Source organism: Phytophthora cinnamomi (assembly GCF_018691715.1).
Source record: "Phytophthora cinnamomi strain GKB4 chromosome Unknown Contig0, whole genome shotgun sequence".
Classification (NCBI taxonomy): Eukaryota; Oomycota; class Peronosporomycetes; order Peronosporales; family Peronosporaceae; genus Phytophthora; species Phytophthora cinnamomi.
In genome coordinates, this window is record NW_027150933.1 from 2,094,172 (window position 1) to 2,155,119 (window position 60,948).

At 52.0% G+C, this 60,948-nt stretch overlaps 2 protein-coding genes across 2 annotated transcripts; one reads left to right on the forward strand and one right to left on the reverse strand.

Moving 5' to 3' along the window:
• Positions 1 to 23,653: 23,653 nt before the first annotated feature.
• Positions 23,654 to 52,869, forward strand: IUM83_02007 (putative thioredoxin; the record flags this gene model as incomplete). The annotated part of the gene is made up of 3 exons (XM_067925902.1): positions 23,654 to 23,740; positions 23,812 to 23,917; positions 52,739 to 52,869. The coding sequence occupies 3 exons, from the start codon at positions 23,654 to 23,656 to the stop codon at positions 52,867 to 52,869; spliced, it is 324 nt and encodes a 107-aa protein (XP_067800886.1).
• A 1,758-nt stretch (positions 52,870 to 54,627) lies between these two features.
• Positions 54,628 to 60,631, reverse strand: IUM83_02008 (F-box protein; the record flags this gene model as incomplete). Its single annotated transcript, XM_067925903.1, has 6 exons — positions 54,628 to 54,719; positions 54,795 to 54,963; positions 59,822 to 60,070; positions 60,158 to 60,300; positions 60,485 to 60,494; positions 60,569 to 60,631. The coding sequence occupies 6 exons, from the start codon at positions 60,629 to 60,631 to the stop codon at positions 54,628 to 54,630; spliced, it is 726 nt and encodes a 241-aa protein (XP_067801096.1).
• Positions 60,632 to 60,948: the final 317 nt, after the last annotated feature.

Consider the following 60,948-nt stretch of genomic DNA (forward strand, 5'->3'; position numbering starts at 1 on the left):
GCACTCCAATGCCAACTGTAACGCACTTACGCTCGCTACCCTTCGATCTTATCCAAGTGCATCGACTCGAGCATGCACTGGTTCGATCGGGAGCGATATCAACACGTAGAGGCGCGGGTTCTGAGCGAAGTATGAGGGGGCTTACTGTGGTAATGCACAGACATGGTATTGAATTGGTGCGAATATGAACCTGCTAGCATGCGAGGACACATCTCGGCATCTGTCCAGTCACCAGCGTACCGGTCGAGATCATTAACTGGGGTTCGTCAGTGTGCAGGCAGCACTGGACACACTTACACTGGTATTTTGACTTTGTCTTGTATGTGGGCATGGAAAAGTCTACGTAAATCGGCAGAACACACAGCTACACGCTGAAAAAACCGTGATTTGCTGGGAGATCGATTTAATCACGATATGCTTGCTGTCTCGAGAAAGATGTGTCTCCTCAGAGAACCACCACTTATTCGCGCAGTTATTTCACTATCTACCGGGTATCCCGCTGGGTTTATACTCGGTCCCAGTAAAAGACCCAGTCTTTGACCAGAAAATGCCGAACATGGAAAGCGTTCTAATAATTAAGTTCTGTCTCTAAGCTACACAGCCTCTCTGTTTCTGCCTGTGCTTCTTGTGTTGGCGTGAAGTATTGTAGGGAAATCCAGTGTGAGGCGTTCCATTATATAGGGTTCTTTCATCGGCTTAACTCGGGTCACTGCGGCATAAAATGACGTCTTTTGTGGGTTAGGACGCGTTGGATGGCGCAAAGGACTGAGAATCATTCGATCAACCGTGAGCCCTTGGCATTTGTCGCTTGCTGGTTGAAGTTGAGTGCTCCGATTGAGAGTAGTGCTGTGCGCATGTGCCATGTAGGGAATTCGATTTATTGATAAATGACTCGTGTATGCGAGTTTGTCGTTCATTATCAGGTAGCATCAGTATGGATTGACAAAGGTATTGAGTAGTAGGTCAACTTCCAGTACACTGGGTATTCATGCTGAAAGGTCTGTGACTTTGCGGTGTTGTGCAAGTCTCTCATGGGCGTATATACATGGAAACACTCTTCGTAGCTTTCACATGAAATTTTGATACAGCGGTATTTCGTAATTTATAATTAAAGGTTTCCCCGCTGAATCTGCATCTGCCATCAGCTATCTACCGCGAACACAGAGTGTGCGGGAGTCTGCAAGTGCACAAGGTGCATCAACGGTCTCAGTCTCTTCACGCGCATTAAGGTCGAGGATAGCATTGATCGGTATATAGTAGGGTTGCCGCAGGAGAAGATCTCAATCTACACAGCCTTAAGTTGGGCGTCACAGGCTTGGAATGCTGTAACTCCGGCCACTATCAGGAACTGCTGGATGCATTCTGCCATCGTATCTAGCGCAAACTCAGCTATGTCGATCCGTAATATTCTTCATTAACAGGCGATCCAGTTAAGAAGAGGGAAAAGGACCCAAAATGGGGAAAATCGTCGAGCCAAGTAATTGCGGTCTTTATTTTCAGGTCGTGAAACTAGCATCATCAGATAGATCGATATTTCAAACCTATAAATATGCTGTCTTTATTCACTTGAACGCAGCTCACATCTTAGCATGAGCGCTCGAAAACAGCGCCTCCGCCTGATTGCCCTTGGTGTGAATGCGATGCATGTCTAAATTCGGAAAACGAGGAGGTAGCAGAGTGGTCTGCATTGCCCCATCTCTCCACAATGTGTCCCCATCTCTCCACAATGTGTAGACAAGGACGGCAAGACGACGGTGGGCTCGTGGGAGGGTGAGACATCGCGCAGTTCGGCAGGGAGAGCGCGCAGTAAGCCCCGACTTCGGTCCTTGCACTCGGTCTCTGTGGCTCAGGTAATGAGTGGATAGATTCCGCCACCAGAGTCTTCTCGTCCCCCCTCCATTTGGAATTCTGCGCCACTGAGAAATCCCCCCCTCCAACGCATCGAGACGTGCACGTGGCCGAGCCGTTTGTACCACTATCAAATGTCTCATACCTCCAAATCCCTACAAATGCTTCAAACAGCGCTAGTATCGGCATGCTGCTTGCATGCCTTGCCATGGCACAACCAGTGCAGCTACGAAAGCCGGGCTTGATTCATTCGTCATTAGAAATTCTAGTTCCTGGGAATACAGACGTCCTCCTCAATAAACGCGGTGGGTGAGCAATAGTAATACGAGAGGGAATTAGAGATAGGTAGTTCGAATGAGTAATTCTTATACCGGTAACGAGTCATTCCGAATGACTCGTTACCGGTATAATAAATCCCTGGCTTGGACACCATACAGTTGACGATCAACGTTTCTTGTTTTATAATAGTACTTCGCGTAAGCATATGAATGTACATATTATGTATATTCACATGCTTACGCGAAGTATTACAGATACCAGAAGTTCTGGATACGGATATTTATCACGAGGGTACCACAACGAAGATCACGTTTATCGCAAGGGGGCACAACGAATGTGATTGGTCAAAATACATTAGAGAGCTGACCAAGCCACCCGAATCTCAACATCGCTGAGCGATTGGCGTTGAATGTGCCGGTGGTCGACGCCGAGAACGAGCTCAAAGGCAACGTCGAGGATACAGCACACGACTGCAGATGTACAGTGCAATGTACTATATGTATTTCCCAAGAAAGCCCACGGCTTTTACCACGATCACCTTCCCGTGATACACCATAATACACCATAAGGAGGGAATGTTTACCGATGTGGAGTACTGTACAAATAGTACCCCACGCGTGGTTTAGGTTACGGAAAGTTGCGATAGTGATTACACAGGTATTAAATCAAGAGGCAACTGTATTGATTCAACACAATTCCAAACAAATATCACAGGGTACTGTGTTAAGGGGTAACATGTACATGTACGTACCCACCTGTCGTAGCTTTAGTAGGTATGGCAGTTCATGTACCGTAATCCAGTAGGGATTGGTGCTCACCTCAGATCAAGCAACGCCACAACGCATTTGTCCGTCGAGCCCGCAAGTCCGTCCGCTAGAAGTCCGCCGCCACGATGCATTAATAATTGAAAGCGGAAAAAGGGATCACAGTATTAGCGCAACTGCCCTGAGCATGCAGCTCGCGCAGTTCAAGTACTGGGACGAAGAACTAACGGTGAAGCCAGAAACCGTTTATAGCAACGTGTTCAATCTGGGGCGTGGTCAGCACACCGGAACCGATCAAGCCATTGTGAACGAGTACGCCGCATATTTGGAAATAGGCGAGAGCCTTCGGACGAACAGGGCGAATAGACAACCACATCCCGTTCGTCGTCTTCTCCACTGACCACTACCTACATCGAGGACGAGAAAGGCACGTGCATCGGCGTATGTCATAACCATTTTAATTCCGATCGTTTCCTGAGGAATAAAGAACAAAAAGTTGCTTATGAACCTAAGTACGAATCGCGATTTAACCGCATGAATAGAAAGAGCTGTGTCTCGTTCTTCATTTAAGCTATTGATCGTTAGCAAATGTTGACAACTCGTGGAGTTACATCGGACGAAACAAAATATCTCCATTTCCGGATCCCCGAAATCTCGGATTTTATTTCGGCCGTGTGACTTCAATATTTTCTCAATTTTATCTTATTGTATATTGTCAGAAAGATTGTGTAAAAAGCAATCGAAATAGAGTTGTTTTCACTTTCTACGAGTGTTTTAGCATTTAAATTTTTGATGTCCGGTTATGTACGAATTTTTATTAGTCAACTTTAAACGCGATTATCTCGAAAACTCTAAATGGTTGATAAGTAACCTTTTCTGTCCCGTGGTCTCATATGAGGCCGCACAGAACAAAATGTTATTTTTCACAAAACACGATTTCTGCGATTGATGGCTCAATCGTAAGATCTTTATTCGCTCTATCCAAGTATGTAGTTCTCGCTATTTAAACCTCGAGTACTCGATGAGGTAACAGCTATGGAAAAATTGGAAGTTGACATTTTTCTTGAATTCGGTTTTTGTTTATTGGCTGCCTAGGGGTAAAATTTCGCGAGGAAGCCAAAAATGGCATTTTTGTTAGCCAATGACGAGCGGAACATGCTCAAAATGGTTGATCTTGTAAAGTACGTGTATCATTGAAGGTCCAAATGGAGCAATCAATTCATAACGGATTTACGTAGCATTGTGTGCTTCTTTGTGGTCACACACTTAATAACCATGGCGCTCTCAAGTTTCTGGAGGCGCACACGCACTGGAACCACCTCTCCTACGTCTCTCCTACGTCTTAATGTCAGCCTTAGCTGTAGGCCGTCAGTTTCGAAGTGAGGGGGACTTCAGTGGCGGCACCACGCGTCCTCCTCCTCCTCTTACGTCCCTCGGCAGGTTGTGTGTAGTGCACACAAGTAGATGACCTGTACTTTTCCTATTGGCTAATTTAATAATATATTTAGACCCAATTAGAGTGCATCATATCTTCCCATCATAACGATATCATAACACTCCCACTAAAAGTTCAGGCACATCCGATCTCAGATCGCGTCTTGTGTTCACCACAGAGATGTCCATCCTTTCTTAAAACGGCTGTTAGCCGATCCTTTGTTTACCTAAGATTACTTTATTTACTTGATTTCTTAGGTCACATGTGTAACGGGGTTACACGTACAAGTGGCTACAAGCCACTTGTGATTTTAACAGATAGGTTATCTGTTAAAAGTGTCAGATACTTCCTCACCTTGGTGTAAGTCACACCAATGGATACATTGAAGTGGGCCACCACAATGAGTGGTCCACACCTACCCAAAGATCCTATTAGTAGAAAGCAGCATCTTTCTACCAATTAGAGACGTGCATATTGGCGGGGCTCTGACAGCCAGCCGCTGCCAACCCCTTACATAAATGATAAACAGCTTTAGCAGTTTTAGAAGGAAGATCAATTTACAAACAATACAGTTCTCATTTTACCTAATCTAAGTCACTTGGAGTCTTATCTGATTTAAATTATATTTGTGGACTCAAGTATAATTAATTCAAATTATTAATAAACTCCTGCGCTTCCTCATACACGTAGCGCGACGTGTAACCTAAAGTAGTGAGCCAAAGTAGGCCCACTACACCTGGTAGCACTTTGTAGTCCGTCCAACGACCGACTACGTGACGTTCGTACAGGGTGTACGAACGCGGAGCCGAGAACCCCATGAGCACCGAGGTGCCCATGGAGAGCTCCAACACGCCTGCAACGCATGTTGCACGCGCCGACTGCCCCCAACTGTCCGACCCAGAGTGGGAAGCCCTCCAACGACTGTCAACAGGCATTGGGGAGGCGGCGATAGCTACGATGATGTGTACGCTATCGCCGACGGAGCAACATGGTGTTGCTCTAGGATTCATCATGAAGGAGCAGCGTGATGCTTCTTCCTCAGTGACGGCGTCGTCAGGGACGACACTGCGTGCTCAACCTTTGAAATTGAGCGTAAGCAATTACGTGGGAAGAGAGGGCGAGCCTCTCCTCCGGTGGCTTGTCGAACTCGACACAGCCATTGCGGCTCGACGTATCGTCGACCCGTTGTCAAAGGTTGCGTTCGCTATGTCATGTCTTGGCGGACGAGCGAGGAGTTGGGCGTACGGACGCCGACTCTCAGATCCTACGTGCTTTAGCACGTACGAAGTATTCAAAGAGGAGCTTAGACAAGCGTTTGAGCCCCCGCAAAATGAGTTCCGGTCGAGGGCGGAATTCCTCGACCTGCAGCAGGGTAAGCATGACGTCCATGCTTACGCGCAGTGTGCACGGTACTTGGTCTCGAACATCGTGACCAACCCGATAGATGAGGCGACTAAAGTCGTCACGTTCATGAAGGGACTGCGGGATGGGCCCGTGAAGACTTATCTCTTCCGAGAATACCCGAGTACTCTCGAAGCTGCGATTACTCTCGCAATGCAAGAAGCGTTTAGCCTGCGGCAGGCTAAACTGCATGCGAAAGTGCCGAGGTCGCAACCGCGCCCGGTAGTGAGGATGGGAGGTCTGGAACCAATGGACCTCTCGAATGCAACGGCTGCTGGTTACCAGCAGCACGAAAGTAATGTGCGACGCTTCCGTTGCGGAAGGATCGGTCACTTTACCAGAGAGTGCACGGCTCCCGTGCACTACAATGGTGGCCGTCGTGGCGATGCCGTGCATCGCCGCGAACAAATAAAAAAACGTGAACATCCAGTAGGCGCGGGGCGCCCTACTGGGAGTGCAGTCGCCCGTGCCGACATCGGGTACGCGACACTGAGGATGGCAGCCCCCAGTGAGACTAGCTCTCGCTGCAAGAAACAAGATGACAGGCCGAACCTAGTCATCTTGAAGGTTTACTCGAAGAGAGCGAGTGACTCTCTTCGAGCTTTGGTAGATCCAGGCGCGTCGAACAACTTTGTTCGACTACGAAGCCTGCCGAGACTTGACTTCGAGGATGTAGATGTACCTCGAAGTCTTCTGGAGGTACGACTGGCAACAGGTGCCATCGTGAAGACTGAGAAGCGCGTCGTGAACGTGCGCTTCTCGTACAAACAAAGAGTGTTTGCCGAACACTTTATCGTCCTGGACCTGGACGATAAGTTCGACGTAGTAATGGGTATGCCGTGGCTTGCACGGCATGATCCGGTAATAGACTGGAAGAAGCGCACGCTCGTGCGCTTCGGACGCGACAGCGGAACAGAGAGTGATGGCCCTGTTACCGCAGCGCGCACACCAGCAGGTGCGCGCGGCTCACCAGCCGAGACAGCGCTTTATGCTGCTGTCCCGGAGTGCCCAAGAAGTGCGCGAGGGCGCGCACAAGTGAAACCCACATCGGCAATGCTGCCGACGTCGGAAGAAAAAGATGTGTTGGTTCCGGGAACCAACACCCACGTTCAAGCGTGTAAGGGACAGTCCCTGACCCGAAGAGGTCAGGTCGACAACGACGCGTCGGCTCCGGGAGCCGACGCACCCTCGGTCATGAGGGGCTCCACCAATGAATGGCGTCGAGGTGACGAAGGCGTGTCAACTCAGGGAGTTGACGCTGCAAACAGTATGGACGTTGCAAACGTACCGCACTGACGCAATTTGCATGCTGTCGTGCAGCCGGGCTGCACGACGAAGCGCCATGCGATCAAGCCGGGCTTGATATCGCGCGCCCGCAGACAGGGTCTGCCGGCGAACAACTGTCCACGGCCGGGCCTGGACCAGAAGAACCACCGTGCGAAGCCGGGCTCCGCACAACAAGAAGACGGCGCAAGCGGAGAACGCTGCGCAACTCTCGGTCCGGGACCGAGACGCAACAAGAACAGTCTGCTGGGCAGACTGCGGCGGTGACGCCGAATGTCGAGACGCTAAGCGTCTTGACGCGCACCGATACTGGATTCCAGTATCGTGACATGGAACTCGCTAGTCCTCCGACGACGGCGTCGGAGTTGACTTCGCTTCCAGCCATGAGCTGGAAGCGCTGCACGCGCAACTTGCAGGATGGACGCATCGAGCAAGTCTGCGTTCTTTCGGACAGCGAAAAAACGGACAGCGAGAACGAAGAGCTGAGGCAGCTCTTCATGGGAAGTACCACTGAGAGTGAAGACACTCTCAGTGCGAAGACGAAGCGAGAGCGCTTCGAGGAACAAGGTTGGGACTCGCTGAAGTCGAGTCCCTATTACGAATTGTTGAGGGAGTACAAAGACGTACTCCCGGAAGAGATTCCTGCGGAGCTTCCGCAGGATAAGGGCATTCAGCACGAGATTGATCTCGTGCCGGGCACGAAGTATTGTGTCACGCGGCAGTGGCCACTGCCACGAGAGCAAGTAAAAGCAATCGACGACTTCTTTGAAAGTCGTCGCAAAGCTGGACAAGTGCGGGAATCGAAGTACCCGCACAGTGCTCCGACGTTCTGTGTCAAAAAGCCACAGGGCGGATGGCTCATCGTTCATGCCTACAACAAGCTGAACGATGCGACAGTACCGGCGCAGACGCCGATACCGCGAAAAGATGTTATCATCGATTCGATGGCCGGGAGCACCGTTTACAGTGCTCTCGACTTGCGAGATGGATTTTATCAAATCCTAATGCGTGAGAGCGATATCCCTCTCACGGCAGTGAGCACGCCACGCGGCATGCTCTGGGAATGGCTAGTAATGCCACAGGGGCTTAAGAACGCCCCTGCGATTTTCAACAGGTGCGTGCCGCACTTGTTGCGCTCGGTGCGCGACTTCGCACCGAGCTACTTCGATGATGTATTCATCCACAGCCAGGCTGTGGACGGGATGACCAACGTAGAGATGCACAGGGTGCATCTCCGGAAGCTACTTGAGCTTATGCGAAAGCATAAGCTCTACGCGAACCTGAAGAAGTGTATCTTCGGGGCGAGCGAGATACCCGTCCTCGGGTGTCTCGTAGGGAAAAATGGCGTTCGCCCTGACCCAGAAAAGGTCAGAGTGATACATGAATGACCAACGACTTCAAGTGTCAAGGAACTGAGGCAGTTCCTTGGCTTGGCCACGTACTTGTGCAAGTACGTGGAGGATTACGCGGGCAAGATCCGCCCGCTGTCACAACTTCTGAAGAAAGAAGTTGTGTGGGATTGGACACCCGATTGCCAAAAGGCATTCGAAGCAGTCAAGCGGGGCTTGACTGAGGCGCCGATCTTGGCAGTGGCTGACCAAGATCGTCCATTTCACGTAGTGTGCGACGCATCCGATTTCGCGATCGGATGCGCGTTGATGCAACACGATCACGAGGGCCGTGATCGTGTCGTCTACTACCAATCGCGTCAGCTGAAGCCAGCTGAGCGCAACTATCCGGTGCATGACAAGGAACTCCTTCCCATGAAATACGCACTCGCAAAGTTCCGAGTGTATTTGCTGGGAAGTAGACCGTTTGTGGTCTACACCGACCATGCTTCACTGCGTACCGCAGTGAAGTCGCCACACATTTCACAAAGAATGGCGAGATGGCTCTCATTCTTTGCGGAGTATAACTTCCGGGTCGAATACAAACCCGGAAGATTGAACGTGGTGGCCGACGCGTTATCACGTCGGCCGGACTATGCAGAAGCTGTTGACGTCAATGCCATTGACGCCATGCGATCGAGCAAACCCACATCATATCTGTTGGATGATGTGAAGGCCGCGTACGCGCACGACGCGGACACGAAGCTCTTGCTGGCCTATGGCACAGCACCTTCTGACAAGGCTCGTCAGAAGCTGCCCACGCACCTTCGTGCGCGTGCTCGAGTGCACGACGGAATACTGCTTATAATGCAGTCGACGACAATGCGGATCGCGTTGTCGTGCCGAATGACCATGACTTGCGACTCAGGATCATGTACGAGTATCATGATACCCCGACTGTGGGACATCTCGGACGTGAGAAGACATACGTCCTTCTGACGCGCGACTTCTACTGGCACCACCAGTATAAGTGGGTGCGCAAGTACACCCGTGTTTGCGAGGTATGCCAACGCGTAAAGTCTGCGCCGTTTGCGCAGGCTCCATTGCAATCACTACCGACTCCGTCGGAGTGTTGGAAGTCCATGTCTTTGGACTTCATCTTTGGTCTTCCCCCGGATAGCGGAGGGAATACCGGTGTTGTGGTCTTCGTCGACCGCTTCAGCAAGATGGTACATCTTGCTGCGGTGTGGCAGAAGTGACCGCGAAGCAGACGGCCCGTCTGCTCGTCGACATGGTGTTCAAACACCATGGCATGCCGACCGACATCGTGTCGGACAGAGACCCGCGCTTCACAGCGCACCTGTGGCAAGAAGTGTTAACACTTCTTGGGATCCAGCTTTCAATGTCGACTGCGGATCATCCGCAGACGGACGGTCAAACCGAGCGTGAATCGCGTGCTCGTCGATATGTTGAAGAGCTACGCTCACTCGTTCCAATGCTGGAGCGAGTGTTTGTCGATGGCAGAGTTTGCCATCAATAAATCAGTGCATGCCTCAGCCGGGCATACACCGTTCTATGTGAATGCCATGCGGCATCCACGTCTACCGAGTTTACTCGGAGTGATGGCTCCCACTTTAAGTGGGGGAGGATCTACGACTGCAACACAGCAGCCGCAGAAAACCGCTGACACCTGCACAGTGTCAGCTGCAACAATGAACAAACCCCATGAGTCTGCGCAGGGCGCAGGCTCCTCCACCGACAAGGACAAAGACCACGGGTCTGCGCAGGGCGCAGACACCGCAAAGAACCACGCAGAGGCCGGGCCTCTAGTGGAGAGCGAGCTGAATGACTTCAGCTCGGATGCAATCAATTTCATAACCAAAAGACAAGCCGTAATTCTGTTTGTCCAAGACGCAATAGCAGCTTCTGTTGATCAACAGAAGCTGAACGCAGACAATGTGGGCAGAGGCAACACAAATGAATTTAAAGTTGGTTCATTGGTTTTGTTAGCTACTCAAAAACCTGCCTAGACATGCAGTTTCGGATTTCGGAGCAAGCAAGCTTGCTCCGCGCTTCATCGGGCCGTTCACTGTGTCGGCACGGCACGGCAACGCATACACGCTAGAGATACCGTCTAGCATGCGCCTCCACCCGACCTTTTACGTCGGACGGCTGAAGCCATACCTGCAGCACGAGCCATCTAGCTCGGCTAACCCGAAGCCTTGGCAGGAGCCTCGGCAGAAGCGGAAACCTTGGCCTCGGCGACGAGCAGCCTCTCCTCCAGCACGTCCGCGCGCTGGAGCAACCCCTTCATCTGGGTCCCCAACTCGACCTGGATATTCGAGGCGGTCTGCGAGACCGCCGCGACTTGGGCCTTCTGGTTCACCAACTCCTGTTTCAGGGCGGCGAACGCAGCGCCCTGCAAACGCTCCACGGCGGCCACCCGGTCGTGGAGAGGCGCATACTGATCAGCCCGGGGCTGATCATACCCGGGGCGTGTTCCCACCCCCGCCACCGCCGATCCGTGACGCCCGCGGCTCAACCCGCTGGATTGTTGAGCGGATTGTTGACCATAGTATCCCGAAAACGAACCCTCAAGGGGCTCGTTTTCGTATTCGTTGGAGAGGATTTCCTCCCCATCGAGATACATGGGAGCCGCGGAACGTCTTGCTGGAGGACGTTCCGGAAATGGTGAGGGCGTACGAGGAGCAGTACGCGCTGGTGCAGCGGAAGTAATACGAGCGCTGCGATCATCGCCAGCGCCCGAACCCTCACGTGCTACGAACTTCGCACGAGGCTCTTTGAGACTTCCGGGCACACGGAACGACGTGACCCAGTTCAGGTCGCGGTCGCTCAAGCGTAACGCGCCCGGAAAACTTCGCGCACTGAAAGCCCGCGGGCACAGCGCACGGCACGCTATCCTCATGCGCAGCGACGTGGAGCCGCTCCAATTTTCCACGCTTCGAGTACGTCTCGAAGCTACCACGCGCTTGCTTAATCCGTTCAAGGTAAGTATCATGCTTCTTGTTGAAGTTCTCAACAATAGCATTCCAACTCTGACAAAAATGTCTACCACTCGGGTACTTTGCTGCGAGAAAATGTATTCTTGCTTTGAAACCATCGGAGCGCATGGAAGAGTCCGATATAATAATCGCGCCTTTGATGCGTTTCCGCATCAAAGTGCAGCTTGGCGGCAACGGCGTCATCCTTGATGGCGCTGCACACGTACAGCGACACATCATTCGAAGGTACCGAATTGCCATACCGGTCCGTGACCTCGGAGGCGGACGGCATCCACGGATCGCGCGCTGCAGGCGCAGCGCCCGGAGAGCCTTGAGCTTCGGATTCACGCGCTGTAGGTGCAGCGCGCGGAGAACTGAGAGCCCCAGCGGAAGCGGGTGGGGTATCACCCTCAGTTCACGAACGCTTCGAGCGCGAAGCGTCCGATTCGTCCCCGTCGCGCGGGCGAACGTTCTTAGCGTGGGGGTCGAGTAAGTCGCTCAACGCTGAGTCTTTGCGCGGTGAGGACGGGTCCTTGTTGTCCTCCACGTGTTCGTCGTCGGCTTCGACGACGACGACGTCACCGTACATCGTCGTCTGGCGCTCGTAGTACTGGTCGACGGATAGATAACTCTCCACTGCCTTTGAGTTATTCTTCTAGGGCGCGCTCATCGTTGTATGAGTGCGGGGTTTTCTTTATCAAACGGGGAGAATTGACTAATGGTCATATCAGAGATTGACGTGTGGGGACCCCGCGAGTCTAACCTTAAGGGGGGATGGTGTAACGGGGTTACACGCACAAGTGGCTACAAGCCACTTGTGATTTTAACAGATATGATATCTGTTAAAAGTTTTGGATACTTCCTCACCTTGGTGTAAGTCACACCAATGGATATATTGAAGTGGACCACCACAATGAGTGGTCCACACCGACCCAAAGATCGTATTGGTAGAAAGCAGCATCTTTCTACCAATTAGAGACGTGCATATTGGAGGGGCTCTGACCGTTAGCCTCTGCCAACCCTTTCGATGATGGTAAAACCGTTTTAGCAGATTTAGGAGGAAGATCAATTTACAAACAATACAGTTCTCATTTTCCCGTAACCTGATCGATTTGGTGTCTTTATTTAGTTTAAATAATATTCGAGGCCTCAAGTATATGTTATCCTAATTAAAACTAAACTACCGCTTCCTCATACACTTAGCGCAACGTGTAAGCTTAAGTAGTGAGCTAAAGTAGGCCCACTACACCTAGCCTGCTGCACCATGAACGCATGTATTTGCTGCTGGCTGGTGATCATGGCCTGTTGCTGTAGCGGGAACATGTTCACTAGGTTAACCAGCAGCTGCGCCGAATCTGTTGCAGGCGGCGCTGCTGGCGGGGCTGGTGCCGGCGGGACATAGTTCCCCTGTCCTGACGATGTTGCTGGTGGGGCTGATCCGGGGCGTGCCGGCGTTGCTGGTGGGGCAGGCCCGGGGAAAGCTGGTGGTGGTGGTCCAGCTGAAGGCGCCTGCGTAGTCGGCTCGTGGGACTCACGTTTGCACCTGCCGGAGGAGGCGGCACATCGGGTGCTGCCGTTCTTCGGGCATAATCTCGTACTCCGCGTAGCCTTCGGCCCCAGGCCCTTGGAAAGCGTCCGCGGAGTCAATTCGCCGAGCCTGGTACGGTCGTAAGTTGGTCTATTCGTCTTCAGTCTGCCCAACTGTCTTCCTAGATTGCACGAGTGGTCGGACGGGTCTAGTCGTACTCAAGTGAGTATGTACGGTGTTGCCGCGAAGGTTGTTACAGTCTTCGGCTCTAATTTTGAAATTGTCTTGCCCTTAGTGGTTGCTTGGCCTTGGGTCTTGTCTAGCTGCGTGCTAGGAGGCGAAATGAAGACTGAATTGAATGAAATAGGCAAACTACGACTGCTCTGCTCTACTCTCTGTCGTGCAGCGCTCTATTGGTTGAGGTTGCACTTCGCTGTCTGATCGACTGGATCCCTATCGCGAGGCAGACGGCCTGCGCGTGCTGGCACGTGCCACCAGGGTCTGTGGTTGAAGATGGGAAGATCTCGCAACCTGGTTGGCTGGACTATCTCTGATACTGGAATATGATTTGGACGACAACTTCAATTTGGGTGCTTATGATTTGCCTGTGTTGAGTCAACCGTTTTGAGCCGCAGCCGTGACTAGGCGGATCAATCTTACGACTGGCAACTTCGTTTGGACCGCAGCCGAGATCGTTTGGACCACATCTACAAGCCTCACCTACTAGGGAACATTCCATACAGTAGGGACTGCTAGCTGGCAAACACACTAACCTAAATCGAGCTCACTTTCGGATTTCCTTCCAACTATTCACTCGACTACCAAGCCTCATTCGCACACTGTCAATTGGTTATGAGCCCAAGCTACGCGGACACCGTCAAGCTCGTGGAAGATAACTACTTTCACTGGGAGTTCAACATGCGGATGAAGCTCTCGCGCAAGGGACTGCTGCCCCTCATCATCAAGGCAGAGTTCGACCCAGTGAGCAACCGCACCACGGATGCATGGAAGACCGACGATCTGAAAGCCCTCGGAGTGATCGCTGGCGACATCACCCTCACATTCCAAGTCTACATCCGTGGTGCGATGAATGCGATGGACGCATGGACCATGCTCAAGGAGCAGTTCAACCGGAGCACGCTCAAGAACCGACCCTTCGTCACCAAGAAGTTGCATAACTTCAAGATGGAGCCCGGTACGTGGTTCACGACGCACGTGGACCGATTCAAGGAAATCGTGCTCCAAATGGAGATGATTGGTGAGGCTCTCGACGAGACCCGCCAACTCGTGCTGCTGCTCGGCAGTTTGACCGACGAGTACTGGATGATCAGTACCGTGCCCGAGAACACGCCGAACATGACGCTCTCGTACGCAATCCAAGCGCTCGCTGGTGTTGAAGCCTCGGATGAATCGTCATTGGCTCAAGAGAAGGCATTTGCTACGAAGAAGAAGGAGAATTACAAGCGTCGGTTCAACGGCAAGTGCTTCTACTGTAAGAAGACTGGCCACAAGGAATTCGAGTGCCGCAAGAAGAAGGTCGACAACGAGCGTGGGCAAGTCGCGCAGGCTGCGTCCGACTTCGCGTTTACGGCAAAGGGTGCGATGGACAATTCGGAGTGGCTCGTGGACTCTGGTGCCAGCTCGCACATGACCAGCGTCCGGGACAAGTTCATGTCCATGAAGGAGCTGAAGACGCCAGTCCGCATCACGATCGCGGATGGCACGAAGATCGACGCAGCTGATGGACGGAACGTCTGTCACGCTGTCGGATGTGCTATACATACCTGAAGTTGATGGAAGCCTCGTCTCGGTTGCGAAGCTGGCCGAGAAGGACGTCGTCGCGCAGTTCAGCAAGATCAAGTGTGTCTTTCGCTATGGCGATGCTACCGTCATGGAGGCCAAACGTTTTGGAAACGTCTACAAGTTGAAGACAGTGGGGGGCGAGGTGTGTCGCGCAGCGACGACATCTCGTAAGGAGCCATGGGCCGTTGTGCACGCCCGTCTCTGCCACATCCCGTTCAAACGTTACGAACAGCTGTTGACCATGGCAAACGGAGTGCCTTGCGTTTCGGATGGTGTCACAAGTGGTACCGTCTGCGCAGGCTGCTGCATGGGCAAGATGAGAGCGGACGACTGTCCGCGACACCCGGAGAAGCTCGTCAAGGGTGCAGGCGTACTGGATCTGGTGCATACGGACGTGATGGGTCCGATGCAGACCAAGACACCCGGTGGCTGCACGTATGTGGTAACCTTCATGGATGACTACTCACGTCACGTGACCGTCTACTTCATGAAGGCCAAATCGGAAGTGCTGTCGAAGTTCAAGATCTTCAAGGCAGCAATGGAGAACGCAACAGACAAGGCGATCAAGCGCCTACGTTCTGACAATGGTGGCGAGTACACGGGCAAGCGGTTCAAGGCCTACCTCGACCGCAGTGGCATCAAGCATGAAAAGACGGTGCCATACACGCCTCAGCAGAATGGACTGGCTGAGCGCATGAACCGAAGTTTGGTGGAGATGGCGCGCTGTATGCTCTACCACGAAGCCATCGAGAAAAGTGGTGTGCTGAAGCCGTAAGCACCGCCGCGTGAATCATCAACCGGCTCCCCAACTCGATGAACGTCAAGACACCCTACGAGATTGTACATGGAACGAAGCCGCAGTTCAAGAATACAAAGGTATTTAGTTCAGTCGGCTACGCGCACATTCCCAACGAGAAGCGCCGCAAGTTGGATGCTAAGGCCTTCAAGTGTCGATTCGTGGGCTACGAGGATGGTGTCAAGGGATACCGAGTTCTCAACGTGGTGACAGGAAAGGTGTAAATTGTGCGCACCGTGAAGTTCGTGGAAACAACAAGTCTGGATGACATGGTGGAGGAAATGGAGCTGAATGACGATGAAATTAAGGTGGATCAGCCCAGCCGTGGTGGGTATCAACCGGACGAGTCAGCACAAGTCGTGCCAATGGATTCTGAAGTTGGGGACGTTATCCCACTTCAACGTGACATGGGCGTAAACGATGCGATCGTGCCATACGGATCGACACATCATATGATTACCCGATCGCGTGCTCGCCACATTGACGAGACAACGGATCGCGAAGAGGCAGGCGCTCGCAAGAAGCAAGTCGTGGCGCCCTCGACTACTGGCACGAAGTGCCAGAAGATGATTTAAGGCAGAGTTCAGGTTAACGAGGACCAAGATGCAATTGAAGGTGGCCAAGCAATGTCTGCAACGGAAGAGGTCCCAACGTCATATGAAGAAGCTATGGCGAGTGCGGACCAACTGGAATGGAAGAGGGCTATGCAGAGCAAGTTGAAGTCGCTCGTAGCAAACAAGACATGGAAGCTGGTGCCGAGACCAGCTCACCAACGACCGATCGGCTGTCGTTGCGTATTCGCATTGAAACGCAACGAGAAGGGACAAGTCATTCGTCCCAAGGCCCGTCTCGTAGCCAAGGGTTACTCGCAACGTCACGGCGTGGATTATGAAGAGACGTACGCCCGGTGGCTTACCTGAACTCGATTCGCGCCAAACTGGCGAAGTGCGTCGCAGATGGATACGACATCGAGCAATGCGACGTCGACACCGCGTTCCTGTACGGCAAGCTAGAAGAAGAGATCTACATGAACTTGCCAGAGGGACTCCGAGATCTCTTGACACTTACCGAAGACGATGGTGAAGAGGACGTCGTATGTATGTTGCTGCAAAGTTTGTACGGACTCAAGCAGGCGTCACGAGTATGGAACGAAACGATTGACGCGCACCTCAAGGTGAAGGGATTCAAGCCTGCTGACGCCGACCCGTGTGTGTACACAAGAGGGGATGGAGACGACCACTGTATTGTGTGTCTCTACGGGGACGACATGCTGATCGCATCGCGGGACAATGCGGTGATTACATCGGTGAAGGCTGGAATCGCGGAAAAGTTTCGAATCAAGGACCTCGGGCGCGCACGTTTCATTCTTGGAATTGAGATCGACTACAACATGGATCACAAGACACTGAGGATATCTCAACAAGCGTACACCGAGTCGATCATCAAGAAGTTTGGGCAAGAGAACGCGAAGCCGTGCACATCGCCTATGGAAGCTGGAGTTCATCTGACTAAGGCCAACGAACCGCAGGTGGTAGAAGAGAAGACCAAGATGAAGTCGAAGTCCTACCGATCGCTGGTGGGCAGCCTGATGTACCTGGCATGTGGAACACGACCTGACATTTCGGTCGCGGTTGCCAAGTTGAGTCGTTTCCTGGAGAACCCTGGGCAGAAGCATTGGGACGCCGGGATCAGGGTAGTGCGCTCCCTACTGAAGACCAAGGACGTGGGCATCACGTACGATGGGTTACGTGGAACCGAGCTCGTCGCCTACTCCGATGCGGACTGGGCCGGCAGCCGCGACGACCGTCGTTTCGTAAGCGGAACGATGTTAATGATGTGCGGTGCTCCTGTGGTGTGGCGTTCGACGTATCAGAAGACTGTCGCGTTAAGTCCTACAGAGGCCGCGTATATGGCACTGAGCGAATGCGGGAAGGAGTGCGTCTGGATGCTCCGTCTATTGAAGGACATTGGCACTGAACAAGTGGGGGCTACGGTGATCTATGAAGACAACCAAGGCGCGATGGCATTGGCGAAGAATGTTGGATACCAAGCTCGCACGAAGCACATCGACATACGCTACCACTTCATTCGCGAGAAGGTGGTGAGCATCGAAGTCGAGCTGGAGTATGTCGAGACCAAAAACCAGCTCGCTGACTTTATGACGAAGGGTCTATCGTCGAAGACGCTCTGCTACTAGGTGATGTGTAGTAACGTTGGACCCAAGATCGAGACATCGAATTGAGTGGGGGTGTTGAGGTTGCACTTCGCTGTCTGATCGACTGGATCCCTACCGCGAGGCAGACGGCCTGCGCGTGCTGGTACGTGCCACCGGGGTCTGTGGTTGAAGATGGGAAGATCTCGCAACCTGGTTGGCTGGACTATCTCTGATACTGGAATATGATTGGACGACAACTTCAATTTGGGTGCTTATGATTTGCCTGTGTTGAGTCAACCGTTTTGAGCCGCAGCCGTGACTAGGCGGATCAATCTTACGACTGGCAACTTCGTTTGGACCGCAGCCGAGATCGTTTGGACCACATCTACAAGCCTCACCTACTAGGGAACATTCCATACAGTAGGGACTGCTAGCTGGCAAACACACTAACCTAAATCGAGCTCACTTTCGGATTTCCTTCCAACCGACTACCAAGCCTCATTCGCACACTCTCCATTCTATTGAAACTCACGCAGCAACGGACGCACCCATGCGATCGATGACGGGCACTCTTCTCTGGATCCTCCAGCAACGGACTGCAATCTCCGATACACAGGCGCGGTGTTTAGGAAGAAAAAAAAACATCACTGTCTGCGTGGAAGTACAAGCGCGTCACACACTTGCTCGTGCATCAGGGAGCAGTGAATGCTTGATCGAAAATCGGTGAAATCTTCCTGATCAAATCGCTACTCTGTTTTGTGAGTCACTTAATTCACTCGTTATCACAAATTATGTTCGACTCATTCACGTACAGAATTACAAGTATCTACCTATGCTTCCTCAGACAACAACCTTGACGGTACAACCATTTGCTCCCAGCGGAGAGCATAGTGATCCCACTGTACGACCGATACGACGCGTGCAGAGTTCCTTGGCAGACCGCCCAGTGATCATACGTCAATCGTACCATCGTCAACCTCAGTGGTAGTGAGCTGGGTTCCGCCCACCGTTAACCACCCCACCTCGACTTCATTCGCCTCAGCTATGCGACTCCGTATGTTGGACTCTGAGTTTGCGATCGACATCGTGTAGGTTTTTGTCCGCTTGCCATCGACACCCGGCATTCTCCACCGATGACGATGAGCGAGGCAAATGTATCGGAGATTTACTCACCCATGGATGTTGGTCACCAATACAGAAGTGTTGTTGTCGATTTAGCTGAAGTACCAGTGTAGTTGCTTGAACCGAAGAGGAGCCTCCCCACTTCATTAAGGTGCTGATAATGGGCAATTCGTCTCTCCGCTCTTCTCTCGTAGCCGCATTGTCCATTCAACAGAGCAGTTGGTGAATCGCGCCTTGGCGACAAGAGAGCTGTTGTTTTCCACTGAGGTTCGGTGGCATGGCAGATATTTCAGTCTAAAAATTTTCCAGCCAGGTTGACTGCGACGTTCTCCTAGCGAACAGCATCAATCTCCACCACCAGCTCGTGCAACTTGTCCTGCGTCGTCTGAGGCTCGCACGCGGCGGTAGTGCTGCAAGGAGCAGTAGCTCTCACGGTCACCTCGATCTGCTTCAATTGGTTTTCGAGTCGACATCGTTCCTCACGCAGAGCAGACTCTTCGGAACGCGGTGTTATCGACGATTCTGCTCGTTCAGATCGAGGACGTCCATCAGGAGTGTGGCCGCGTCGACAAACTCCTCGAAACGTGCAGCCAACATGATTTCTTGATAGATCAATTCTGAGTTTTGTGTACTACGGAAGACGGTATCGGGAGTGTTGTGGAATTCACAAAAGCTCACGTGATCAGCACTGACACCTCCAGACCGTCCCATAATCCTTCAATCCCTTATCCTACCAGACATACACTCAACTTGAGTCTCAAGGCCACGTGCTGGATCGAACGGCTGCCGGCCAAATGGACTCCATCGTGGAGGGCACGCGATCAAAGATGACACTCTGCTATAATCGCTTGTCCGGATTACTCGAGCAGGCTCGGCTGCAGAGAGCAAGAGCAAAGCCACACCGGAATCACGTCTGTTGCTGTCGTGCCAGCTGCAGTCACGAAACATAGTTATGTGCAGAACACACTTACGGAACTGTACAGCACATGCTCATACAGGGACAGAAAATTCTCTCTGTAGTGATAACCTCAGTTACCATAATAAAGCACACCAGAACAAAGTTGTTGACTCTGCCATACACAATTCAAAAGAGGTGTTTTGACTAATGCTAAGAAAAGAGGGCATCTCTCAAGCTTCCAGGGGTACAAACGTTCCCCACAATAAGCGCGGTGGGTTAGCAACTGTATTGCGAGAGGGAATTACAGATAGGTCGTTCAAATGAATCGTTTTAATAGATTCCCCTTGATCATCATACAGTTGACGATCAACGTTTGTTGTTGTTGTAGCACTTCGAGTAAATATGTGAAACATACAGTATATACAGTGCGCACCCAAATTATAGGATCGGGTATTTATCGCGAGGGTACACAACGAGGGGCACATTTATCACATTGGGCAGAATAGAGGTTATTATATATAAAAATATAGGATGAAGTAAAGCGAAACACTAACAAGCAGCTCAGCATGCCAGTCAACCTGGACTGTCATTATGTCTTGTACGGGGTTTCGGTTAATATTGGATTTTGTATTGGGGTGGCGGTGGTCCTAAATTGTGTCAACCTTGCATGCGATCCGATAAATTGCAAAATGCGAGTTTTAGGGATAGCAGGTCTTTGTCGGGGGGGGGGGGTCGTTCTATCGTTTCGCCGCGCACTGTACAGCACACGACATCGGATGTACGATGTACAAGTATGCATTTCCCAAGAAATGCCACGGCTTTTACCACGATCACCTTCCCGTGATGCGCCATAAGGAGGGAACGTTTACTGGTGTGCAGTACTGTACACGTACAGTAGTACTCTTCGCGTGGTTCGGTTACGGAAAGTTGCGATAGTGATTACATAGGTATTAAATCAAGAGGCATTGTCTGATTAATATACTGTATTGATTCAACAAAATTCCGAACAGATATCACAGGGTACTGTGTTAAGGGGTAGCTTGTCCTTGAACGACTGTACCCACCAGTTGGTGCGTCGGGTCGTAGCTTGACCTGAGGTGAGTATGTTAGCGCTCCGGTTGGGATTGGTGACCAACCTTACTCACCTCATAGCAGACAACTCCACAACGCATTTGTCCGTCCAGCCCGCAAGTCTGTCCGCCGCCACGATGCATTATCGTGGCGCCTTATTACTAGCTGCCACCGTCCTCCTCTCAAGCGTCAATGGCCAAGCGACTGGTACCGCCAACATGGCCACGCCCAATGTCCCAGGTGCCGGTATACGTCATCTGCGCGTTGCTGCCCAGTACGGCGTTCCCATCAAGAGAATGCTGAGGACTCTCAACCCGGAGGACGAAGGCGAAGACAGAATTTTCGAGGGTTTGACCAAGCTGTTCTCGAGAACTGACGATGAGATGAAAGGTTGGCTAAAGAACAGAGAATCCACGGACAAGGTGCTCTTGAGGTTGAACCAAAATGGACGAGTGCACAGTAGCCTGAGCGACCCGGCGATCGAGAGGTTGGCCTTGTACACTTCCAAGTACAATAAGAAGTTCCACACTCAAGAGACCATGGTCGGGACCCTCGCGCGAACCTATAGTGATGAGGGAGTCGCTAGAATGATCCAAGCTGAAATGAAGTCTAGTGATACGACGACGAAGGTTTTCGCGGAGAAGCTAGAGACTGAGCAATTTCACCTCTGGTTCAATGGAGAGAGGAATTCTCCTCTTGATATTTTCCAGCGACTAAACCTCGTGAAGAATAGAGGAGAAGCTGTGAGGAGTGGTGCAGGGTTTCGTGCATTGAAAGGTAATGCGTATGAAGCTGGGCTTCGCTACTTGGCCTATTTCAAAAGTCACACAGGAAACGATATTTCAGTGTTCCAAGTGTTAAGGGAAGGGTACGGGAATCACCGGTTGGCATTAATGATTGAAAGTGGAAAATGGGATCGCAGTATTAGCAAAACTGCCATGAACATGCAGATTGATCAGTTCAAATACTGGAACACCGAGCTAAATGTGAAGCCAAACGACGTTTTGAGAAGCGTGTTCAATCTGGAGCGTGATCAGCGGACCGCAACCGACAAAGACATCGTGAAGGAGTACGCCAAGTATTTGAAAATAGGCGATATGCTTCGGGCGAATCGGGCGAATATACAACCACCCCGCGGTCGTCGTCTTCTCCACTGACCACTTCCTACTCAAGGACAAGGGCGGCACGTGCATCGGCGTACATTTTGTTTCCGATCGTTTTCCTGAGGACAAAAAAAAATCACAGACGTACATACACCTAGTTCCGCTCGTGGATGCTTGTTCGGATGTCGCGTCTGTCGTTGAAGAGTAATTTCAATCGAGATCCCTGCCATCCATTTCAGTAATACTGACTTTGTCGAGCATGTATGGCATGCCAAGATCACGTTTTTTTAACTCGGCGTACCCCTGCAACAAGCGCTGGAAACACAGACCAACTGGATACAAAATACACATATCCCAAGCAAATAAAGGACCTCGTCCGATGGCGCAGCGAACAGATGCGACCGAGGAGTTCCTGGAAACGCTGCCGGTAATCTACCGAAGAGCAATCCAGGTGGAGGTTGTAACCCCCGTCAAGGTATCTCTCGCGGCCATTCCTGGGGAAGCCACACTGGTCAGCAGCGACTTGACACCGTTCGGAGATATTCGAGTGCAGAAATGGTGGTTCAGAGGGAATGGAAGACGTCCAACGCCGCCTGGGTTGCTGCGAAGTACTTATATACTGGAGCCGACGAGAGTAGACTAGACCTCGAAGAACCTCCTATTGCGCATGGAATGGTGGATTCGTTACGGAAATTGATGTAGGACAACGTTTGGCTTCCATTCATGTCAATTTATCCTGGTATGGCCAACAAGCATGGATAAGACGTAGATAGCATGGCGCAGGACTAAGCGAAACCAGTGAACGCAGTTGGTAACAACTTCCTGGCCAATCGGAGCCTTAAAGCCTTTTTTCCGAGCTGCAAGAAAGACAAGTTCTTAGTGCACAATTGACTGCATCATCTGAGGAGTGCATGAGTCGGTTGAAGGAGCTTTTGGCGACCTTGCTACGACGCCTTAATGCGTTTAGCACTCTACCGGTGGAGAGGTTGTAGTTTACAACGAAGACCAGAGTGCTTCACGTGTACGTGCCAGACCAACCCTGCGACTTTTCTAACCCCATGGGTGATTTTTAACGGGATTCAACTGATTTGTGAAGCAATCGCGCTACGGGCTACTGTGGAGTGCGTGGACTACAACGCATGGAGATATTCACCGGAGAAATATTGTAGGGTGTCATTCAAACGTGAAGGGTGCGAGTTTTACGAAGAAAAACTTCCAGTTCGCTTTGGACTGGTTCTTGATAGGCGCGTTCAGACTCCAGAAGCTTCGAGGTCGACTATCATTTGGTGCGAGCCTAGTATTGGTCTGGTGTCTGTCGCAACGGGATCGGGTCAGTAACACGTACCTAGCCTGCTAAACCGTATAGTCGTAGTCCTAGGCATCGTTTACTTCAAAGGGTCAGCAAAGACGAAGCCAATGAGTGGCGCGTATTTTGAGAACAGATGCTAAATTACTGTCTTGCCAATTTTAGGCGTTTGCTCTGCTAAAATAAGGACTGGTCTCACTAACACACCTTGAAGGTGTTGAGGTTGCACTTCGCTGTCTGCTAGACTGGATCCCTACCGCGAGGCAGACGGCCTGCGCGTGCTGGTACGTGCCACCGCAGGGATGGCAAAAAAAATATGGAAGGATTTTTTCAAAATAAAAATATCGAAAAAATATTTTTATTTCCATTTTTATGATATTTTTACCATTTTTATACATCAAACCCCGCTGAAACGGATCGCCTGGAGCACCGTATAACACAGTAACTACCTGAATACTGGCCTCAACGCATACTGACGAGTGGGCTGCCACCGCAGGGCTACTTCAGCTTCATAGGTGGCGGAGCCGACCATGCCGATCGAGGTCAAGACACCTGAGGACTTCAGCGGCGCCATCGGCGAGAAGCAGCCGGCCACCGTGCAGTTTCTCGGCGCCGCGGTGCGGTGGCTGCAAGATGGTGACCCCCCAAGGTGACGCAACTGACGGAGAACGAGTTCCTGGCTGTCAAGTTCCTAAAGGTGAGCACCGAGGAGCTGGAGAGCGTCTGCAAGGAGATTGACGTGGACTGCTTCCCCACCTTCCGCGTGTGCAAGGACGGCGAGATGACGTCAGCAAGTATAGGGCCCCACCTAATAGAGCGCGGTTGTCAGATTGTGTCCGATACAAAACCGAAGTGTTTTATTTTCGTACTTACACGAATAAAAATGAAAAAATATTTTTATTATATTTTTATCACGGATAAAAATATTTAAATTTTTTTTGCCATCCCTGGCCACCGGGGTCTGTGGTTGAAGATGGGAAGATCTCGCAACCTGGTTGGCTGGACTATCTCTGATACTGGAATATGATTGGACGACCACTTCAAGTTGGATGTCTATGATTTGCATGTGTTTAGTCAACTGTTTGAGCGGCAGCCGTGACTAGGCGGATCAATCTTACGACTGGCAACTTTGTTTGGACCGCAGCCCAGACCGTTTGGACCACATCTACAAGCCTCACCTACTAGGGGACATTGCATGCAGTAGGACTGCTAGCTGGCAAAGACACTAACGTAAATCGATCTCGTTTCCGGATTTCCTACCAACTACTCACTCGACTACGAATCTTCATTCGGACACTCTCAATTAGAAGGAAGCGTACCCCGTCGTCAGAGCATGTTTCTCGCTAGACTACATTTTGGAGCGAGAACGCGGATTGAAGGCGTTCTGAGATCCCTCCAACCTGATCCAGATCTTCTCGCCATCAGAAAGTGTAAAGAAACACACGAGAGGAACATTGTTGCGATGGACGTTGCGCATCTCGTGTTTGAGATACATTATTGAGCATATAAACGGTGAGCGGAACCTGTGGGCGGACCTAGTGTCGAGATGGAAGCCGACAGACACAATAGGCAGCCGCCAACTATGATAGTGATAGTGGCTCGTGTAGGAGACTTGCCGAGAATTCGACCTTTGCAAGATGATATTTTCACTTTGCCTACGATCGATGCTGTATGCGCAGACCAGGATGCAGCAGAATTGCCGTGGTCAGAGTTTAACCGTAATGAACAAGACATTTGGGTCGGACAGCAAGGTCTGGTTACGGCCGAACGACACTATTCTGATCACGCGGGTGCTAATGGTGGCACACTGTGATATACGGGTTCATCGTGGAGTTGAAGCTATGCTGTTGGTGCTCCGTGATGAATTAGGTTTTGGTGACGTGAGCAAACGAGTGGAACAATTCGTCGCAGCATGCCTGCAACGCAAGCACGTGTAAGATGGTGCGAAGGCCCTGGAATATTACCCATAAGACAACTCGGCGAAATGAGTTACTGCATACGGACTTCTTCTCGATGGGAGTAAGTTACGGGGACATCCAGTATACATTGGCACTGAAGGATGACTTGTCTCACTATTGTAAGCTCATTGCCTGTGAAAGTGCCAACGGCATTGTGGCATCAAACGCTGTTTTAGATTGGTACAAGCGGTTTGGGCTCCCCGAGATGTGGCAATTCGACAACGGATCACACTTTCGCAATACTCTAATGGACGACTTAGAAACACGCCTCGGAGCTTTCCAGCGTTTCATTCCCATGTATACACCCTGGCTTAATGGCAGAGCAGAGCGACTCAATCGAGATTTACTTCAAGTTGTACGCGTGCTTCTGCTAGAATTCAAATTGGACTCCAGAAACTGGGTATACTTACTTCCGGTTATACAGTCGAATTTGAACGAAAACCCTTTGAGATCGCTCTCGGGGAAGTCGCCGATGGAGGGTTTCACAGGACTCAGCAGGGAGCCAGTCATTAACGTGACCGTGAAGCCACGAGCGGGGGCAGCGACGCCGGAGGTAGGGGCCAGTGGTTTTTGTTGGAGAGGACTGGAATCAAAACTTTTCTCTGTAAACACTCCGACAAGCATGTCCGCGAAGACACTCACAGGAACAGAAACGTTTTGGGGTTGACAATGATGACACCAGCTCTCTGTCTGAACAATGTAGACATGACAGTGTTCATGGTATCGTCCGAGAGCTGAGCTTTGCCGACAAGGTCAAGCAGTTCAGCCTGTATTTTAGTTTAAGTGTTAGAATATTTGAATTGTTGTGATATACGTTAGGCTTGTGCATACGTACCGTTGGAGACAAAAGTGGAATGCGTTTCAACTTGGCTGGGAGATCAGTCTGCTGCGTGATTCCCCTATTGACCTGACTGGCCCTACTGAAGAAGCTCATGCGCGATAGTTAAGTCGGACGAATACTCCGTCGATTCAGAGCTGTGATCACCAGGCGGGGCTGCCAGACGTCGTCTTGATACCCGGTGGACGTTCCCCCACCAAACCCCCAGACCGCCACCGCGCCCGAAGCCCGCTTGGTCGCGACGCGCTCACGAAGTTCCATCCCCCCTCCCCGTTTGGTGCTCAAACGTTTTGTGGCTGGCAGCGGTATACGCTAGGTATACCACATACCGCAGTACGAGGAGCAATCGATTTGATAGGGAAAGGGTAACTCAGTCGGGCAAAATAATCACTCTCATTGAACATTTTCTGACGGGTGAAACGTTTGATGTGTACGCGATTCTTCTCTAGCACTACGAATACCACATGCTTGAAGTCACGGAAGAACTGAAGCATCATGTTGGTCTACACGGGATCAAGCTCGGTGTTCGTGCGATTGTGGTGTAGCAGAACGCACAAATTAGTCCCTACAACAGACACAACAATCGCGGAGCTAGTCGGCGCTTATCGGCCTGCGCTAGGTTGTCCCCAGCGGCCCGGCCCTTCCGCGACAGCGGTGGCGATCCTCGCCGAGACCAGGCAACCAAGCTAGTCGATCCTCCGGAAGTCAGCTGAGCTCACTGACTTCCGTTCCTCACAAATCCGTGCCGTCCACCAAAGGATGGACGACGGCGCGCGAGCACTTTTACGGGCCACCGAGAGCAAAGGCTTCTCGGCTAGAAGTGTCACGGCACCCGGGCTATCCGGCGTACCGGCCCGCAGACTGGGCGGGACATGACCTTGGCCCGCTCGGCGAGTCCCTTGCCCTACCCGGGCCGACTTGTCTCTTGGCGCTGCCTGTCAACACCCTACAAGCTATGCCTCTCGGGTGCTGACGGCAGACATAATCCAGCCCGCGCAGGGACTTACCGGACAGTGTACGCTTGTCTCGGACTTGGAAAATTCTGCTCTGTTTGTTTGTTATCTCTCCGAAGAGCCGCTAGGGCTCTTAACTACTTGTCCCTATGCCCTATACAAATACCCAGTGAAATAAAGGGTTTCGTGTCTCAACTGACCCCTCATTGAGTCCCTATGTAATTATCTTGAGATCCCGCTGACTTCTTGACTCAGTGAGAGTTACCATATCCGCCCTCACTTTGCAACGCCGGACCGCTCTGACTTTGACACTTCGCCGACTTCGGCACTCGGCGGGAGTTACCGTGACCGCTCCCACTCTACGACACCAAACCGCTCTCACTCTGAGAATCCTGTCTAGTACCGTAGCAGATCTGATTCAGCAGCACTGGACCGCTCTCATTCTGTAACGCCCTCGCTCGCCCAGGCTGCTGTCACCGGAAGTCGGTGTCGAGTCACATACCGGTCACCGAATTTTGGTGTGGCACTTCATCACTTGATACTCGGTGGCCGATACAATCGGCAGGCCAAGGAATGACAAATGTTAGTCGGGTGGCAAAACCTTGAAGAAGCAGAGGATCCCTGGGGTTCTCTGGAGTCCATCAACGCGGCCGTGACGAAAAAAAATCAAAGACTTCGTGACGAACACGGCGGACATTAAGCCCAAGCGATTCTACAACAAGTTGAAAGATGAAGTCAGCTGGGGAAATCCAGAATTTTGCTTTGGACTTTCGACGTGGTAAGCTATACTTTCGATCCTCATCGTCACAGGACTAGAGACAAGAAGCACATGTTGCTCAATACTAAAAGTTCCGTCACGTTGAGCAACTTGTAGAGGCGTCGTGTTGCTGTACTCCGGTCTAGGAAAGCGATATCTGATGGCTGACTACTTGACGGCGGGTGACGAACGCGACAGCACTGAAGACTGAAGACTGGGGATTCGGTTTCATCACGAAAATATATCGCAGGTTGAACCGAAGCGATAACAAGACGGTGGAAGCACTACTGACACACAAGAAAACTGCTGCTGACAAGATCTTCCCGCAATTCAAGCTTGATAAGGTATCGTAGAGGGTGTTGGTCAACCCGCAGTTTGTGAAGTGGAGCCAAGCAGTGTCGAAACAGTATCTAAGGGGGTCTAAATCCGCGGTGCTGCGATGATGTCTACACTAACCGCTCGCTATGGAGATGAAGCTGCGACGAACATGGTAGCAATGGCGTGGGCAACGGGGTAGCACGAGACGAAAGGAATTGCTCGCATGCTGTAGCATGAAGAGGCATCTACATGGTTCATGAAGAAAAACTCTGCGAATGACGTCTTCAAACTACTGAAACTGGACGTAGCAGAGGGTCCAATTCTGGAGAAAGCAGAGTTGAACAATTGGATGTCCTACGCCAGGCTCACAAACGAAGGTCCGTATGAGATGCTTTCTTAAAACTGAGGCAAGGTATGGTTTCTGCTTGGCACTGATACTTGCCCCAGCCAAGCGTGTGCGGGATTCAAAGGATGTCGCCAATAAACTGGATCACATGCTGCTTCAGAGTTGGCAGCAGAGCAAAACGTCTAGGGATGAAGTTTTCAAACTCCTAAAACTTGATGGCCAAGAGGGCAACATATTTCACACTCCCGAGTTTACCAATTGGACCTCTTATCTTGCTAAACTGAACAAGACAAACCCGGACGAGTTAATGTACGCGTCTTTAAGAGCACGCTACGGAGACGACGAATTAAAAAGCATGATTAGCCAGGCAAAGGAAAGCCTAGCGACCATTGCTGCACGTCATCGAGAGATCAGGTAGAAAGACGGGAAAACCCACGACGAGTTGTTGAAGATTCAACAATTAGACCAGGATTTGCACACCACGAAGGCCGTCATAGCGCGCTTGGGAGAGGAAATCTGGAGGAGCAAGGGAAAAACCGTCGATGACATTTTCAAGATGCTGAAACTCAACAAGGATCTGGAAAACCCGTTTGTTTTGCTCGACAATCTGGTGTTGGGAACTTGGGCTTCCTACGTTACGAAACTACACAAAGTCGACAGCAAAAACCCTGATGTGGTTTCAATACTGAAGAATAGGTCCGGTAGATTGGGGCTGGCCGACATGCTTAGTACTGCAAGGGCCCGTACGGCAAAGAGTATCGAGAAGCTGCGGTTCGAGAAAAGGTTATCTAACGGAATCCACCCGGGCAAAATGTCGGGGCAAATGAATGATTTCTCTAGCAACGTCAAGATTAAAGTGGGACACCGCGCATTTGACGCTGCTTATGTTCCTCGGCGTGACAAGTAACTTTAGTTACGAGTCGGACCGGTAACTGATAGGAAAGGTAGCTGATACCTCTAGTAGTGAGCTTGAAAACATCAAACAAACATTTGAGTTTTGCAAACTCAACGTGTTTTCTGCGCTACAAACAAAACACCAGAGGATCGATTTTTATCCAGTTTTGTTTCGCAAAGTGCCGGACGGAGAAATTGAGAGGACGATCAAGTGCAGGAATACATCTAGATATGTTGGCGTTCGGATATGGCGGCATAGGCCGATGTTGAATGCTCTGATTCGTTTTTTTTTTTAAGCGTATTGGTACTTTAAAGAGCGAGCCGAACGTCAAGTGCAGGCGAGCCAATTCATAACTCACGGCTTCCAGAAGGATAAGCTTCGCAGCGCGGCGTGCGCTAGCTCGTGATCGGTTTAACACCCGCTGCATCTAGCCGAACGTCTAAGCAATCAATGTCAGGACACGATCAGTGCTTGAATGCGTAAGAGAAATATGTGTGATTCAGGTGCACCCTACCTCCAATAGTTACACGGCTTTCCGCATCGTGATGGCTTTCAGGAGCCTTGTCAACGCACACTTGGAAAAGTACTAGATGATCGGAAAATGCAAGTATCTTCGCGAGAGCATGCTGATCGAGGCTGAGGCGCTCAATTCCGGCATGATCCCCACCTTTTCTCTTCTAACTAGCGTCACCGGATGCTATCAGGGGCGACAGCACACTTAGAACAGCAATCTTGGCATCCACCGCGACCGGTTAATTGGTGTGAGGTGGTGCTTTCCTACGCAGTCGTGGTTGGGGCACAGGGAAAATTGATTGAGTTTGTCCGAGTCGTAGGGCGCGGCGAACGGCCCCACCACTAGAATGGTTGCCGGGTACTGTGGTGCGGATCAGCGGATCATTTTCCTTGAGAGCCCCCTTGACGATGTTGCTGCATGCATTGGATAATACTCTTCGAAACAGTCGGAGAGCCACCGACCAATGAGCTTGATAGTTTGCTGGCACCGGCGGTAGCTAGGGCCGTTACACCTCCGATCCCAATGGAGTGCGTCGAGTACTTTGAAGATGGGACACTGATCTTGCGAGCTGTCATTTTGATGACACGAACGACTGCCTGGGACGTGAGGCCAGCACATAGGTGGAGATTCGGCTCTTATGGAGCTGGATTCTTGCTCGTAGGATGTGACGAAGACCTTGTACCCGACACAGCAGCTTGTCTGCTGACGAACGCATTGTGCGCCATGATCCCCGACCAAATTGGTCGTTTTTGGCTCCTTCTAACCCGATCGTGACCGATGTGGCGCGTTTGTAGGGCATTTGTCTGCCGTTGTCGTCCTAGAAGAAGACATTACTCGTCTTAAGGCAGTAGAAGTGGTAGGACTTCGCGATTTTGAGAAATTCAGATCTTCGTAACAGCAAAAAGTAGCTGATGAGCAGGCTACCCCACAATAGACATTGTTATGGCCGAGTGAGATCGAGAGAGCGATAAAGCTGGCGCAAAAAGGGCGGCGCAAGCGATTATTTTTTTCCGCGTGGAGATGAGAGTCGCTTGATGGTGGCAAGTAATAATTCCAAACGTGGACTGTTTGGCAGGATAATATTTTTGTGTCGCCGGTGGTACCAGCGGATGCCCGCTAGTTTCAGGAGAACTGTTCCATGCTGGTTGCCTTGGTTCTCCCAAATTCCAACCGTGAGCCCACAGCTGAGGTGCAAAATATTCGAGGCGGCGTGACGCATTTTGTGGAGACATCCAAGCGAGACCACTTCATTTGCCTTGCGAATTGGCACCACTGACACCAGTATTGACGGTACTTGGCAACGGTAGAGCGAGCCAGGGAGTTTCATCGCAGCATTGTTCCCAAATATTTGAGAGATCTGTGAACGTGGCACCTGTTTCCAGCTAGAAGAGAGATTAGACCACAGAGTATAAAGCGAGTGCGGGGAACCCCACGCGCAGGATCCAGTGTCGGCCATAACGTTGAGCGTCTCGGAGATGTGAGTTGCCGTCAGCGAAATATTGTACTGGAATTCTGCCAAGGATAGCAGTCTGTTGTACAACTCCGCAACCGGGTGCCGACTGGCGCGGCGGTTAGCCCAGCTAACGGCGCTTGTGTTATCGATGTGTAGCTTGACATGAACACGCTTCTTTTCCGATGGCGAAGCCGACCAATAAGATCCCCAATGCACTGCAGCGAGTACTGCGCCCCGTAGTCCTCTAATGTTGATCGATAACTTCGGCGAGTCAGTAGTAGTAAATCTTTGACGGATGTACTCGCGACGCGTGGGTTCTAGCACACACAGGCCTTCGTCACTAGCGTCCATAAAGCCATCAAACGTCGGTTCGTGACGGATGCGAAATCTGCAGTGGGGATTTTGTTGAATTGTTGAGGGTGGTCGAGTACAGCTCGGAACCAGCGCGAATCATGTAGCGCCTGTGTCGGCAATATTCGAAGTCCAAAGCGTGGAAATGTACATGCCGTGTTTTGAAGAGCTTGTAAAAATGCATGAGCAGGAGGGGAGCAACTGGCAACGTGTCGGAGGCTTCCGATAGTCTCAAGAATCATTGTTTTAGATGCCGACGCAGAATGTATTAGATTGTTGACGCGGTCAGCGGCTTTTGCCAGCTTGTCCACTGGGATAGAGACGCTTCCCGCTTCGGTATGCCACAGCAATCCAAGCGTCTTGCACTTCGTTGCCCACGATGCAAAATTTTGCTGGTTAATTGCAGTCGGACCGAGAACAGTTACCATCGCTCAACGAAGGGATAGATTGACATCGTGGCAGCGATGGTACATGTCGACTTCCAAGCACGTGTGATCATCACACCACACGTTGCCGATAAATTGTCGATTTAGGCAATTGTCGTACTCGTAGAGTTGATTGATGACAGTGGCTGCGTAGGAGTAGAAGTCAGGTGACCCGCACCACCTGATATCATACGATAAGTCAATGACGAGGAAACCTTCGAAAAGAAACCCGAACATGTGCACTGCATCGGCGTGAATTGGAACGTGGCGAAACGCCCCAGATACATCACCGAGCATGATAAACATGAACAAGTGGGGATGCGATTGTTTGAGGGTGTGGATACGCTTAGCGATATCCCGAGGTGGATTGTACGAGACAAGAGGGAAATTGCCTCTGTCCGTGTAATCGTTCACCGACTTTCCTTCTGGAAACGAGTAGTCATTGAGCAAGCGAATGTCTCCGTGTGTGCCACCTGCCTTGTCAACAGTACCGATTGGACTGATAAAGCCTTCGGGCCACACGTCAAGAAGACTCGAAGTGACGATAAGATATCATCCTTCGAGTAGACCCGCCCGAATATGGCGGCGAAAATGGGATTCTTTACCCACGATGCTGCGGTGGTTGGTTGGTCGGTGGAATTGGGGTGGTGGTGGGGAGGTAGTCCACCTAGGCGTGACGCCATTCATCACAATTTCGTTCCAACTAGCATCCGTTGAAGCCAGGGATGAATCGCGAGGGGGGGGGGGGGGGGGGGGGGGGGGGGGGGGGGGGGGGGAGTACCGGGTAAAGGTCCTTGTTCGGTCTCGGATCATCTAGGGTTTGGCCTCTGAGTAAAGGCACGGTGTCAGCAAGGGATAAACCTTGTTGTTCACAGATCTTGGTCCAAAACTGAACTAGTTCATTGTCGATTTCATCCGTGTTTGCATGATCAGTGTTTGGATACTGGGGTCCGGCGTTACGAGCATAATTTCGGCAATGTTCAAGCGTACTGAGTTGAGTGTTCTTGCGGATACTGACTAACGTTGCGAAGAACCGTTCGTACAGCGTTTCCTGGGTCATCTCGGAATCGACAGCCCTGGATCCACTACGCTGCACGTGACATAATAAGTCTTGAAACTTTGTCGCCAATCTATGCCAGTTTTCAGCAATATGAAGTTTGACCGCGTCGGAGAGAGCTTCAGGCCGAAAGTGAGCTCTAGAGCACTTCACCACCTTGCAGCCATCGGAGGACAGGTACTTAAGGCACAAACGGCACCCGTCATCTGCCTTGGGAAGTGTCGCAAAAACTGTCGGGGGAATGAAACTCGCCTGACCCAGCTTCGGAGGACGCTGGTGCCTCTCCTGGGGATATGAGCGCTATTTCCCTGCAATCGTCAGCAGATGTTGAGAGTCTCGAAGAGCCACTAGCTTGTCAGCATTGCGGGTGAACTGAGCAGAGAATTCAGTTGTTGCTTTCAACCCCCCTGTGACGAGCCGCTTTCGGAAAAGACTGAACTTCCCATCGATCCCGAACGCCAGCAACCGAGGCATGGCCGGGTTTGGTCGCTGTAGATGATCTCGAACTCTCGTGCCGTCGCGATAAAGCTAGCGGTTTCGGAGTCGTAAACACCTGGGCGAACTTACGGAGTGTAGCTAGAGCGCTGATGATATCCCCGTAGCTATTCGCTTTGGGGGGGGGGGGGGGGTCGATGCCATTCTTGTCCGAAAAGTCCCACATAATAACACCTCGTTCTTCAGCGGCAACTTCGTCGTGTGCGAGTCCACGACGACAATGCATAATCGATAAGCCGAGACCAAATCCAAAGTAATATAGAGATCGAAGCACCCCCGGTTCGCGAGAAACTCAACGAATTCGTCCTGTTGCACAGATTGAAGAGGAGTCTGAGGGATCTTACCTGTATGTTGCTTGTTCACTATAGCAGCGTGGATTATCCTGTCGGCCGGCGACGGTCGGAATACAATCCCATTCCGCTGTGCCGATGGGCCTTTGGCTATAAGGTAACTCTCGCTCTCAGTGTCAGAGGGTGATCGCGTACGCCTTCGCTTAGACAGCGTGCGATTCATGTGGCGAACAGCATTGATATCTCCTTCATCATCGTCATCGAGATCAAAGTCGATGCCGGCGCATTCTTCCGCTCCGTCGTCTTCACCAGCTTCCTCTGCGCCAGACTCATCCCTAGAGTCGCAGACATCGTCTCTTTCCGGTTGTCGCGACGGCGTGCTTCGCGCGGACTTACGCCCAGAAGTGGCCCTGCGGCGATGTAGCTGGTGCCGTGGGTCTTTTGATGAGGACGGCTGGTCGCACCGGACGGGCCGTTATAAAGATCGCCAGGTCGTTTGTTTCGAGGTGCCGTCGTGAAATCAACAATATGCTGGCGTCGAACGTGGGCCACTTGCAGCGTTGATGGTTTCACCAGGGGTGTGACGGCGTCCCCATCAAATTCGACAGACAGCGATTCGGTTATACAAAGCGGGATTCCGGACCGTTTCTTGCTGCAAGCAGTGACAACTTCATTCTGTTGGTGGAGTAGTTTTAATGGGTTGAGCACTGTGGCATTTACGCCGCCTCCTGTCTGAAGCGCGTAGTTGAGCGGGTTCACCTTCCTCACGGAGTGCGCATTAACTAAGGGGAGTCGGACAGGGCCTTCACAATTGATCACGTGAAGAGGGTTTATGCTGTCCGATGTTGTGTAGCCGGACACGACTCCGTACGTCCAAACGTTCACTCCTTCAGTCGAAGTGCGGATAAAGGCTACAGGGTGCGCGACGAAGGAGCCTGGCCATAAACGGCGCTCTGTCTCGGAGACCAAGCGGAGGCCAATGACATTAGTCGGTACTTCGAATGGCTCCGTAGGTAGTTCGTCGGGTCCCGCAGCAACAACCGTTGACGTGTCACACGATACCAACAGTATTGAAAATCTACCAGCTTCTTTGTGTGGGCAGGGCCGAGGAAGGCTAGAGCACCGCAATTACAGGCATGGTAGGTGTTGGAGTTACGTAACTGGAGTTCGACTTTGCGATGACTGGAAAATGAAAAGTGAGAGCTAGGTGCTGTAGGTCCTATGAATTCTAAACTTATCCGATCAGCATGCGATGCTGAACTCCGTCTTGAGTTTCTTATCCGGTTTCTCCTTGCTTCTGGAAATAGGAGTATCCAAGCCACCGGATACTTCCGCGTTCTGATGTCATAGACATGCAGATGATACGGCTTCGGACGAACAATCTCAATATACTCCAGCGTCTTGTTCAATGCCAGCATTTGGAGCAACCGTGCCACATCAGTCGAAACGACCGATCGATGGTGCCCCACTGGTAATCGAGCCCAACCACCCCACCAAACTTCAATTCGGCGAACGCGAAGCCGGCGAGCGCTTTTTGAGATGAGGCAGTTAGCATCACACATGGCTGCTGCTAGCTCGGGGACAGCATGCCAATTCAACTCATCGCAGAGAGTGACTCATTTCTCGTGATACTCGCTCAAGTCAAGGCGAAAGTCGTAAAAGTAACCCAAGATTGAAAGCTCTTTCGGATTCGGACAACTTTTCTGGATCTCATCGTCGTTCAGCATCTCCACAAATCCCTCTAGTGTCAGAGATTTTAGAGAGGGCTCAACCGCTTCACGAAATTGAGGCATGTCATCAGAGTATGCCATTTCATATTTGCCAAACGCAAGCTTGAGATCCACCAACCCAACGGGGCTCCCGACAACTGGCGCGACGTCACTAAAACTCAGGTCACGGCGCTGCACTTGGCATCTGCCATATTACGTCCACCCAGGCACTTCATCCATCGTCACTGAAAGCTCGCACATGTGCTGTTGGTGTGAAAATCAAGGCACGAGAGCCTGCAAGAGGTTGGCTTAGGTCGTCAAACAGCCACTGAACGCGAGCTCGGGCTTTTTACGTTGCGTCTCTCCCGTCGAGTTGACCACGTGGACGACCACACAAATACTCATCGGGGTGGTTAGAAGCTAGAACGGCTGTGGAGGCCTCGACGTCGGTCGTGCTCATGCTAATTGAAGCGAGTGCCAGCGACTCCACCGAAGAGTGGCACGCACTCGTTTCGAGAAAACCCCGTAAGCTAGCTACTTCCACCACCCCTAGTTAAGGCTTCGTCGTCGACCGGTATTAGCTGGGGACGGATCGGCAGCGTTCTGGTGGTTTGGTTGAGTATAATTGCCGAAAAAATCGCCTCGAACTCGGGGGGTTGGAGAACAGAAACGCAAACCATATGCACAGTCCCCAACAGAAACGGTTGTCGCTCTTCTTCACGCATTTTACAGCTTGGGCGCCATGTTCACGAATGCGACGAGCACAGTCGAAGAAGTACTGCATCAGCTGATCCAGAGCATACTTCGCAGCACGCTCGCTACTTCGTAACTTGAACGAACCAAGCACTCGTTCGAACTAAGGCCTCCATCCCAGTGAAGTGGACGTCCGTCTGCCAATTAGATGGCAGAGGACTCCCACGTCAATTGCTAATGCATACCTTTCTGTTTACGCTGTACAGCGTAATAAAACACTGCATGGTTTATATTCGTTACATGCTATCCTACTGGTCAATACCAAGAATAATCATGATTATGGGACGCATAAACATGGAGTTTCATGCGACCTCATTGGCTAAAAATCCTTAGATGTGCAAGCATCAAGTTTTCGAGCCGAACTTTGGATTATGGGACGCGAGTCGCATATTTGGATCAAGCTACGTTTGGATTAGTAGATTATCATTGGTAGATCAGGATAGAATTAGGATCTGAGATTGATGGACTTTAGGATGGGACCTGGATACTTGTTTCCGTGTCCAGGTCGCCAAGCACTACTGGTTGTGCGGCGGCAATGAGCCGACACCAAACTAATGATTCAATCAATCACTTTTCAACTTCCAATCTTCCTCTCAAATGTTCGACGGGCGCCCACCACTGCGCCCTCAAGCTTCGGGTCTTCGCATCGGTTTGTATGACAACAATAGCCTGAGCGGCCCGGCGATCGAGAGGTTGGCCAAGTACATTTCCAAGTACAATGAGAGGTTCAATGCTCAAGGTACCATGGTCGGGGCCCTCACGCGAGCCTATAATGATGAGGCAGTCGCTAGGATGATCCAAGCTGAAATGAAGTCTAGTGATACGGCGACGAAAGTTTTGGCGGAGAAGCTAGCGGCTGAGCAAATTCAACTCTGGTTTAATGAGAGAGGAATTCTCCTCTTGATATTTTCGAGCGACTAAACCTCGTGAAGAACGGTGAAGAAGCTGTGGGCAGTGCTGCGTTTGGCGTATTGAGAGGTGATGCGTATGAAGCTGGGCTTCGCTACTTGGCCTATTTCAACCAAAACAACCGAGGAAACGAGATGTCAGTGCTCCAGGTGTTGAGGAAAGGGTACGGGAATCACCAGTTGGCAAAAATGATTGAACCCGGAAAATTTAAGGACAGTACCCACATTAGCGAGACTGCCCGGAGCATGCAACTTGCACAGTTCAAGTATTGGGACGAAGGCTAAAGGCAATACCAAGAAACGTTTACGACGTGCTCAATCTGCAGCATCGGCCGACCGAAATCGACGAAGCCATTAGGATGGAGTACGTCGAGTATTTGAGAACGACGCAGAGGTATGGGGCAAACCACTGACTACTTCCAACATCAACGACAAGAAAGGCACGTGCATCGGCGTATGTCATAACCATTTTAATTCCGATCGTTTTCCTGAGGAATAAAGAACAAACACACAGACGCATAGGCACCTTTTTCCGCACGTGGCAGCTTTTTCAGATGCAGCGTCTATCATTGTAGACTTTCTTTTTTTTTACGACGTGTGGTATATGGTAGTCACTTAGAATCGTTGTAGAGTAGTTTCAATCGAAATCCTTGCCATCCGTTTCGGTTAGGCCGCTGTCTTTTTAAGTAGCGGTCTAACTGAGCCAGTAATACTGACTTTGACGAGCATGTATGGCACGCCAACATCACGTTTTTAAGACTCGGCGTACTAGCGCTGATAAGACAGACCCCCGTTAAGGTATCTTTCGCGGCCATTCCTGGGGAAGACACTGATCAGCGGAGACTTGACACCGTTGGGAGATATTCGAATGCAGACATAGTTGTTCGGAGGGAATGCGAGTAACAATGAGGGCCGACTGTGTTGCTTCTGGGTTGCTGCGAAGTACTTATACACTGGAGCCAGTGAGAGTATTAATAGACCAGGTTTCGAGTAACCTCCTATTGCGCATGGAATGGTGGACTTGTTAAGGAAATTGATGGTGGACAACGTTTGGTTCTCATTCCTGCCCATTTACCCTGGCATGGCCAACAAGCATGGTAAGACGTAGATGCATTGCGCAGGACTGTCCGAAACCAGCGATTTCTGGCCAATCGAAACCTTAACAAAATTTCCGTGCTGCAAGAAAGAGATGTTCTTACTGCACAATTGAGTGCAGCATCTGGGGAGTGCATGAGTCGGTTGGAGGAGCCGTTGAAACCCGACGGCAGTTGGTGACAACCGGTGCATCATCCAAGCCCCTTGAAGACCATTTCCCGGTACCACCTGTGCGTGGAGGGTCAAATGCCTTGAGTGGTCCAGTATGGGAAGACGCTCCCACACTAGGGCCAATACCGAAGACTGGACAACAAAATAATAGATTCCACGTCCAGAGCTCACTCTGGATTCTTTCCTCTTCCACATAAGTCTTCTCCTTGCTCTGCTCAGTGCTGAGGACGCGGTTTCTACAGGTTAACAGCCGCACCGCTCTCAAGTCAAGATGGTCAGCACTCGGAGCCGCGCTAATCCAGCAAGACACACGGGTCGTGTTCAACCCGCTGCAAGCGCCGCATCTTCGCAGCGACCACTCTCCGTCGGAGCGGTGCCAAACGCCAGTGTTGCGCCGGTGGGAGGCACGACCGCTCTGTGCGCCGCCGCCGTAGCACTTGACCCAGCAATCGCGGCGCAAGTGCAGCACTTGATCGCTGTGGCACTGGCGGCGCGCGTCGCACGCTCAGAAGGCGATGGGTCTCACGTCGAGCCTGAAAGGGAGCCCACCAACGCCGGAAGAGTAGACTAAAGGGTGGATGTAGCACCGGGCGCTGTCGAAGACCAAAGGGAGAAGAAGGCTGGGAAGATCGACACTCGCAACATCAGGGTCAAACCTTTCGACGGCGTAATCCCTGACAACAGCTTTGACTCAAAAGCTCGGGACTTTCGAGAAGAGCTCGACGACCAAATTGCCGACGCACAGATACTTGCAAACCAGGTGTGGAACGACAACATCAAGAAGGCGATACTGAAAATGTTCTTGACCGGCGCGGCACTCATGTGGTACCGAGACTGGCGAGCGTCAAACCCAGCCGCGTCGTACGCATACTCGTGTGATGAGCTGGTGCACGAATATCGGCCAGTCTTACTCAGCGTCGACGTGGCGTGTCGTATCAAGTCCGAGCGGAAGCGCTGGAACGAAACTAACCGCGACTTCGCCGACCGACTGCTTCAAATGGCAGACGCACTCGAGGGTGGAAAATCGTTCCCAGCGAACGCAAGACATGCCCGGGTTGCTTTCGTACGAAATGCCTACCCAAAGCACACTGATTTCTTGGAGACCAAGATCATCCTCGAGTCCGAGCGCCCAGAAGCCGAACTAAAATTAGCCGTGTCAGTTCTCAGTCGGAAGGCCGAGACCGATGGCCGCCTTCCTGACAAATCTCGCGGCAAGCCAGCGGCAACGACTAAGCAGGCCCCAAAGGATAAGACCAAACCGGCTCAACAACACGCCCAGTCGAGCAAGGCGAGTAAGAAGTCAGGGGACACCAAGAAACGTGCTGCCGAGTCAAATGCCGCTGTCGTGGAGCGAAAGAAGAAACCCAAGAGTTCAAGCACCCCGTCGGGAAAACCCGCTGTCGTGTGCTGGGAATGTGGGGGCACCGGTCACACTCAAGCCTTCCACCAAAAGTTCCTCCAATCACGCAAGACCGACGTGGCGGGCGAGTCCAAGGCCAGCGCGCAGCTCGCGAACGAAGACTCAAGCCCGGGTGAAGAGGTGACGAGTGACAACGACGACGACGCGGTCGAAGATGATGAATGAATCGTCGGCGTCGGGTGGGATCCAATCCTCCTGGATTCGGGGGCGTCGCACCACCTGACGGGCCAACTCACCAGCCTGACCGACACGAAGAAGACTAAGCCCCTCAGAATTCGGATCGCAGACGGCAGGACCGTGGTGGCACAGATCAAGGGGAGAATGACCGTAAAAGCCGTAGTAGACGACGGGGGAGGCAGGTGCGCCGTGCATGACTTCACCCTCGATGACGTTTATTACGTGTCCGACTTCTCCAAAACTCTGGTCTCTGTGTCCGCTCTCATCCATTCAAAGCATGAGCACGTATTCACGACAAGTGGCTGTACTGTGTTCCAAGGCATTCGACGCCGCGTGGCGTGCATTGCGCGCGACGTAAACGGAGTGTACCCCATAGTGACGTCCGAGCAGACACACACCGACGACGACTTAACGTGCGCCGCAGGCCTAGCAGTGTTAGGTACTGATCTGGAGTCTTGGCACCGTCGTTTTGGACACGTTGGGATGAAGACGCTCAAGGCCATGGCCAAGAGCAAGGCGGTAAAAGGACTTCGCATCGCCGAAGGAGCAAAGCCGCCGACGTGCATAGTGTGCGCACTGACCAAGACGACACTGCGGGCTCCTCCCCGAAAGCGAACCAGCAACGACGGAGCCGCGGATGGAATCGTGCGCGCCGATTTGAGCGGCCCCGTGGCCAGAACTCGCGGAGGGTACCGCTTCTTCATGGTGGTGTCATGGCGCTCGTTCCTACAGGCGTATCACCTGAAAAAGAAATCTGAAGTCTCGTCGAAGATCAAGGGCTTTCTCAAGCTAATTGAACGACAAGCCGCGGTGCCCGCGTCGGGGATCAAAGTAGTGCGTACTGATGGCGGAACCGAAATCTTAAACAAGAATTTTCGTCAGCTGATGCAGCGTGAGGGGCTTGTACACGAACACACCGCCAGGTACTGTTCACACCAGAATGGTGTCGCGGAAAGAGCCATTCGTACAGTCACCGAAACAGCTTCAGCAATATTGACGGACTCTGGACTCCCACACTCCATGTGGTTCGATGCTCTCCAGCACGCGGTGTTCGTGAGGAATCGCGTTCCAAAGCGCGGCGAGGTTATCACCCCGTACGAGAAAATCTTCAAGAGACGACCTGACGTCCGCAAACTACCAATTTTTGGTCAAGCCGTCTCGTGCCGCGTGCCAGAAGAGATTCGCGTCAAGTACCAACGCTTCACAAAAGACTCCCGTGGCGAAATCGGCGCCTTCGTAGGGTGTACCGACGGCCTAAAGGGCTACAAAGTACTGCTGCCAGGACCCGGGCAACCTGTTTTCGAACCCCGCGACGTGAGCCTGATCGACCGAATGCTATTCGAACTAAAAGACACCGGCGAGGACGACCTGAGCGACTTCGATCCGGATAGCGAAGACGCACGCGACCACCCCAGCGCCACGCAGTCGTCCAGTAGAGAGGAGCACGTGTCTACGTCAACGGCTCGTCGGCGCTCAAAACGCATCGCCAATCAGACCGTTGCGCAGTCGGCCGCTTTCGTGGTTCTGGGGGAGGTATAGCGCGAACCTCTCAATCTCGCTGAGGCCCGACGCTCAGCGCAATGGGCGGAGTGGAGCGCAGCCATAACCAAGGAAGTGCGGTCGTTGTTCGACAATGGGACATTTGAATGGGTCGACGCGCCGGCAAACGCTGCGGTGCTGGACCACACCATTCAGTTTCGACTCAAGACGGGCACCCGCGGTGAAGTGATTCAGTTTAAGGCACGGCTGTGCGCTCGTGGTGATCGCCAGAGGTTTCTGATTGACTTCGTTGACACCTATGCTCCCGTGGCAACCCTCATAACCGTGAGGATATTCTTCGTGCTTGTCGCGAAGCTGAACTTGGTTGTACGCCAGGGAGATGTTCCAGCCGCCTACGTGAAAGCCGACCCCCCCCCCCCCCCTGAAGTTATCTACATGAAACCGGTACCGGGGTTTGGAAATGGCACGCAAGAAGGAAAGGTCTGGCGTCTACGGAAGTCCCTGTATGGTCTGCGCCAAGCGGGCCGTGAATGGAACAAGGCCATCGACATCTACCTGCATAATTTCGGTCTGAGGCCAACCGACGTCGACCCATGTCTCTACTTCGCTCAGGTGGAAGGCGCTTTGCTGTTGGTGTGCTTATACGTCGACGACCTACTTATCGCGCACGAGAAGGAGGAGCAAGTCGTAAAGCTGATGGAGTCGCTGAAAGAGACGTTCAACGTCGAAGACATGGGTGAACCCGAACAGTTCCTGTGTACGAGAGTTGAGAGCAGCAGCCCCAACTGGATTGCGCTGTCTCAAACGGCTTACGTGGATGAAGTGCTTCACCGGTTGCGATGAACGGGTCAAGACCACAGCGCACGCCCATGGTCCCGAACACGCGACTAGACGCACTTGACGACCAACCGACCGAGACCGAGATGGCTATCATGCGCCGCATGCCGTATCGAGAGGCGGTTGGCGCCTTGCTGTACCTATCGCGCGTGACTTGCCCTGACATAAGTTTCGCCGTTGGACAGGTCGTCCGACACTGTTCGAAGCCTAGAAAAGTAGCCTGGGACGCCGCCAAGTATCTCCTACGGTATTTGTCCGGCACCAAGCATCTGAAGCTTCGGTTCACGCCATCGACTGACGAAATACTGATCACCTCCGACGCTGACTGGGCAAATGATCGGGCGGACCGCAAGTCGATATCGGGCAGAGTGGTCTATTTGTTCGGCTGTCTCGTGGCATGGGTCAGCAAGAAACAAACGATAGCCGCCAAGTCAAGTACTACCGCTGAGTACGTGTCCGCCGATGATGCAATTGAAGATGGAGAGCTGGTACGATTAGTTATGGAACAGGTGCTGGGCACGAACATCCCAATGGTGCTCGCGATGGACAGCCAGCCAGCGATCGCTCGCCTGCAACGGCCCGGACTCAGCGAAAAGCAAAAGACTGTAGATGTGCGATTCAAGGCTGCGAAGGCGATGCTCCAAGAAGGGAAGATCGCCGCTGCGTACATGCCGACAGGAGGGATGCCGGCAGATCTCCTCACTAAAGCACTCGACCCGCAGCAACACGAGTTCAAGCGTGGCCTATGTGGCCTTGGGTAGACGGACCCAGCGCGGGTAGACGCCCCCAATGCGCCGCATGAAACAAGCCGCTCGGGTAGACGCACCCGATGCGCCGCTTGTGGGGGAGGAGTTGAAACCCGACGGCAGTTGGTGACAACCGGTGCATCATCCAAGCCCCTTGAAGACCATTTCCCGGTACCACCTGTGCGTGGAGGGTCAAATGCCTTGAGTGGTCCAGTATGGGAAGACGCTCCCACACTAGGGCCAATACCGAAGACTGGACAACAAAATAATAGATTCCACGTCCAGAGCTCACTCTGGATTCTTTCCTCTTCCACATAAGTCTTCTCCTTGCTCTGCTCAGTGCTGAGGACGCGGTTTCTACAGGAGCTTCTTCCGCCTTTGGTACGACGCATTAAAGCGTTTAGGACTCTACAGCTGGAGAGATTGTAGTGTACTACGAAGACCAGGGAGTTTCACGTGTTCGTGCCAGACCAACCCTGCGACTTTTCTAACCCCATGGGCGATTTTTAACGGGATTCAACTGATTTGTGAAGCAATCGCGCTACGGGCTGCCGTGGAGTACGTAGAGTACATCGCATCTAGATATTTACTGGAGAAACATTGTAGGGTGTCATTCAAGAGTGAAGGATGCGATATTTACGAAGAAAAACTTCCAGTTCGCTTTGGACTGGTTCTTGATAGGCGCGTTCAGACTCCAGAAGCTTCGAGGCCGACTATCATTTGGTGCGAGCCTAGTGTTGGTCTGGTGTCTGTCGCAACGGGGTCGGGTCAGCAACGCTTATCTGGCCTGCTTATCGAGAATTGCATCTCTGAATACAAGAGTTCCAGCAGGCGAACGAACTGGAGTGTACATCAAGATCCCTGTCTAAGGTTTAAAATCATGGTGGAGATCCGATCCACCTGAATGTAGCGGCCGGGCTCACTGTTACAGTTCACTGCACGTCGGAACAGAGAATTGGAACCCAGTACAATCATCTTCAGCACTTGGTGACACTTCGCCAATGCCATGTATTGTAGTGGGTCTAACTTGACTCACTACTTTAGCTTACACGTAGCGCAACGTGTATGAGGAAGCGTAAGTGCTTAGTAATTACTTAGGTTAATTATATTTGAATACACAAATATAATTTAAATCAGATAAGACTCCAAGTAGCTAGTTTAAGGTAAAATGAGAACGGTATTGTTTGTAAATTGATCTTCCTCCTAAATCTGCTAAAAAAAACTGTTTATCATCTATGAAAGGGGTTGACAGCGGCTGGCTGTCAGAGCCCCGCTAATATGCATGTCTCTGATTGGTAGAAAGATGCTGCTTTCTACCAATAGGATCTTTGGGTATGTGTGGACCACTCACTGTGGTGGCCCACTCCAATGTATCCATTGGTGTGTCTTACACCAAGGTGAGGAAGTATCCAAAACTTTTAACAGATAACCTATCTGTTAAATTCACAAGTGGCTTGCAGCCACTTGTGCGTGTAACCCCGTTACACCATCCCCCCCTTAAGGTTAGACGCGCGGGGTCTCCGCACGTCAATCTCCGAATTGACCATTCGTCAATTCTCCGCGTTTGGAGAAGAAATCCGCGCTTATTCAACGATGAGCGCGCCCCAAGAGAAGAAGAACCCGAAGGCGGTGGAGAGTCAGTCTCCATCGATGACTACTTCGAGCGCCAGAACGCGAAGTATGGCGACGTCGTCGACTTCGGCGACGACGATGAATCGCTCGACCCTTATGCCAAGAACATTCGCCCGCGTGAAGGGGACGAATCGGACGCTTCGAGTTCGAAGCGTTCGCGTACTGAGAGCGATACCCCACTCGCTTCCGCTGGGGCTATCAGTACTCCGCGCGCTGCTGTTGCAGCGCGTGATATCAAAGCTCAAGGCTCTCAGCGCGCTGCGCCTGCAGCGCGCGATCCGTGGATGCCGTCCGCGTCCGAGATCGCGGACCGGTATGGGAACTCGGTACCTCCGAATGAGGTGCCGCTGTACGTATGCAGCGCCATCAAAGATGACGCTGTGGCTGCCGAGCTGCACTTTGATGCGGAAACGCATCAAAGGCGCGATATTACATCGGACTCTTTCATGAGCTCCGATGGTTTCAAAGCAAGATGACCTCTTCTCGCAGCAAAGTGCCCGAGTGGCAGGCACTTTGACAAAGTGGAATGCCTTTGTTGATAATTTCAACAAGCTTACCGTGATCGGATTAAGCAAGCGCGTGATGGCTTCGAGACGTACTCGAAGCGTGGAAAGCTGGAGCAACTTCATGTTGCTGCTGAGGAGGCAAATGTGCCGTGCGATGTGCCCGAGGGCTTTCAGTGCACGAAGTGCTTCCCAGGCGCGGTCCGCTTGAGCGACCGCGATCTGAACGGGTACACATCGTTCCGTGTGCCCGAGAGTCTCAAAGAACTCCGTGCTAAGTTCTTAGCACGTGAGGGTTCGGGCGCTAGCGATGATCGCAGCGGTCGTATTACTTCCGCTGCACCAGCGCGTACTGCTCCTCGTACGCCCTCACCATTTCCGGAACGTCCTCCAGCAAGACGTTCCGCGGCTCCCATGTATCTCGATGGGGAGGAAATCCTCTCCAACGAATACGAAAACGAGCCCCTTGAGGATTCGTTTTCGGGATACTATAGTCAACAATCCGCTCAACAATCCAGCGGGTTGAGCCGCGGGCGTCACGGATCGGCGGTGGCGGGGGTGGGAACACGTCCCGGGTATGATCAGCCCCGGGCTGATCAGTATGCGCCTCTCCACGACCCGGGTGACCGCCGTGGAGCGTCTGCACGGCGCTGAGTTCGCCGCCCTGAAACAGGAGCTGGCGAACCAGAAGGCCCAAGTCGCGGCGGTCTCGCAGACCGCCTCGAATATCCAGGTCGAGCTGGGGACCCAGATGAAGGGTTGCTCCAGCGCGTCCGCGCACTGGAGGAGAGGCTGCTCGTCGCCGAGGCCAAGTCCTCCGCTTCTGCCTCGGCTCCTGCCGAGGCTTCGGGTCAGCCGAGCTAGATGGCTCGTGCTGCAGGTATGGCGTCAGCCGTCCGACGTAAAATGTCGGATGGAGGCGCATGCTAGACGGTATCTCTAGCGTGTATGCGTTGCCGTGCCGTGCCAACACAGTGAACGGCCCGATGAAGCGCGGAGCAAGCTTGCTTGCTCCGAAATCCGAAACTGCATGTCTAGGCATTTTTTTCGTGTAGCTAACAAAACTAATGAACCAACTTTAAATTCATTTGTGTTGCCTCTGCCCGCATTGTCTGCGTTCAGCTTCTGTTGATCAACAGAAGCTGATATTGTGTCTTGGACAAACCGAATCACGGCTTGTCTTTTGGTGATGAAATTGATTGCATCCGAGCTGAAGTCATTCAGCTCGCTCTCCGCTAGAGGCCCGGCCTCTGCGTGGTTCTTTGCGGTGTCTGCGCCCTGCGCAGACCCGTGGTCTTTGTTCTTGTTGTTGGAGGAGTCTGCGCCCTATGCAGACTCATGTCGTTTGTTCATTGTTGCAGCTGACACTGTGCAAGTGTCAGCGGTTTTCTGCGGCTGCTGTATTGCAGTCGTAGATCCTCCTCCACTTAAAGTGGGAGCCATCACTCCGAGTAAACTCGATAGACGTGGATGCCGCATGGCATTCACGTAGAACGGTGTATGCCCGGTCGAGGCATGCACCGAGTTGTTGATGGCGAATTCCGCCATCGACAAACACTCGCTCCAGTTTTGGAACGAGTGAGCGTAGCTCTTCAAAATGTCGACGAGCACGCGATTCACGCGCTCGGTTTGACCGTCCGTCTGCGGATGATCCGCAGTCGACATGGAAAGCTGGCTCCCAAGAAGTGTAAACACTTTTTGCCACAGGTGCGCTGTGAAGCGCGGGTCTCTGTCCGACACGATGTCGGTCGGCATGCCATGGTGTTTGAACACCATGTCGACGAACAGACGGGCCGTCTGCTTCGCGGTCACCTCTGCCGGCACCGCAGCAAGATGTACCATCTTGCTGAAGCGGTCGACGAAGACCACAACACCGGTATTCCCTCCGCTGTCCGGGGGAAGACCAAAGATGAAGTCCAAAGACATGGACTTCCAACACTCCGACGGAGTCGGTAGTGGTTGTAAAGGAGCCTGCGCGAATGGTGCAGGCTATACGCGTTGGCATACCTCGCAAGCACGGATGTACTTGCGCACCCACTTATACTGGTGGTGCCAGTAGAAGTCGCGCGTGAGAAGGACGTAAGTCTTCTCACGTCCGAGATGTCCCGCAGTCGGGGCATCATGGTATTCGCACATGATCCTGAGTCGCAGGTCGTGGTCACTCGGCACGACAACGCGATCCGCGTTGTCGTCGACTGCATTATAAAGAAGAAGTCCTTCGTGCACCCGATAGTGGTGTGCACGCGCACGAAGATGTTTCGGCAGAGCCTTGTCAGAAGGTGTTGTGCCATAGGCCAGCAAGAGCTTCGCGTTCGCGTCGTGCGCGTACGCGGCCTTCACATCATCCAACAGAGATGATGTGGGTTTGCTCGATCGCATGGCGTCAATGGCATTGACGTCAACAACTTCTGCATAGTCCGGCCGACGTGATAACGCGTCGGCCACTACATTCAATCTTCCGGGTTTGTATTCGACCCGGAAGTTATACTCCGCAAAGAATGAGAGCCATCTCGCCATTCTTTGTGATATGTGTGGCGACTTCACTGCGGTGCGCAGTGATGCATGGTCGGTGTAGACCACAAATGGTCTACTTCCAACCAAGTACACTCGGAATTTTGCGAGTGCGTACTTCATGGCAAGGAGTTCCTTGTCATGTACCGGATAGTTGCGCTCAGCTGGCTTCAGCTGATGCGATTGGTAGTAGACGACACGATCACGGCCCTCGTGATCGTGCTGCATCAACGCGCATCCGATCGCGAAGTCGGATGCGTCGCACACTACGTGGAATAGACGATCTTGGTCAGCCACTGCCAAGATCGGAGCCTCAGTCAAGCCCCGCTTGACTGCATCGAATGCCTTTTGGCAATCGGTTGTCCAATTCCACACAGCTTCCTTCTTAAGAAGCTGTGACAGCGGGCGGATCTTGCCCGCGTAATCCTCCACGTACTTGCACAAGTACGTGGCCAAGCCAAGGAACTGCCTCAGTTCCTTGACACTTGAAGGCGTTGGCCATTCATTGATCACTCTGACCTTTTCCGGGTCAGGGCGAACACCATTCTTCCCTACGATACACCCGAGGACGGGTATCTCGCTCGCCCCGAAGATACACTTCTTCAGGTTCGCGTAGAGCTTATGCGAAAGCATAAGCTCAAGTAGCTTCCGGAGATGCACCCTGTGCATCTCTACGTCGGTCTTCTCGTCCACAGCCCGACTGTGGATGAATACATCATCGAAATAGCTCGGCGCGAAGTCGCGCACCGAGCGCAACAAGTGCGTCACGCACCTGTTGAAAGTCGCAGGGGCGTTCTTAAGCCCCTGTGGTATTACTAGCCATTCCCAGAGCATGCCGCTTGGCGTGCTCACTGCCGTGAGAGGGATATCGCTCTCACGCATTAGGATTTGATAAAATCCATCTCGCAAGTCGAGAGCACTGTAAACGGTGCTCCCGGCCATCGAATCGATGATAACATCTTTTCGCGGTATCGGCGTCTGCGTCGGTACCGTCGCATCGTTCAGCTTGTTGTAGGCATGAACGCCGCGCCATCCGCCCTGTGGCTTCTTGACACAGAACGTCGGAGCACTGTGCGGGGACTTGGATTCCCGCACTTGTCCAGCTTTGCGACGACTTTCAAAGAAGTCGTCGATCGCTTTTACTTGCCCTCGCGGCAGTGGCCACTGCCGCGTGACACAGTACTTCGTGTCCGGCACGAGATCAATCTCGTGCTGAATGCCCTTATCCTGCGGAAGCTCCGCAGGAATCTCTTCCGGGAGTACGTCTTTGTACTCCCTCAACAATTCGTAATAGGGACTCGACTTCAGCGAGTCCCAACCTTGTTCCTCGAAGCGCTCTCGCTTCGTCTTCGCACTGAGAGTGTCTTCACTCTCAGTGGTACTTCCCATGAAGAGCTGCCTCAGCTCTTCGCTCTCGCTCGCCGTTCTTTCGCTGTCCGAAAGAACGCAGACTTGCTCGATGCGTCCATCGTGCAAGTCGCGCGTGAAGCGCGTTCAGCTCATGACTAGAAACGAAGTCAACTCCGACGCCGTCGTCGGAGGACTAGCGAGTTCCATCTCACGATACTGGAATCCAGTATCGGTGCGCTTCAAGACGCTTAGCGTCTCGACATTCGGCGTCACCGCCGCAGTCTGCCCAGCAGACTGTTCTTGTTGCGTCTCGATCCCGGACCGAGAGTTGCGCAGCGTTCTCCGCTTGCGCCGTCTTCTTGTTGTGCGGAGCCCGGCTTCGCACAGTTGTTCTTCTGGTCCAGGCCCGGCCGTGGACAGTTGTTCGCCGGCAGACCCTGTCTGCGGGCGCGCGATATCAAGCCCGGCTTGATCGCATGGCGCTTCGTCGTGCAGCCCGGCTGCACGACAGCATGCAAATTGCGTCAGTGCGGTACGTTTGCAACGTCCGCACTGTTTGCAGCGTCAACTCCCGGAGTTGACACGCCTTCGTCACCTCGACGCCATTCATTGGCGGAGCCCCTCATGACCGAGGGTGCGTCGGCTCCCGGAGCCGACGCGTCGTTGTCGACCTGACCGCTTCGGGTCAGGGACTGTCCCTTACACGCTTGAACGTGGGTGTTGATTCCCGGAACCAACACATCTTTTTCTTCCGACGTCGGCAGCATTGCCGACGTGGGTCTCACTTGTGCGCGCCCTCGCGCACTTCTTGGGCACTCCGGGACAGCAGCATAAAGCGCTGTCTCGACTGGTGAGCCGCGCGCGCTGCGGTAACAGGGCCATCGCTCTCTGTTCCGCTGTCGCGTCCGAAGCGCACGAGCGTGCGCTTCTTCCAGTCTATCACCGGATTATGCCGTGGCTTGCACGGCATGCCCATTACTACGTCGAACTTATCGTCCAGGTCCAGGACGATAAAGTGTTCGACAAACACTCGTTGTTTGTACGAGAAGCGCACGTTCACGACGCGCTTCTCGGTCTTCACGATGGCACCTGTTGCCAGTCGTACCTCCAGAAGACTTCGAGGTACATTTACTTCCTCGAAGTCAAGTCTCGACAGGCTTCGTAGTCTAACAAAGTTGTTCGACGCGCCTGAATCTACCAAAGCTCGAAGAGAGTCTCTCGTTCTCTTCGAGTAAACCTTCAAGATGACTAGGTTCGGCCTGTCATCTTGTTTCTTGCAGTGAGAGCTGGTCTCACTGGGGGCTGCAGTCCTCAGTGTCGCGTGCCCGATGTCGGCACGCGCGACTGCATTACCAGTAGGGCGCCCCGCGCCTACTGGATGTTCGCGTTTTTTGTTGGTCCGCGGCGATGCCTAACATCGCCACGACGGCCACCATTGTAGTGCACGGGAGCCGTGCACTCTCTGGTAAAGTGACCGATCCTTCCGCAACGGAAGCATCGCACGTTACCTCCCTGCTGCTGGTAACCAGTAGTTGTTGCATTCGAGAGGTCCATCTCCCGGCCTCGCTACCGGGCGTGGTTGCGGCCTCGGCACGTTCACATGCAGTTTAGCCTGCCGCAGGCTAAACTCTTCTTGCATGGCAAGAGTAATCGCAGCTTCGAGAGTACTCGGGTACTCTCGGAAGAGATAGGTCTTCACAGGCCCATCTCTCAGCCCCTTCATGAACGTGACGACCTTGGTCGCCTCGTCAATCGGGTTAGTCACGATATTTGAGACCAAGTACCGTGCGCGCTGCGCGTAAGCATGAACGTCATGCTTACCCTGCGGAAGGTCGAGGAATTCCGCCCTCGACCGGAACTCGTTTTGCGTGGGCTCAAACGCTTGTCTGAGCTCCTCTTTGAATACTTCGTACGTGCTAAAGCACGCAGGATCTGAGAGTCGGCGCCCACACGCCCAACTCCTTGCGCGTCCGCCAAGGCAGGACATGGCGAACACGACCTTCGACAGCGGGTCGACGATGCGTCGAGCCGCTATGGCTGTGCCGAGCTCAAGCCACCGGGTGAGAGGCTCGCCCTCTCTTCCCACGTAATTGCTTACGCTCAACTTTAATGGTTGAGCACGCGGTGTCGTCCCTGACGACGCCGTCACTGAGGAAGCAGCGTCACGCGATGAACCCCAGAGCAACACCATGTTGCTCCGTCGGCGATAGCGTACTCAGCATTGTAGCTATCGCCGCTTCTCCAATGACTGTTGACAGTCGTTGGAGGGCTTCCCACTCTGGGTCGGACAGGTGGGGGCAGTCTGCGCGTGCATCATGCGTTGCAGGCGTATTGGAGCTCTCCATGGGCACCTCCGTGCTCATGGGGTTCTCGGCTCCGCGTTCGTACACCGCGTACGAACGTCAAGCAGTCGGTCGTTGGACGGACTACAAAGAGCTACCAGGTGTAGTGGGTCTAACTTGACTCACTACTTTAGCTTACACGTTGCGCTACGTGTATGAGGAAGCGCAAGTGCTTAGTAATTACTTAGGTTAATTATATTTGAATACACAAATATAATTTAAATCAGATAAGACTCCAAGTAGCTAGTTTAAGGTAAAATGAGAACGGTATTGTTTGTAAATTGATCTTCCTCCTAAATCTGCTAAAAAAAACTGTTTATCATCTATGAAAGGGGTTGACAGCGACTGGCTGTCAGAGCCCCGCTAATATGCATGTCTCTGATTGGTAGAAAGATGCTGCTTTCTACCAATAGGATCTTTGGGTATGTGTAGACCACTCATTGTGGTGGTCCACTTCAATGTATCCATTGGTGTGTCTTACACCAAGGTGAGGAAGTATCCAAAACTTTTAACAGATAACCTATCTGTTAAATTCACAAGTGGCTTGTAGCCACTTGTGCGTGTAACCCCGTTACATGTATCGATAATAGTGCCTGCATCATTGCTTCAAAATGCCCATTTGATAGTTTAACAAGCCTTTGCTGCGGCGTTTGGGAGACTCAGCTATTTGGTGTACTCTCACTTTTTGTTGAGTTGATCATCTGACTGTTGTCAGGCCCACTTGTGGATTTTTGCGTGCCAGTTATATGAAGAATATTGTATGCGAGGCCATGTTCGAGTGTAGCTTCCCGCTACGGTGCTCGCATTCCAGCGATCAGTTACTTTCCGAGCCAAGAATCAATTCACTTTCCAATTTGCCTCACAAGCCTCACAAGCAACCGACCAACTTCCTCTCCTACTTGCCTCGTCGTGCCCCCTCAGCAGCAACTAGAACCTTAGAGACAGCATTGGCACAATCAACCGCGAGCTCGTCAAGATTCGGTCTTCGAAATTTGGAGGCGCCCAGGCACTCCTGTCGGAAGGAGGTATTCTTGGTAAAAGCGAGATTCGCCCGCAGCGGGTGAGGAGGATTGAGTGGCTACACCACTTTGCAGTCCTTTTGAAGCGCGTTGGCTGCTTTTCACGTTGTTGGGTTCGCCTCTATCCACACATGTCACCAACCCAATTCAGCCAAACTTTGTGGTAACTACCGACCATGACTTCCGACAAGAAGCTCTTCACCTCTGAGGACATCAAGATTGCGCTGAATCTGCTGTATTTACGGGATCTGTTGGCTTGGAATGCCTGGCAACTTCTTTCGTGCGGGTCCAGTATTAGCTCTCATCGGCATGGCCTCCATGGCCTCCATGGCCTTCGCCAACGTCTACGTCTCTGTGGATCGCTGTTGTGTGCTGCTCATCGCAACGAGAAGTGTCAAGACCTACAGCGACCTGGGCAAATAGGGCATGAGCAACTAGATCGCTGGCTCTCGGTGATCTCTCAGACTGTCTCGAAGACATTTGTCCGTGTCGTCCTAGTACCATTTGCTGGCCTTGTTGATCAACAAAGGTAAGTTGGTGCAGAGACTAGAAGTACACTTCTCGGATAACGGAGGAGCCGCAAACGAGAAAGACGCACCACCACGTGGTGGTCGATTTTCGCCACTGTACCCTCGGATGTTTCGGTCTTCTTCTTCTTCATCGTCGACTCCGCTGATTTTCTGGGCTCTAGCACTCTCAACAACGCGAACGTGCATTTCGTTGACACTGGCCTACGCTGTCGATGAATAGGTTTCAAGTGAAACTTTTTGACAGCGGAAACAAATCTGTAATAGGGTGACCGCACCGCCACGTATTCCAGCCTTTAATTCGACTCCGACATGCTCACAACTCCGTCCACGTAGTACGGAAATCTGGTGCAGTGTCAGATTCGAGATCAGCGACAGGAACAAAACATCGGAGCAGAGAAACCCTCAGGTGTCGGACGCAGTTCGTCAGTGGGTTCTTGGGGTCACACAGGTACGTAGAGAATTTCGGTGCGTCCATCCAAGCGAAAGTCAGCTTCGGTACAGGCTTCTACGCCTCACAGTATTCGCGGAAGTCGACCTGCACCTCAATGATTTCCCTAACGAGTGTTAGCTCCAGCAGATTGAGGTATTATGTAGTAATCGCGTTTACGTCGATATGTCCTGAGTGAGCAATTCTCGGGCCGTCCAGTGTCAACACTCTCAACGAAGAACGAATCGACTTAATAAACGGAACTATTGCCGCATTCGGCTAATCGTTAGATCGTTGTAAGTGAGAAGATACCAGGTTGAACCCTGTTTGCAGACGATTCATCATGGAAATCCAAGTCGCAGCGCTGGACCTGGCACCGACCGAATCCAGCAATGAGAACGTTCGAAGCGATAAAATGACGGCGAAAGCGCTACTGACACGCAAGAAAACTGCTGCTGACAAGCTCTTCACGAAGTTCCAGCTTGATAAGGTGTTGGTGAAGCGGAGCCAAGCAGTGTCGAAACGAATTCAGGGGGGGGGGGGGGGGGGGGGGTCTGAATCCACCGGGACTGCGACGGTGTCTACGCTAACAGCTCGCTATGGAGATGAATCTGCGACGAACACGAGAGCAACGGCGTATGCAGCGGGGTCGCACGAGACGAAAATAATTGCTCGCATGCTAGAACATGAAGAGCTATCTACTTGGATCACGAAGAAAAGATCTGCGAATGACGTTTTCAAACTACTGAAATTGGACGAAGCAGAGGGTCCGATTTTGGAGAAAGCAGCATTGAACACTTGGATGTCCTACGCCAGGCTCACAAACGAAGATCAGTATTAGATGCTTTTCTTAAAACTGAAGGCAAATTGTGGCGATGACGGCTTGGCATTTTACGCTGCTAATGCTCCTTGGCGTGGTAAGTAACTTTAGTTACGTGTCGGACCGGTAGGTGATACGAAAGGTAGGTGATGCCTCTAGTAGGGAGCTTGACAACATGAAACAAACATTTGAATTTTGCAAACTCGACGTGTTTTCCGCGCTGCAAACAAAACACCAGGGGAACGATGTTTATCCAATTTTGTTTACCAAATGGCCGAACGAGAGGACAATCAAGTCAATGCATACATCTAGATATGTTGGCTTTTGGATGTGGCCTGGTGCAGAATATTTTGATTCGTTTTTTAAAACGTATTGAGTCGAATGTCAAGTGCAGGCGAGCCAATTCATAACTCACACCTGCCGGACGGATAAGCTTCGCAGCTTGGCGTGCGCTGGTTCATGATCGGTTTACCACCCGCTGCATCTAGCAGATCGTCTAAGCATTCAATGTCAGGGTACGATCAGTGCTTGAATGCGTAAGAGAAATACGTGTGATTCAGGGGCGCCTTACCTCCAAAAGTTATACGGCTCTCCGCATCATGATTGCTTTCAGGCACTTGGCGAAGAACTGGAGGATAAAAAAATACGAATATCTTCGCGAGAACATGCTGATCGAGGCTGAGGCGCTCAATTCCGGCTTGCTCCCCGCCTTTTTCTCTTCTTACTAGCGTCATTGAATGCTATCAGGGGCGACAGCACACTTAGAACAGCAATCTTGACATCCATAGCGTCCGGTTAATCGGAGTGAGGTGGTGCTTTCTGATGTCATAGCTATGCAGACGATACGGCTTCGGACGAACAATCTCAATATACTCCAGCGTCTTGTTCAATGCCAGCATTTGGAGCAACTGTGCCACATCAGTCGAAGCGACCGATCGATGGTGCCCCACTGGTAATCGAGCCCAGCCACCCCACCAAACTTCAATTCGGCGAACGCGAAGCCGGCGAGCGCTTTTTGAGATGGGGCAGTTAGCATCACACATGGCTGCTGCTAGCTCGGGGACAGCATGCCAATTCAACTCATCGCAGGGAGTGACTCACTTTTCTCGTGATACTCGCTCAAGTCAAGGCGAAAGTCGTAAAAGTAACCCAAGATTGAAATCTCTTTCAGATTCGGACAACGTTTCTGGATCTCATCGTCGTTCAGCATCTCCACAAATCCCTCTAGTGTCAGAGATTTTAGAGAGGGCTCAACCGCTTCACGAAATTGAGGCATGTCATCGACGTCACTAAAACTCAGGTCACGGCGCTGCACTTGGCATCTGCCATATTACGTCCACCCAGGCACTTCATCCATCGTCACTGAAAGCTCGCACATGTGCTGTTGGTGTGAAAATCAAGGCACGAGAGCCTGCAAGAGGTTGGCTTAGGTCGTCAAACAGCCACTGAACGCGAGCTCGGGCTTTTTACGTTGCGTCTCTCCCGTCGAGTTGACCACGTGGACGACCACACAAATACTCATCGGGGTGGTTAGAAGCTAGAACGGCTGTGGAGGCCTCGACGTCGGTCGTGCTCATGCTAATTGAAGCGAGTGCCAGCGACTCCACCGAAGAGTGGCACGCACTCGTTTCGAGAAAACCCCGTAAGCTAGCTACTTCCCCCACCCCTAGTTAAGGCTTCGTCGTCGACCGGTATTAGCTGGGGACGGATCGGCAGCGTTCTGGTGGTTTGGTTGAGTATAATTGCCGAAAAAATCGCCTCGAACTCGGAGGCTTAGAGAACAGAAACGCAAACCACATGCACAGTCCCCAACTGAAACGGATGTCGCTCTTCTTCACGCATTTTACAGCTTGGGCGCCATGTTCACGAATGCGACGAGCACTGTCGAAGAAGTACTGCATCAGCTGATCCAGAGCATACTTCGCAGCACGCTCGCTACTTCGTAACTTATTCTCCAGGAGAGGCCTCGACGCGACTTGAAAGAACCAAGCATTCTTGCGAACTAATGCCTCCATCCCCTCCTCCATCACCTCCATCTCCAACATCGCTTCATAGTAGCCAAAATCCGCACTTATCGACTGCAATACAAAAGTGCACCGCAGCGTTCCATTCGTCACCTCTTTTTCTCCTCAGTCATCCCCCCATTCGTCTCGTACCTTGCAGTAGTCCTCAGTTGACTTCATCGGTTTACCGGCAGGCGCATTAGGACACAATAACCCCAACGCCTCCACTCCAGGCTTACTTTCCCGTAAATTTGCATCCAAAGCTGTCATTTTCTCCAAATCTCGCAGATATTCCGCACTCGGCCGCAGAAGACGCTGGTTCACCTCCACAGAATCAGGTGAAATCCCTCTCCAGCGTCTTGAGGTACTGAAATTGTGAGTCTTCCGGTCGTCCCGTTCTTCAACTGAGAATCTGAATCTGGCTGGGATTTCTTTTCCAGGGGTCCCCCCCCGGATGGCAGAAAAAATATTTAAATATTTTTATTCGGAAAAAAATATAATAAAAATATTTTTTTAATTTTTATTCGTGCAAGTGCGAAAATTAAACACTTCAGCTTTGTATCGGACACAATCTGACTACCGCGCTCTATTAGGTGGGGCCCAATACTTGCAGACGACCACCTTGAACTTGCGCTCGCGGTCGGAATGCGATCGCCCTACGTAAGCAGTGCTTGCTAAGCTCTCCCTTGCTGCCCTTGCTGGATTCATTCCGGTTTTGCTTCCTCAACGCAATGGGAAGGAAACCCGACATAGTGCGCAGACACTTCCTGAAGCTGATCGACGAGCCCTGCAACAACTTCGATGACTTCTATCATCACTGTTTTCACTGCCTTGCCGCGCAAGATGCTGGCGAGGATGTTGCCATCAAGAAACTTCACGGAAGTGCAGTTGCTTGCGTCGTCACTACCAGAAATGCCCGTACACGCCCGAGGCCCGCATGGCGCGCGAAGCTGCAGAGACGCGAGCGAGATCTTCGCTACCCGGCGTAGCCAAACCAGACCAATTCCCATCATTTTCGCAAGACCACGTGAACATTTTTCACAGGCGTGTACTCAAATTCCAAGCTGACCACCGTGTGCCGGACACGTTTATTGAGCGCCGTACTACGATGAGGTTAATTGAAAGCTTAAATCCTCGGGCTGTGGAGCATTTGCCCTCTCGACGAGAGTTCGGCGGTCCTATGCTTACCGATTTTGCTGCGGAAGTGATTGAAGAGGAATCTAATACAGGAATGGAGCTACAACTTGAATCTGGAGGCCATGTCAATTTTTTGAGTGATATTTGGCAAAATATCGCCAAATTTCATCTTCTCGGTGCACAAATTGCTCTATTTGGTATCCTTATCACACTGGGTCTTTTTCGTACTGGGAGCCGTCATGATGGGCTTGATCTAGCTCAGCGAATGGAGACCGTATTGATTGATGCCCACGCAGAGGGATGGGTTATTGGTGGTGTTGTTACGGATGACGCTGGCCAATGCGGTCGTGCGAGAAGAATTCTTGCGCTTAGATGGCCCAAGGTAGTGTTCGTGAAGTGTTTCGCTCATGACATGAACAACCTTGTAAAAAGCATTATTCGTGTGGAATCATTTCGGCGCGTATCTAAGCAAGCCCAGCGTGTAGTAAAGTTTCTAAATGCTTCTACAGCCAAATGGTTGCCTCGAGCCCACGAAGTAATAATACAAACATATGGAAAACACTGGCAATTTGTTACGCTATGCACGACTAGATGGAATTCGATGCAAGGCTGTTTTGCATCCCTTCTTCGCGTGCAAACAGCTTTACGCATCTTTGCCGTCAAATATCGCGGCGATGTGGAGTTTAATTCGTCTCTTTCTGTCCTAGGAGATGAAGTATTCTGGTCGTCACTCAAAGAAGCTGAACATGTCATTAATCTGATATGCTTTGCTTCTTTCAAACTTCAAAGTGATGAAAACACTCTCGCGGACGTGGTGATTGTTTTACGAGACTTGTAAGATAATTTTCGATCGAGTGACTACAGTGATGATATTCTGAAGCTAGTTGAAGCGAGGTGGGCTGCGTGTGAACAGCCTCTTTTTATGTTAGCTCTATATTTGCATCCAGCCTACTATATTGATGCAAAACGCTTGGTGGACACCAAACTGTCTGGGCACACCAGTATTTGCAAAATTGCGGAATACTACTATAGGCGTCTGCTAGATGATGATCCGAGTACAATTGCCGGTGAGCTGGACGATTGGCTTAGTGGAACATATATTGGAAAATCCCCAAAAGAGCTGAAGAATTTTGAAACATCGTCATTGCCTTCGTTGCCAGCATTTTGGCGCCACTGGGGGAAGACATACCCAAGTCATTGCCTCCCCAAGCTCGCATTGGCTGTGCTCTCAGTCACTGTAAACACCGCAACCTGTGAACGATATTTCTCCGAGCTAGCATTAATTCATACTGCTCTGCGTAATCGGATGGATCCTGAAAAGGCCCGAAAAATTGCTGCGCTGCGAAAACACTTAAGAGAGAAGCTGTCAGAGAATGTAGGTGTTAAAAAGCCTGCAAGGCGCATGGTGTCCCCAGAAGAACCTGCTCGACTTACAGCGTTTGGTACCCCGGAACGGCGAAGCTCATGTTCACATAACGCGTCACCATTTCTGTCCACCTCTTCACAAAATGTGGGCTTGGAACACTCGGCTACGGGCTCTATTTGCACGGGCAACGAAGATGATGCTGACATCTACGAAGTTGATGATATCGTAGCCCACTGGGATACGGTATTATCAGCATTGGAAGACGGAGACGATAGCGATCTACAAGCCCTACTCGCGTCAGCTGATGCCATAAACCGAGGCGAAGTGGCTTCAGAAGAAAATGAAGAAGAGGAAGCTATTATGCCTCCCGTCCGACATTCTTTCCCTGACCACGACGACAAACGATTCACCCAAGAGCCCCTCGTGCTGAAGGGTTTACGAGGTCGTAAGGTACCTCTAGCAGAGTTGCTCACGAGCGATAGTGATAATGGCACGAACCGTAGTGTTGTAGTGACAAACAGTAGTGCTGAAGGCACAAACAACAACACCAGCGGCACCCGACTGGATTTCACGAACCTGGAAGACGATTGAATGTATTTGTTTTTACAACCTGTTAGCCCAACTTTGGTATGTCTTGTTGGATTACCACTAAACGACTGCAATGAATCTCACTTCAAAACGTGAAACGTATTGTAGGGTTGTTCGTTATATGTTTGGCACCGGGCGATAGCCTAGACTTATGACAGAGAAGTAAATACCTTGCGATAAATTAAACTGGTGCTGAGGTCGCAGCTCTCTACTTGCCAACATGAGCAAGGGCAATTACATCATTTTGTAGCTTCCGTCCGAAGTAGCACCGCAACTTACCTCCGCTACCGCTAACTGCTGCTTGTGTTCTCGGGCGCGCTCGATCCGTCACACGCATATGCGCGCTGGTCCATTCACATCATGAACATCCTTGGCAGGGTCAGCCCCACGGGTCGAATTGGCTACAAGCAGCAGAACTCCACTGTGACAACGAAGGCACGCCCGTGCTGGCCGTCAACGGAGCCAAGAACTTGATGCGTGGAAATTCTTCCACAGCAAGCGCACCTCCACGGCACAGAGGTTGATGAACACGAGGTTCTTGATGAGCTTGATCTCCCAGTCGTCCGTAGGTGCCTTGCCATTCTTCGGCACGCCGAAGGTGAGCCACTCCAGCAGTTCCTCTCCGCCCGGTTGGTTGTGGACGACGCGCGCCACGCCGCGCACGAACTTCAGCACGATCTCGTCGCACGCCGACATGACGGCGCTGACGAACGTGCCGACCTCGAGGGCCACGAGTAGGTGGCGTACGCGACGCTGCCCCAGCCAGGAAGGATTGCACCATATTGGTGACCCAGATGAAGCGAGGTCCGTGAAGCGCTACACAATTGGCGCCATGCGCACCGGGAAGCTACAACAGAAGCGCAGCACGGACTCGAATGCGCTGAGCATGAACTTGCGGAAGAACTCGCTGTCACTTAGGATCTCCTGGGTGGCGTCGTACTCCGGGTGTAGGATCTCGTACTCGCTCTCCGAGTCGCTGCTCTCTGCCGTGCACTGCCAAGGAGAACAAAGGTGAGCTGCTGCCGTACTTGCCTCGCGTGTCCCAGGTTGGTTGACGCTTGGACATGCATGGGGTTGATTGCGGCTCCGCAGGTGCCAGCCGACACGGCCTACTTGGCGTTCTCGCGGATAAGGGCCTGCACCTTCTCGAACTTGGAGCTCACATACGATCGCCGTCCTTGTACACACGGAAGGCGGGAAGGTGTCAACGTCAATCTCCTTGCAGAAGTTCCCCAGCTCCTCGGTGCTCACGTTTTGGAACTTGACGGCCAGGCACTCGTTCTCCGTCAGCTGCGCCACCTTGGGGGCCACCATCTTGCAGCCACCGCACCACGGCGTCGAGAACTGCACGGTGGTTAGCTGCTTCTCGCCGATGGGGGCGTTGAACTACTCGGGGGTCTTGATCTTGGTCGGCATGGTCGGGGGTGGGTTGGCTACTTCAGCTTCATAGGTGGCGGAGGTCCGTGTGTCGATGAGGCCAGTATTCGGGAAGTTACTGTGTTATACGGGGCTGCCAGTGATCCGTTTCAGCAGGGTTTGATGTGTAAAAATGGTAAAAATATCATAAAAATGGAAATAAAAATATTTTTCCGATATTTTTAGTTTGAAAAAATCCTTCCATATTTTTTTTG